Consider the following 72,089-nt stretch of genomic DNA (forward strand, 5'->3'; position numbering starts at 1 on the left):
CCTGCCTTTCTCACTATTTACAGGCCCATCTCGTGTCCTTCTCACTATTTACAAGCCCATCTCGTCTCCTTCTCACAATTTACAGACCAATCTCGTGTCCTTCTCACCATTCACAAACCCATCACGTGTCCTTTTCACTATTCACAGACCCATACAGAGCAGGAGACACATCTGGTGTCCTTCTCAGTATTTGCAGACACATCTGGTGTCCTTCTCACTATTTACTGACACATCTCGTGTCGTTCTTAATATTTACAAACCCATGCAGAGCTGGAAGTTCATCTCGTGGCCTTCTCACTATTTACAGACCCATACAGTGCAGGAGACCCATCTCGTTTCCTTCTCGCTATTTACAGACCAATCTCGTGTCCTTCTCACTATTCACAAACCCATCACGTGTCCTTCTCAGTATTCACAGACCCATACAGAGCAGGAGACACATCTGGTGTCCTTCTCAGTATTTGCAGACTCATCTCTTGTCCTTCTCACTATTTACAGACCCATACAGTGCAGGAGTCCCATCTCGTGTCCTTCGCACTATTTACAGACCCATCTCGTATCCATCTCACTATTTACAGACCCATCTCGTGTCCTTGTCACTATTTACAGACCCATACAGTGTCCTTCTCACTATTTACAAGCCCATCTCATGTCCTTCGCAGTATTTACAGACCCATCTCCTGTCCTTCTTACTATTTACAGAACCATCTCGTGGCCTTCTCACTATTTACAGACCAATACAGTGCAGGAGACCCATCTTGTGTCCTTCTCAGTATTTACAGACCCATACAGTGCAGGAGAACCATCTCATGACCTTCTCACTCTTTACAGACACATACAATGCAGGAGACCCATCTCGTGTCCTTCTCACTATTTAAAGACCCATATCGTGTCCTTCCACTATTTACATGCACATCTCGTCTCCTTCTCACTATTTACAGACCAATCTTGTGTCCTTCTCACTATTTACAAACCCATCACGTGTCCTTCTCACTACTTACAGACCCATACAGAGCAGGAGACCCATCTGGTATCCTTCTCACTATTTACAGACACATCTCTTGTCCTTCTCACTATATGCAGACCCATACAGTACAGGAGACCCATTTTGTATCCTTCTCACTATTTACAGACCCATCTCCTCTCCTTCCTACTATTTACAGACTCATCTCGTGGCATTCTCAATATTTACAGACCCACACAGTGCAGGAAACTCATTTTGTGTCCTTCTCACTATTTACAGACCCATACAGTGCAGGAAACCCATCTCGTGAACTCACTATTTACAGACCCATACAGTGCAGGAGACACATCTCGTGTCCTTCTCAGTATTTACAGACCCATACAGAGCAGGAGACACATCTGGTGTCCTTCTCAGTATTTGCAGACACATCTCTTGTCCTTCTGACTATTTCCAGACCCATACAGTGCAGGAGACCCATTTTGTATCCTTCTCACTATTTACAAGTCCATCTCGTGTCATTCTAACTATTTACAGACCCATCTCGTGTCCTTCTCACTATTTACAGTCCCATCTCGTAACCTTCTCACTATTTACAGACCCATCTCGTCTCCTTCTCAGTATTTACAGTCCAATATCGTGTCCTTCTCACTATTTACAAACCCAACACGTGTCCGTCTCACTATTTACAGACCCATACAGAGCAGGAGACACATCCTGTGTCCTTCTCAGTATTTGCAGACACATCTGGTGTCCTTCTCACTATTTACTGACACATCTCGTGTCGTTCTTAATATTTACAAACCCATGCAGAGCTGGAAGTTCAGCTCGTGGCCTTCTCACTATTTACAGACCCATACAGTGCAGGAGACCCATCTCGTTTCCTTCTCGCTATTTACGGACCCATTTCGTCTCCTCGTCACAATTTACAAACCCATATAGAGCAGGATGTGCATCTCACTTCCTTCTCACTCTTTACAGACCAATCTCGTGTCCTTCTCACTATATACAGACCCATCTCCTGTCCTTCTTACTATTTCCAGACCCATCTCCTGGCCTTCTCACTATTTACAGACCCATACAGTGCAGGAGACCCATCTCGTGGCCTTGTCACTATTTACAGACCCATACAGTGCAGGAGACCCATCCTGTGTCCTTCTCACTATTTACAGACCCATACAGTGCAGCAGACTCATCTCATGACCTTCTCACTATTTACAGACCATTACAGTGCAGGAGACCCAACTCGTGTCCTTCTCACTATTTACAGACCCATCTCGTATCCTTCTCACTATTTACAGACCCATATCGTGTCCTTCTCACTATTTACATGCACATCTCGTCTCCTTCTCACTATTTACAGACCAATCTCGTGTCCTTCTCACTATTTACAAACCCATCACGTGTCCTTCTCACAACTTACAGACCCATACAGAGCAGGAGACCCATCTGGTGTCCTTCTCAGTATTTGCAGACCCATGTGGTGTCATTCTCACTATTTACAGACACATTTCGTGTCCTTCTCAATATTTACAAACCCATACAGAGCTGCAAGTGCATTGCGTGGCCTTCTTACTATTTACAGACCCATACAGTGCAGGAGACCCATCTCGTGCCTTTCTCACTACTTACAGGCCCATCTCGTGTCCTTCTCACTATTTACAGACCCATACAGTGCAGGAGACCCATATCCTGCCTTTCTCACTATTTACAGGCCCATCTCGTGTCCTTCTCACTATTTACAAGCCCATCTCGTCTCCTTCTCACAATTTACAGACCAATCTCGTGTCCTTCTCACCATTCACAAACCCATCACGTGTCCTTTTCACTATTCACAGACCCATACAGAGCAGGAGACACATCTGGTGTCCTTCTCAGTATTTGCAGACACATCTGGTGTCCTTCTCACTATTTACTGACACATCTCGTGTCGTTCTTAATATTTACAAACCCATGCAGAGCTGGAAGTTCAGCTCGTGGCCTTCTCACTATTTACAGACCCATACAGTGCAGGAGACCCATCTCGTTTCCTTCTCGCTATTTACAGACCAATCTCGTGTCCTTCTCACTATTCACAAACCCATCACGTGTCCTTCTCAGTATTCACAGACCCATACAGAGCAGGAGACACATCTGGTGTCCTTCTCAGTATTTGCAGACTCATCTCTTGTCCTTCTCACTATTTACAGACCCATACAGTGCAGGAGTCCCATCTCGTGTCCTTCGCACTATTTACAGACCCATCTCGTATCCATCTCACTATTTACAGACCCATATCGTGTCCTTCTCACTATTTACATGCACATCTCGTCTCCTTCTCATTATTTACGGAACAATCTCGTGTCCTTCTCACTATTTACAAACCCATCACGTGTCCTTCTCACTACTTACAGACCCATACAGAGCAGGAGACCCATCTGGTGTCCTTCTCAGTATTTGCAGACCCATGTGGTGTCATTCTCACTATTTACAGACACATTTCGTGTCCTTCTCAATATTTACAAACCCATACAGAGCTGGAAGTGCATTGCGTGGCCTTCTTACTATTTACAGACCCATACAGTGCAGGAGACCCATCTCGTGCCTTTCTCACTATTTACAGGCCCATCTCGTGTCCTTCTCACTATTTACAGACCCATACAGTGCAGGAGACCCATCTCGTGCCTTTCTCACTACTTACAGGCCCATCTCGTGTCCTTCTCACTATTTACAGACCCATACAGTGCAGGAGACCCATATCCTGCCTTTCTCACTATTTACAGGCCCATCTCGTGTCCTTCTCACTATTTACAAGCCCATCTCGTCTCCTTCTCACAATTTACAGACCAATCTCGTGTCCTTCTCACTATTCACAAACCCATCACGTGTCCTTTTCACTATTCACAGACCCATACAGAGCAGGAGACACATCTGGTGTCCTTCTCAGTATTTGCAGACACATCTCTTGTCCTTCTGACTATTTCCAGACCCATACACTGCAGGAGACCCATTTTGTATCCTTCTCACTATTTACAGGCCCATCTCGTGTCATTCTCACTATTTACAGACCCATCTCGTGTCCTTCTCACTATTAACAGGCCCATCTCGTGTCCTTCTCACTATTTACAGGCCCATCTCGTGTCCTTCTCACTATTTACAGGCCCATATTGTCTCCTTCTCAGTATTTACAGACCAATATTGTGTCCTTCTCACTATTTACAAACCCAACACTTGTCCGTCTCACTATTTACAGACACACACAGAGCAGGAGACACATATTTTGTCCTTCTCAGTATTTGCAGACACATCTGGTGTTCTTCTCACTATTTCCTGACACATCTCGTGTCCTTCTTAATATTTACAAACACATGCAGAACTGGAAGTGCATCTCGTGGCCTTCTCATTATTTACAGACCCATACAGTGCAGGAGACCCATCTCCTGGCTTTCCCACTATTTACAGACCCATACAGTGCAGTAGACCCATCTCAAGTCCTTCTCACTATTTACAGACCCATACAGTGCAGGAGACCCATCTCGTGTCCTTCTCACTATTTACAGTCCCATCTCGTAACCTTCTCACTATTTACAGACCCATCTCGTGTCCTTCTCACAATTTACAGGCCCATCTCGTGTCCTTCTCACTATTTACAAACCCATCACGTGTCCTTCTCACTATTTAAAGACCCATACAGAGCAGGAGACACATCCTGTGTCCTTCTCAGTATTTGCAGACACATTTGGTGTCCTTCTCACTATTTACTGACACATCTCGTGTCGTTCTTAATATTTACAAACCCATGCAGAGCTGGAAGTTCAGCTCGTGGCCTTCTCACTATTTACAGACCCATACAGTGCAGGAGACCCATCTCGTTTCCTTCTCGCTATTTACGGACCCATTTCGTCTCCTCGTCACAATTTACAAACCCATATAGAGCAGGACGTGCATCTCACTTCCTTCTCACTCTTTACAGACCAATCTCGTGTCCTTCTCACTATTTACAGACCCATCTCCATTCCTTCTTACTATTTCCAGACCCATCTCCTGGCCTTCTCACTATTTACAGACCCATACAGTGCAGGAGACCCATCTCGTGGCCTTGTCACTATTTACAGACCCATACAGTGCAGGAGACCCATCCTGTGTCCTTCTCACTATTTACAGACCCATATAGTGCAGCAGACCCATCTCATGACCTTCTCACTATTTACAGACCATTACAGTGCAGGAGACCCAACTCGTGTCCTTCTCACTATTTACAGACCCATCTCGTATCCTTCTCACTATTTACAGACCCATATTGTGTCCTTCTCACTATTTACACGCACATCTCGTCTCCTTCTCACTATTTACAGACCAATCTCGTGTCCTTCTCACTATTTACAAACCCATCACGTGTCCTTCTCACTACTTACAGACCCATACAGAGCAGGAGACCCATCTGGTGTCCTTCTCAGTATTTGCAGACCCATCTGGTATCCTTCTCACTATTTACAGACACATCTCTTGTCCTTCTCACTATATGCAGACCCATACAGTACAGGAGACCCATTTTGTATCCTTCTCACTATTTACAGACCCATCTCCTCTCCTTCTTAATATTTACAGACCCATCTCGTGGCATTCTCAATATTTACAGACCCACACAGTGCAGGAAACTCATCTTGTGTCCTTCTCACTATTTACAGACCCATACAGTGCAGGAAACCCATCTCGTGAACTTCTCACTATTTACAGACCCATACAGTGCAGGAGACACATCTCGTGTCCTTCTCACTATTTACTGACCCATCTCCTATCCTTCTCACTATTTACAGACCCATCTCTTGTCCTTCTCACTATTTACAGGCCCATCTCGTCTCCTACTCACTATTTACAAACCCATCACGTGTCCTTCTCACTATTTACAGACCCATACAGTGCAGGAGACCCATCTCGTGCCTTTCTCACTACTTACAGGCCCATCTCGTGTCTTTCTCACTATTTACAGACCCATACAGTGCAGGAGACCCATATCCTGCCTTTCTCACTATTTACAGGCCCATCTCGTGTCCTTCTCAGTATTTACAAGCCCATCTCGTCTCCTTCTCACAATTTACAGACCAATCTCGTGTCCTTCTCACTATTCACAAACCCATCACGTGTCCTTCTCACTATTCACAGACCCATACAGAGCAGGAGACACATCTGGTGTCCTTCTCAGTATTTGCAGACACATCTCTTGTCCTTCTGACTATTTCCAGACCCATACAGTGCAGGAGACCCATTTTGTATCCTTCTCACTATTTACAGGCCCATCTCGTGTCATTCTCACTATTTACAGACCCATCTCGTGTCCTTCTCACTATTTACAAACCCATCACGTGTCCTTCTCAATATTTAAAGACCCATACAGAGCAGGAGACACATCCTGTGTCCTTCTCAGTATTTGCAGACACATCTGGTGTCCTTCTCACTATTTACTGACACATCTCGTGTCGTTCTTAATATTTACAAACCCATGCAGAGCTGGAAGTTCAGCTCGTGGCCTTCTCACTATTTACAGACCCATACAGTGCAGGAGACCCATCTCGTTTCCTTCTCGCTATTTACGGACCCATTTCGTCTCCTCGTCACAATTTACAAACCCATATAGAGCAGGACGTGCATCTCACTTCCTTCTCACTCTTTACAGACCAATCTCGTGTCCTTCTCACTATTTACAGACCCATCTCCTGTCCTTCTTACTATTTCCAGACCCATCTCCTGGCCTTCTCACTATTTACAGACCCATACAGTGCAGGAGACCCATCTCGTGGCCTTGTCACTATTTACAGACCCATACAGTGCAGGAGACCCATCCTGTGTCCTTCTCACTATTTACAGACCCATACAGTGCAGCAGACACATCTCATGACCTTCTCACTATTTACAGACCATTACAGTGCAGGAGACCCAACTCGTGTCCTTCTCACTATTTACAGACCCATCTCGTACCCTTCTCACTATTTACAGACCCATATCGTGTCCTTCTCACTATTTACATGCACATCTCGTCTCCTTCTCACTATTTACAGACCAATCTCGTGTCCTTCTCACTATTTACAAACCCATCACGTGCCCTTCTCACTACTTACAGACCCATACAGAGCAGGAGACCCATCTGGTGTCCTTCTCAGTATTTGCAGACCCATCTGGTATCCTTCTCACTATTTACAGACACATCTCTTGTCCTTCTCACTATATGCAGACCCATACAGTACAGGAGACCCATTTTGTATCCTTCTCACTATTTACAGACCCATCTCCTCTCCTTCTTACTATTTACAGACCCATCTCATGGCATTCTCAATATTTACAGACCCACACAGTGCAGGAAACTCATCTTGTGTCCTTCTCACTATTTACAGACCCATACAGTGCAGGAAACCCATCTCGTGAACTTCTCACTATTTACAGACCCATACAGTGCAGGAGACACATCTCATGTCCTTCTCATTATTTACTGACCCATCTCGTATCCTTCTCACTATTTACAGACCCATCTCTTGTCCTTCTCACTATTTACAGGCCCATCTCGTCTCCTACTCACTATTTACAAACCCATCACGTGTCCTTCTCACTATTTACAGACCCATACAGAGCAGGAGACCCATCTGGTGGCCTTCTCAGTATTTGCAAACCCATATGGTGTCATTCTCACTATTTACAGACACATTTCGTGTCCTTCTCAATATTTACAAACCCATACAGAGCTGGAAGTGCATCGCGTGGCCTTCTCACATTTTACAGACCCATACAGTGCAGGAGACCCATCTCGTGCCTTTCTCACTATTTACAGGCCCATCTCGTGTCCTTCTCACTATTTACAGACCCATACACTGCAGGAGACCCATATCCTGCCTTTCTAACTATTTACAGGCCCATCTCGTGTCCTTCTCACTATTTACAAATGCATACTGTGCAGGAGACCCATCTCGTGTCCTTCTCACTATTTACAGTCCCATCTCGTAACCTTCTCACTATTTACAGACCCATCTCATGTCCTTCTCACTATTTACAGGCCCATCTTGTGTCCTTCTCACTATTTACAGGCCCATATTGTCTCCTTCTCAGTATTTACAGACCAATATTGTGTCCTTCTCACTATTTACAAACCCAACACTTGTCCGTCTCACTATTTACAGACACATACAGAGCAGGAGGCACATATTTTGCCCTTCTCAGTATTTGCAGACACATCTGGTGTTCTTCTCACTATTTCCTGACACATCTCGTGTCCTTCTTAATATTTACAAACACATGCAGAGCTGGAAGTGCATCTCGTGGCCTTCTCATTATTTACAGACCCATACAGTGCAGGAGACCCATCTCCTGGCCTTCCCACTATTTACAGACCCATACAGTGCAGTAGACCCATCTCATGTCCTTCTCACTATTTACAGACCCATACAGTGCAGGAGACCCATCTCGTGTCCTTCTCACTATTTACAGTCCCATCTCGTAACCTTCTCACTATTTACAGACCCATCTCGTGTCCTTCTCACTATTTACAGGCCCATCTCGTGTCCTTCTCACTATTTACAAACGCATCACGTGTCCTTCTCAATATTTAAAGACCCATACAGAGCAGGAGACACATCCTGTGTCCTTCTCAGTATTTGCAGACACATCTGGTGTTCTTCTCACTATTTCCTGACACATCTCGTGTCCTTCTTAATATTTACAAACACATGCAGAGCTGGAAGTGCATCTCGTGGCCTTCTCATTATTTACAGACCCATACAGTGCAGGAGACCCATCTCCTGGCCTTCCCACTATTTACAGACCCATACAGTGCAGTAGACCCATCTCATGTCCTTCTCACTATTTACAGACCCATACAGTGCAGGAGACCCATCTCGTGTCCTTCTCACTATTTACAGTCCCATCTCGTAACCTTCTCACTATTTACAGACCCATCTCGTGTCCTTCTCACTATTTACAGGCCCATCTCGTGTCCTTCTCACTATTTACAAACCCATCACGTGTCCTTCTCAATATTTAAAGACCCATACAGAGCAGGAGACACATCCTGTGTCCTTCTCAGTATTTGCAGACACATCTGGTGTCCTTCTCACTATTTACTGACACATCTCGTGTCGTTCTTAATATTTACAAACCCATGCAGAGCTGGAAGTTCAGCTCGTGGCCTTCTCAGTATTTACAGACCCATACAGTGCAGGAGACCCATCTCGTTTCCTTCTCGCTATTTACGGACCCATTTCGTCTCCTCGTCACAATTTACAAACCCATATAGAGCAGGACGTGCATCTCACTTCCTTCTCACTCTTTACAGACCAATCTCGTGTCCTTCTCACTATTTACAGACCCATCTCCTGTCCTTCTTACTATTTCCAGACCCATCTCCTGGCCTTCTCACTATTTACAGACCCATACAGTGCAGGAGACCCATCTCGTGGCCTTGTCACTATTTACAGACCCATACAGTGCAGCAGACCCATCTCATGACCTTCTCACTATTTACAGACCATTACAGTGCAGGAGACCCAACTCGTGTCCTTCTCACTATTTACAGACCCATCTCGTATCCTTCTCACTATTTACAGACCCATATCGTGTCCTTTTCACTATTTACATGCACATCTCGTCTCCTTCTCACTATTTACAGACCAATCTCGTGTCCTTCTCACTATTTACAAACCCATCACGTGCCCTTCTCACTACTTACAGACCCATACAGAGCAGGAGACCCATCTGGTGTCCTTCTCAGTATTTGCAGACCCATCTGGTATCCTTCTCACTATTTACAGACACATCTCTTGTCCTTCTCACTATATGCAGACCCATACAGTACAGGAGACCCATTTTGTATCCTTCTCACTATTTACAGACCCATCTCCTCTCCTTCTTACTATTTACAGACCCATCTCGTGGCATTCTCAATATTTACAGACCCACACAGTGCAGGAAACTCACCTTGTGTCCTTCTCACTATTTACAGACCCATACAGTGCAGGAAACCCATCTCGTGAACTTCTCACTATTTACAGACCCATGCAGTGCAGGAGACACATCTCATGTCCTTCTCATTATTTACTGACCCATCTCGTATCCTTCTCACTATTTACAGACCCATCTCTTGTCCTTCTCACTATTTACAGGCCCATCTCGTCTCCTACTCACTATTTACAAACCCATCATGTGTCCTTCTCACTATTTACAGACCAATCTCATGTCCTTCTCACTATTTACAAACCCATCACGTGTTCTTCTCACAGCTTACAGACCCACACAGAGCAGGAGACCCATCTGGTGTCCTTCTTAGTATTTGCAGACCCATCTGGTGTCCTTCTCACTATTTACAGACCCATCTCGTGTCCTTCTCACTATTTACAGGCCCATACAGTGCAGGAGACCCATCTCATGGCCTTCTCACTATCTACAGACACGTCTCGTGTCCTTCTCAATATTTACAAACCCATACAGAGCTGGAAGTGCATCGCGTGGCCTTCTCACTATTTACAGACCCATCCAGTGCAGGAGAACCATCTCGTGCCTTTCTCACTATTTACAGGCCCATCTCGTGTCCTTCTCACTATTTACAGACCCATACAGTGCAGGAGACCCATATCCTGCCTTTCTCACTATTTACAGGCCCATCTCGTGTCCTTCTCAGTATTTACAAATGCATACAGTGCAGGAGACCCATCTCGTGTCCTTCTCACTATTTACAGTCCCATCTCGTAACCTTCTCACTATTTACAGACCCATCTCGTGACCTTCTCACTATTTACAAGCCCATCTCGTCTCCTTCTCACAATTTACAGACCAATCTCGTGTCCTTCTCACTATTCACAGACCCATACAGAGCAGGAGACCCATCTGGTGTCCTTCTCAGTATTTGCAGACACATCTCTTGTCCTTCTGACCATTTCCAGACCCATACAGTGCAGGAGACCCATTTTGTATGCTTCTCACTATTTACAGACCCATACAGTGCAGGAGACTCTTCCCGTGTCCTTCGCACTATTTACAGACACATCTCGTATCTTTCTCACTATTTACAGACCCACCTCGTGTCCTTCTCACTATTTGGAGACCCATACAGTGCAGGAGACTCATTTTGTATCTTTCCCAATAATGACAGGCGCATCTCGTGTCCTTCTCACTATTTACAGAGCAATCTTGTGGCCTTCTCACTATTTACAGACCCATACAGTGCAGGAGACCCATCTCGTGGTCTTCTCACTATTTACAGACCCATACAGTGCAGGAGTCCCATCTCGTGTCCTTCGCACTATTTACAGACCCATCTCGTATCCTTCTCACTATTAACAGACCCATCTCGTGTCCTTCTCACTATTTACAGGCCCATCTCGTGTCCTTCTCACTATTTACAGGCCCATCTCCTCTCCTTCTCACTATTTACAGACCCATACAGTGCAGGAGACCCATCACATGGCCTTCTCACTATCTACAGACACGTCTCGAGTCCTTCTCAATATTTACAAACCCATACAGAGCTGGAAGTGCATCGCGTGGCCTTCTCACTATTTACAGACCCATATAGTGCAGGAGACCCATCTCGTGCCCTTCACACTATTTACAGACACATCTCGTATCTTTCTCACTATTTACAGACCCACCTTGTGTCCTTCTCACTATTTGGAGACCCATACAGTGCAGGAGACTCATTTTGTATCTTTCCCAATATTGACAGGCGCATCTCGTGTCCTTCTCACTATTTACAGAGCAATCTTGTGGCCTTCTCACTATTTACAGACCCATACAGTGCAGGAGACCCATCTTGTGCTCTTCACACTATTTACAGACCCATACAGTGCAGGAGTCCCATCTCGTCTCCTTCGCACTATTTACAGACCCATCTCGGGTCCTTCTCACTATTTACAGACCCATCTCGTATCCTTCTCACTATTAACAGACCCATCTCGTGTCCTTCTCAGTATTTACAGGCCCATCTCGTGTCCTTCTCACTATTTACAGACCCATACAGTGCAGGAGACCCATCACATGGCCTTCTCACTATCTACAGACACGTCTCGAGTCCTTCTCAATATTTACAAACCCATACAGAGCTGGAAGTGCATCGCGTGGCCTTCTCACTATTTACAGACCCATATAGTGCAGGAGACCCATCTCGTGCCCTTCGCACTATTTACAGACACATCTCGTATCTTTCTCACTATTTACAGACCCACCTTGTGTCCTTCTCACTATTTGGAGACCCATACAGTGCAGGAGACTCATTTTGTATCTTTCCCAATATTGACAGGCGCATCTCGTGTCCTTCTCACTATTTACAGAGCAATCTTGTGGCCTTCTCACTATTTACAGACTCATACAGTGCAGGAGACCCATCTCGTGGTCTTCACACTATTTACAGACCCATACAGTGCAAGAGACCCATCACATGGCCTTCTCACTATCTACAGACACTTCTCGAGTCCTTCTCAATATTTACAAACCCATACAGAGCTGGAAGTGCATTGCATGGCCTTCTCACTATTTACAGACCCATACAGTGCAGGAGACCCATCTCGTGTCCTTCGCACTATTTACAGACCAATACAGTGCAGGAGACCCATATCCTGCCTTTCTCACTATTTACAGACCCATCTCGGGTCCTTCTCACTATTTACAGACCCATACAGTGCAGGAGACCCATCACATGGCCTTCTCACTATCTACAGACACGTCTCGAGTCCTTCTCAATATTTACAAACCCATACAGAGCTGGAAGTGCATCGCATGGCCTTCTCACTATTTACAGACCCATACAGTGCAGGAGACCCATCTCGTGCCTTTCTCACTACTTACAGGCCCATCTCGTGTCCTTCTCACTATTTACAGACCCATACACTGCAGGAGACCCATATCCTGCCTTTCTCACTATTTACAGGCCCACCACGTGTCCTTCTCACTATTTACAAATGCATACTGTGCAGGAGACCCATCTCGTGTCCTTCTCACTATTTACAGTCCCATCTCGTAACCTTCTCACTATTTCCAGACCCATCTCATGTCCTTCTCACTATTTACAAGCCCATCTCGTCTCCTTCTCACAATTTACAGACCAATCTCGTGTCCTTCTCACTATTCACAAACCCATCACGTGTCCTTCTCACTATTCACAGACCCATACAGAGCAGGAGACACATCTGGTGTCCTTCTCAGTATTTGCAGACCAATCTGGTGTCCTTCTCACTATTTACAGACACATCTCTTGTCCTTCTCACTATTTGCAGACCGATACAGTGCAGGAGACCCATTTTGTATACTTCTCACTAATTACAGACCAATCTCGTGTCCTTCTAACTTTTTACAGGCCCATCTCGTGTCATTCTCACTATTTACAGCCCCATCTCCTGTCCTTCTTCATATTTACAGACCCATATCGTGGCATTCTCATTATTTACAGACCCATACAGTGCAGGAGTCCCATCTCGTGGCCTTCTCACTATTTACAGACCCATACAGTGCAGGAGACTCATCTTGTGTCCTTCTCACTATTTACAGACCCATACAGTGCAGGAGACCCATCTCGTGTCCTTCACACTATTTACAGAGCAATCTTGTGGCCTTCTCACTATTTACAGACCCATACAGTGCAGGAGACCCATCTCGTGGTCTTCTCACTATTTACAGACCCATACAGTGCAGGAGTCCCATCTCGTGTCCTTCGCACTATTTACAGACCCATCTCGTATCCATCTCACTATTTACAGACCCATCTCGTGTCCTTCTCACTATTTACAGACCCATACAGTGTCCTTCACACTATTTACAGGCCAATCTCGTGTCCTTCTCACTATTTACAAGCCCATCTCATGTCCTTCGCAGTATTTACAGACCCATCTCCTGTCCTTCTTACTATTTACAGAACCATCTCCTGGCCTTCTCACTATTTACAGACCCATACAGTGCAGGAGACCCATCTCGTGGCCTTCTCACTATTTACAGACCAATACAGTGCAGGAGACCCATCTTGTGTCCTTCTCAGTATTTACAGACCCATACAGTGCAGGAGAACCATCTCATGACCTTCTCACTCTTTACAGACACATACAGTGCAGGAGACCCATCTCGTGTCCTTCTCACTATTTACAGACCCATCACGTATCCTTCTCACTATTTAAAGCCCCATCTGGTGTCCTTCTCCTTATTTACAGACCAATCTCATGTCCTTCTCACTATTTACAAACCCATCACGTGTTCTTCTCACAGCTTACAGACCCACACAGAGCAGGAGACCCATCTGGTGTCCTTCTTAGTATTTGCAGACCCATCTGGTGTCCTTCTCACTATTTACAGACCCATCTCGTGTCCTTCTCACTATTTACAGGCCCATACAGTGCAGGAGACCCATCTCATGGCCTTCTCACTATCTACAGACACGTCTCGTGTCCTTCTCAATATTTACAAACCCATACAGAGCTGGAAGTGCATCGCGTGGCCTTCTCACTATTTACAGACCCATATAGTGCAGGAGACCCATCTCGTGCCCATCGCACTATTTACAGACACATCTCGTATCTTTCTCACTATTTACAGACCCACCTTGTGTCCTTCTCACTATTTGGAGACCCATACAGTGCAGGAGTCTCATTCTGTATCTTTCCCAATATTGACAGGCGCATCTCGTGTCCTTCTCAGTATTTACAGAGCAATCTTGTGGCCTTCTCACTATTTACAGACCCATACAGTGCAGGAGACCCATCTTGTGCTCTTCACACTATTTACAGACCCATACAGTGCAGGAGTCCCATCTCGTGTCCTTCGCAGCATTTACAGACCCATCTGGTGTCCTTCTCCTTATTTACAGACCAATCTCATGTCCTTCTCACTATTTACAAACCCAACACGTGTCCGTCTCACCTTTTACAGACCCATACAGAGCAGGAGACACATGTTTTGTCCTTCTCAGTATTTGCAGACACATCTGGTGTTCTTCTCACTATTTACTGACACATCTCGTGTCCTTCTTAATATTTACAAAGACATGCAGAGCTGGAAGTGCATCTCGTGGCCTTCTCACTATTTACAGACCCATACAGTGCAGGAGACCCATCTCCTGGCCTTCTCACTATTTACAGACCCATACAGTGCAGTAGACCCATCTTGTATCCTTCATACTAGTTACAGACCCATACAGTGCAGGAGACCCATCTCATGTCCTTCTCACTATTTACAGACCCATACAGTGCAGGAGACCCATCTCGTGTCCTTCTCACTATTTACAGACCCATACAGTGCAGGAGACCCATCTCGTGTCCTTCTCACAATTTACATACCCATACAGAGCAGGATGTGCATCTTGTGTCTTTCTCACTATTTACAGACCCATCTCGTGTCCTTCTCACTATTTACTGACCCATCTCTTGTCCTTCTCACTATTTGGAGACCCATACAGTGCAGGAGACCCATTTTGTATCTTTCCCAATATTAACAGGCCCACCTCGTGTCCTTCTCACTATTTACAGAACAATCTTGTGGCCTTCTCACTATTTACAGACCCATACAGTGCAGGAGACCCATCTCGTGGTCTTCTCACTATTTACATACCCATACAGTGCAGGAGTCCCATCTCGTGTCCTTCGCACTAGTTACAGACCCATCTCGTATCCTTCTCACTATTTACAGACCCATCTCGTGTCCTTCTCACTATTTACAGGCCCATCTCCTCTCCTTCTCACTATATACAGACCCATACAGTGCAGGAGACACTATCTACAGACACGTCTCGTGTCCTTCTCAATATTTACAAACCCATACAGAGCTGGAAGTGCATCGCGTGGCCTTCTCACTATTCACAGACCCATACAGTGCAGGAGACCCATCTCGTGCCTTTCTCACTATTTACAGACCCATCTCATGTCCTTCTCACTATTTACAGACCCATACAGTGCAGGAGACCCATCTCGTGCCTTTCTCACTATTTACAGGCCCATCTCGTGTCCTTCTCACTATTTACAAATGCATACAGTGCAGGAGAAACATCTCGTGTCCTTCTCACTATTTACAGTCCCATCTCGTGTCCTTCTCACTATTTACAGACCCATCTCGTGTCCTTCTCACTATTTACAAGCCGATCTCATCTCCTTCTCACAATTTACAGACCAATCTCACGTCCTTCTCACTATTCACAAACCCATCACGTGTCCTTCTCACTATTCACAGACCCAACACGTGTCTGTCTCACTATTTGCAGACCCATACAGAGCAGGAGACACATGTTTTGTCCTTCTCAGTATTTGCAGACACATCTGGTGTTCTTCTCACTATTTACTGACACATCTCGTGTCCTTCTTAATATTTACAAACACATGCAGAGCTGGAAGTGCATCTCGTGGCCTTCTCACTATTTACAGACCCATACAGTGCAGGAGACCCATCTCCTGGCCTTCTCACTATTTACAGACCCATACAGTGCAGTAGACCCATCTTGTATCCTTCATACTAGTTACAGACCCATACAGTGCAGGAGACCCATCTCATGTCCTTCTCACTATTTACAGACCCATACAGTGCAGGAGACCCATCTCGTGTCCTTCTCACTATTTACAGACCCATACAGTGCAGGAGTCCCATCTCGTGTCCTTCTCACTATTTACAGACCCATCACATGTCCTTCTCACTGTTTACAGACCCACACAGTACCCTTCTCGCTATTTACAGACCAGTTTCATCTCCTCCTCACAATTTACAAACCCATACAGAGCAGGACATGCATCTCGTGTCCTTCTCACTAATTACAGACCCATACAGTGCAGGAGACCCATCTCGTGTCCTTCTCACTATTTACAGACCCATCTCGTAGCCTCCTCACAATTTACAAACCCATACAGAGCAGGATGTGCATCTTGTGTCTTTCTCACTATTTACAGACCCATCTCATGTCCTTCTCACTATTTACTGACCCATCTCTTGTCCTTCTCACTATTTAGAGACCCATACAGTGCAGGAGACTCATTTTGTATCTCTCCCAATATTGAAAGGCCCATCTCGTGTCCTTCTCACTATTTACAGACCAATCTTGTGGCCTTCTCACTATTTACAGACCCATACAGTGCAGGAAACCCATCTCGTGGTCTTCTCACTATTTACATACCCATACAGTGCAGGAGTCCCATCTCGTGTCCTTCGCACTATTTACAGACCCATCTCGTCTCCTTCTCACAATTTACAGAACAATCTCATGTCCTTCTCACTATTCACAAACCCATCACGTGTCCTTCTCACTATTCACAGACCCATACAGAGCAGGAGACCCATTTTGTATCCTTCTCACTATTTACATACCCATCTCGTGGTCTTCTCACTATTTACAGACCCATCTCGTGTCCTTCTCACTATTTACTGACCCATCTCTTGTCCTTCTCACTATTTGGAGACCCATACAGTGCAGGAGACCCATTTTGTATCTTTCCCAATATTAACAGGCCCATCTCGTGTCCTTCTCACTATTTACAGAACAATCTTGTGGCCTTCTCACTATTTACAGACCCATACAGTGCAGGAGACCCATCTCGTGGTCTTCTCACTATTTACATACCCATACAGTGCAGGAGTCCCATCTCGTGTCCTTCGCACTAGTTACAGACCCATCTCGTATCCTTCTCACTATTTACAGACCCATCTCGTGTCCTTCTCACTATTTACAGGCCCATCTCCTCTCCTTCTCACTATATACAGACCCATACAGTGCAGGAGACCCATCTCATGGCCTTCTCACTATCTACAGACACGTCTCGTGTCCTTCTCAATATTTACAAACCCATACAGAGCTGGAAGTGCATCGCGTGGCCTTCTCACTATTCACAGACCCATACAGTGCAGGAGACCCATCTCGTGCCTTTCTCACTATTTACAGACCCATCTCATGTCCTTCTCACTATTTACAGACCCATACAGTGCAGGAGACCCATCTCGTGCCTTTCTCACTATTTACAGGCCCATCTCGTGTCCTTCTCACTATTTACAAATGCATACAGTGCAGGAGAAACATCTTGTGTCCTTCTCACTATTTACAGTCCCATCTCGTGTCCTTCTCACTATTTACAGACCCATACAGTGCAGGAGACCCATCTCCTGGCCTTCTCACTATTTACAGACCCATACAGTGCAGGAGACCCATCTCGTGTCCTTCTCACTATTTTCAAGCCCATCTCATCTCCTTCTCACAATTTACAGACCAATCTCACGTCCTTCTCACTATTCACAAACCCATCACGTGTCCTTCTCACTATTCACAGACCCAACACGTGTCTGTCTCACTATTTGCAGACCCATACAGAGCAGGAGACACATGTTTTGTCCTTCTCAGTATTTGCAGACACATCTGGTGTTCTTCTCACTATTTACTGACACATCTCGTGTCCTGCTTAATATTTACAAACACATGCAGAGCTGGAAGTGCATCTCGTGGCCTTCTCACTATTTACAGACCCATACAGTGCAGGAGACCCATCTCCTGGCCTTCTCACTATTTACAGACCCATACAGTGCAGTAGACCCATCTTGTATCCTTCATACTAGTTACAGACCCATACAGTGCAGGAGACCCATCTCATGTCCTTCTCACTATTTACAGACCCATACAGTGCAGGAGACCCATCTCGTGTCCTTCTCACTATTTACAGACCCATCACATGTCCTTCTCACTGTTTACAGACCCACACAGTACCCTTCTCGCTATTTACAGACCAATTTCATCTCCTCCTCACAATTTACAAACCCATACAGAGCAGGACATGAATCTCGTGTCCTTCTCACTATTTACAGACCCATCTCGTAGCCTCCTCACAATTTACAAACCCATACAGAGCAGGATGTGCATCTTGTGTCTTTCTCACTATTTACAGACCCATCTCATGTCCTTCTCACTATTTACTGACCCATCTCTTGTCCTTCTCACTATTTGGAGACCCATACAGTGCAGGAGACTCATTTTGTATCTCTCCCAATATTGAAAGGCCCATCTCGTGTCCTTCTCACTATTTACAGACCAATCTTGTGGCCTTCTCACTATTTACAGACCCATACAGTGCAGGAAACCCATCTCGTGGTCTTCTCACTATTTACATACCCATACAGTGCAGGAGTCCCATCTCGTGTCCTTCGCACTATTTACAGACCCATCTCGTCTCCTTCTCAGTATTTACAGTCCAATATCGTGTCCTTCTCACTATTTACAAACCCAACACGTGTCCGTCTCACTATTTACAAACCCAACACGTGTCCGTCTCACTATTTACAGACCCATACAGAGCAGGAGACACATCTTTTGTCCTTCTCAGTATTTGCAGACACATCTGGTGTTCTTCTCACTATTTACTGACACATCTCGTCTCCTTCTTAATATTTACAAACACATGCAGAGCTGGAAGTGCATCTCGTGGCCTTCTCACTATTTACAGACCCATACAGTGCAGGAGACCCATCTCCTGGCCTTCTCACTATTTACAGACCCATACAGTGCAGTAGACCCATCTTGTATCCTTCACACTAGTTACAGACCCATACAGTGCAGGAGACCCATCTCATGGCCTTCTCGCTATCTACAGACACGTCTCGTGGCCTTTTCAATATTTACAAACCCATCCAGAGCTGGAAGTGCATCGCTTGGCTTCTCACTATTTACAGACCCATACAGTGCAGGAGATCCATCTCGTGCCTTTCTCACTATTTACAGGCCCATCTCGTGTCCTTCTCACTATTTACAAATGCATACAGTGCAGGAGAAACATCTCGTGTCCTTCTCACTATTTACAGTCCCATCTCGTAACCTTCTCACTATTTACAGACCAATCTCGTGTCCTTCTCACTATTTACAAGCCCATCTCGTCTCCTTCTCACAATTTACAGAACAATCTCATGTCCTTCTCACTATTCACAAACCCATCACGTGTCCTTCTCACTATTCACAGACCCATACAGAGCAGGAGACCCATCTGGTGTCCTTCTCAGTATTTGCAGACACATCTCTTGTCCTTCTGACTATTTCCAGACCCATACAGTGCAGGAGACCCATTTTGTATCCTTCTCACTATTTACATACCCATCTCGTGGTCTTCTCACTATTTACAGACCCATACAGTGCAGGAGACTCATTTCGTGTCCTTCGCACTATTTACAGACACATCTCGTATCTTTCTCACTATTTACAGACCCATCTCGTGTCCTTCTCACTATTTACAGGCCCATCTCGTCTCCTTCTGACTATTTACAGACCCATCTCTTGGCCTTCTCACTGTTTACAGGCCCAACTCGTGTATTTCTCACTATTTACAGGCCCATCTTGTCTCCTTCTCAGTATTTACAGACCATTATCGTGTCCTTCTGACTATTTACAGACCCAACACGTGTCCGTCTCACCTTTTACAGACCCATACAGAGCAGGAGACACATGTTTTGTCCTTCTCAGTATTTGCAGACACATCTGGTGTTCTTCTCACTATTTACTGACACATCTCGTGTCCTTCTTAATATTTACAAAGACATGCAGAGCTGGAAGTGCATCTCGTGGCCTTCTCACTATTTACAGACCCATACAGTGCAGGAGACCCATCTCCTGGCCTTCTCACTATTTACAGACCCATACAGTGCAGTAGACCCATCTTGTATCCTTCATACTAGTTACAGACCCATACAGTGCAGGAGACCCATCTCATGTCCTTCTCACTATTTACAGACCCATACAGTGCAGGAGACCCATCTCGTGTCCTTCTCACTATTTACAGACCCATACAGTGCAGGAGACCCATCTCGTGTCCTTCTCACAATTTACATACCCATACAGAGCAGGATGTGCATCTTGTGTCTTTCTCACTATTTACAGACCCATCTCGTGTCCTTCTCACTATTTACTGACCCATCTCTTGTCCTTCTCACTATTTGGAGACCCATACAGTGCAGGAGACCCATTTTGTATCTTTCCCAATATTAACAGGCCCATCTCGTGTCCTTCTCACTATTTACAGAACAATCTTGTGGCCTTCTCACTATTTACAGACCCATACAGTGCAGGAGACCCATCTCGTGGTCTTCTCACTATTTACATACCCATACAGTGCAGGAGTCCCATCTCGTGTCCTTCGCACTAGTTACAGACCCATCTCGTATCCTTCTCACTATTTACAGACCCATCTCGTGTCCTTCTCACTATTTACAGGCCCATCTCCTCTCCTTCTCACTATATACAGACCCATACAGTGCAGGAGACCCATCTCATGGCCTTCTCGCTATCTACAGACACGTCTCGTGGCCTTTTCAATATTTACAAACCCATCCAGAGCTGGAAGTGCATCGCTTGGCTTCTCACTATTTACAGACCCATACAGTGCAGGAGATCCATCTCGTGCCTTTCTCACTATTTACAGGCCCATCTCGTGTCCTTCTCACTATTTACAAATGCATACAGTGCAGGAGAAACATCTCGTGTCCTTCTCACTATTTACAGTCCCATCTCGTAACCTTCTCACTATTTACAGACCAATCTCGTGTCCTTCTCACTATTTACAAGCCCATCTCGTCTCCTTCTCACAATTTACAGAACAATCTCATGTCCTTCTCACTATTCACAAACCCATCACGTGTCCTTCTCACTATTCACAGACCCATACAGAGCAGGAGACCCATCTGGTGTCCTTCTCAGTATTTGCAGACACATCTCTTGTCCTTCTGACTATTTCCAGACCCATACAGTGCAGGAGACCCATTTTGTATCCTTCTCACTATTTACATACCCATCTCGTGGTCTTCTCACTATTTACAGACCCATACAGTGCAGGAGACTCATTTCGTGTCCTTCGCACTATTTACAGACACATCTCGTATCTTTCTCACTATTTACAGACCCATCTCGTGTCCTTCTCACTATTTACAGGCCCATCTCGTCTCCTTCTGACTATTTACAGACCCATCTCTTGGCCTTCTCACTGTTTACAGGCCCAACTCGTGTATTTCTCACTATTTACAGGCCCATCTTGTCTCCTTCTCAGTATTTACAGACCATTATCGTGTCCTTCTGACTATTTACAGACCCAACACGTGTCCGTCTCACCTTTTACAGACCCATACAGAGCAGGAGACACATGTTTTGTCCTTCTCAGTATTTGCAGACACATCTGGTGTTCTTCTCACTATTTACTGACACATCTCGTGTCCTTCTTAATATTTACAAAGACATGCAGAGCTGGAAGTGCATCTCGTGGCCTTCTCACTATTTACAGACCCATACAGTGCAGGAGACCCATCTCCTGGCCTTCTCACTATTTACAGACCCATACAGTGCAGTAGACCCATCTTGTATCCTTCATACTAGTTACAGACCCATACAGTGCAGGAGACCCATCTCATGTCCTTCTCACTATTTACAGACCCATACAGTGCAGGAGACCCATCTCGTGTCCTTCTCACTATTTACAGACCCATACAGTGCAGGAGACCCATCTCGTGTCCTTCTCACAATTTACATACCCATACAGAGCAGGATGTGCATCTTGTGTCTTTCTCACTATTTACAGACCCATCTCGTGTCCTTCTCACTATTTACTGACCCATCTCTTGTCCTTCTCACTATTTGGAGACCCATACAGTGCAGGAGACCCATTTTGTATCTTTCCCAATATTAACAGGCCCATCTCGTGTCCTTCTCACTATTTACAGAACAATCTTGTGGCCTTCTCACTATTTACAGACCCATACAGTGCAGGAGACCCATCTCGTGGTCTTCTCACTATTTACATACCCATACAGTGCAGGAGTCCCATCTCGTGTCCTTCGCACTAGTTACAGACCCATCTCGTATCCTTCTCACTATTTACAGACCCATCTCGTGTCCTTCTCACTATTTACAGGCCCATCTCCTCTCCTTCTCACTATATACAGACCCATACAGTGCAGGAGACCCATCTCATGGCCTTCTCGCTATCTACAGACACGTCTCGTGGCCTTTTCAATATTTACAAACCCATCCAGAGCTGGAAGTGCATCGCTTGGCTTCTCACTATTTACAGACCCATACAGTGCAGGAGATCCATCTCGTGCCTTTCTCACTATTTACAGGCCCATCTCGTGTCCTTCTCACTATTTACAAATGCATACAGTGCAGGAGAAACATCTCGTGTCCTTCTCACTATTTACAGTCCCATCTCGTAACCTTCTCACTATTTACAGACCAATCTCGTGTCCTTCTCACTATTTACAAGCCCATCTCGTCTCCTTCTCACAATTTACAGAACAATCTCATGTCCTTCTCACTATTCACAAACCCATCACGTGTCCTTCTCACTATTCACAGACCCATACAGAGCAGGAGACCCATCTGGTGTCCTTCTCAGTATTTGCAGACACATCTCTTGTCCTTCTGACTATTTCCAGACCCATACAGTGCAGGAGACCCATTTTGTATCCTTCTCACTATTTACATACCCATCTCGTGGTCTTCTCACTATTTACAGACCCATACAGTGCAGGAGACTCATTTCGTGTCCTTCGCACTATTTACAGACACATCTCGTATCTTTCTCACTATTTACAGACCCATCTCGTGTCCTTCTCACTATTTACAGGCCCATCTCGTCTCCTTCTGACTATTTACAGACCCATCTCTTGGCCTTCTCACTGTTTACAGGCCCAACTCGTGTATTTCTCACTATTTACAGGCCCATCTTGTCTCCTTCTCAGTATTTACAGACCATTATCGTGTCCTTCTGACTATTTACAGACCCAACACGTGTCCGTCTCACCTTTTACAGACCCATACAGAGCAGGAGACACATGTTTTGTCCTTCTCAGTATTTGCAGACACATCTGGTGTTCTTCTCACTATTTACTGACACATCTCGTGTCCTTCTTAATATTTACAAACACATGCAGAGCTGGAAGTGCATCTCGTGGCCTTCTCACTATTTACAGACCCATACAGTGCAGGAGACCCATCTCCTGGCCTTCTCACTATTTACAGACCCATACAGTGCAGTAGACCCATCTTGTATCCTTCATACTAGTTACAGACCCATACAGTGCAGGAGACCCATCTCATGTCCTTCTCACTATTTACAGACCCATACAGTGAAGGAGACCCATCTCGTGTCCTTCTCACTATTTACAGACCCATACAGTGCAGGAGTCCCATCTCGTGTCCTTCTCACTATTTACAGACCCATCACATGTCCTTCTCACTGTTTACAGACCCACACAGTACCCTTCTCACTATTTACAGACCAGTTTCATCTCCTCCTCACAATTTACAAACCCATACAGAGCAGGACATGCATCTCGTGTCCTTCTCACTAATTACAGACCCATACAGTGCAGGAGACCCATCTCGTGTCCTTCTCACTATTTACAGACCCATCTCGTAGCCTCCTCACAATTTACAAACCCATACAGAGCAGGATGTGCATCTTGTGTCTTTCTCACTATTTACAGACCCATCTCATGTCCTTCTCACTATTTACTGACCCATCTCTTGTCCTTCTCACTATTTAGAGACCCATACAGTGCAGGAGACTCATTTTGTATCTCTCCCAATATTGAAAGGCCCATCTCGTGTCCTTCTCACTATTTACAGACCAATCTTGTGGCCTTCTCACTATTTACAGACCCATACAGTGCAGGAAACCCATCTCGTGGTCTTCTCACTATTTACATACCCATACAGTGCAGGAGTCCCATCTCGTGTCCTTCGCACTATTTACAGACCCATCTCGTCTCCTTCTCAGTATTTACAGTCCAATATCGTGTCCTTCTCACTATTTACAAACCCAACACGTGTCCGTCTCACTATTTACAAACCCAACACGTGTCCGTCTCACTATTTACAGACCCATACAGAGCAGGAGACACATCTTTTGTCCTTCTCAGTATTTGCAGACACATCTGGTGTTCTTCTCACTATTTACTGACACATCTCGTCTCCTTCTTAATATTTACAAACACATGCAGAGCTGGAAGTGCATCTCGTGGCCTTCTCACTATTTACAGACCCATACAGTGCAGGAGACCCATCTCCTGGCCTTCTCACTATTTACAGACCCATACAGTGCAGTAGACCCATCTTGTATACTTCACACTAGTTACAGACCCATACAGTGCAGGAGACCCATCTCATGGCCTTCTCGCTATCTACAGACACGTCTCGTGGCCTTTTCAATATTTACAAACCCATACAGAGCTGGAAGTGCATCGCTTGGCTTCTCACTATTTACAGACCCATACAGTGCAGGAGATCCATCTCGTGCCTTTCTCACTATTTACAGGCCCATCTCGTGTCCTTCTCACTATTTACAAATGCATACAGTGCAGGAGAAACATCTCGTGTCCTTCTCACTATTTACAGTCCCATCTCGTAACCTTCTCACTATTTACAGACCAATCTCGTGTCCTTCTCACTATTTACAAGCCCATCTCGTCTCCTTCTCACAATTTACAGAACAATCTCATGTCCTTCTCACTATTCACAAACCCATCACGTGTCCTTCTCACTATTCACAGACCCATACAGAGCAGGAGACCCATCTGGTGTCCTTCTCAGTATTTGCAGACACATCTCTTGTCCTTCTGACTATTTCCAGACCCATACAGTGCAGGAGACCCATTTTGTATCCTTCTCACTATTTACATACCCATCTCGTGGTCTTCTCACTATTTACAGACCCATACAGTGCAGGAGACTCATTTCGTGTCCTTCGCACTATTTACAGACACATCTCGTATCTTTCTCACTATTTACAGACCCATCTCGTGTCCTTCTCACTATTTACAGGCCCATCTCGTCTCCTTCTGACTATTTACAGACCCATCTCTTGGCCTTCTCACTGTTTACAGGCCCAACTCGTGTATTTCTCACTATTTACAGGCCCATCTTGTCTCCTTCTCAGTATTTACAGACCATTATCGTGTCCTTCTGACTATTTACAGACCCAACACGTGTCCGTCTCACCTTTTACAGACCCATACAGAGCAGGAGACACATGTTTTGTCCTTCTCAGTATTTGCAGACACATCTGGTGTTCTTCTCACTATTTACTGACACATCTCGTGTCCTTCTTAATATTTACAAAGACATGCAGAGCTGGAAGTGCATCTCGTGGCCTTCTCACTATTTACAGACCCATACAGTGCAGGAGACCCATCTCCTGGCCTTCTCACTATTTACAGACCCATACAGTGCAGTAGACCCATCTTGTATCCTTCATACTAGTTACAGACCCATACAGTGCAGGAGACCCATCTCATGTCCTTCTCACTATTTACAGACCCATACAGTGCAGGAGACCCATCTCGTGTCCTTCTCACTATTTACAGACCCATACAGTGCAGGAGACCCATCTCGTGTCCTTCTCACAATTTACATACCCATACAGAGCAGGATGTGCATCTTGTGTCTTTCTCACTATTTACAGACCCATCTCGTGTCCTTCTCACTATTTACTGACCCATCTCTTGTCCTTCTCACTATTTGGAGACCCATACAGTGCAGGAGACCCATTTTGTATCTTTCCCAATATTAACAGGCCCATCTCGTGTCCTTCTCACTATTTACAGAACAATCTTGTGGCCTTCTCACTATTTACAGACCCATACAGTGCAGGAGACCCATCTCGTGGTCTTCTCACTATTTACATACCCATACAGTGCAGGAGTCCCATCTCGTGTCCTTCGCACTAGTTACAGACCCATCTCGTATCCTTCTCACTATTTACAGACCCATCTCGTGTCCTTCTCACTATTTACAGGCCCATCTCCTCTCCTTCTCACTATATACAGACCCATACAGTGCAGGAGACCCATCTCATGGCCTTCTCGCTATCTACAGACACGTCTCGTGGCCTTTTCAATATTTACAAACCCATCCAGAGCTGGAAGTGCATCGCTTGGCTTCTCACTATTTACAGACCCATACAGTGCAGGAGATCCATCTCGTGCCTTTCTCACTATTTACAGGCCCATCTCGTGTCCTTCTCACTATTTACAAATGCATACAGTGCAGGAGAAACATCTCGTGTCCTTCTCACTATTTACAGTCCCATCTCGTAACCTTCTCACTATTTACAGACCAATCTCGTGTCCTTCTCACTATTTACAAGCCCATCTCGTCTCCTTCTCACAATTTACAGAACAATCTCATGTCCTTCTCACTATTCACAAACCCATCACGTGTCCTTCTCACTATTCACAGACCCATACAGAGCAGGAGACCCATCTGGTGTCCTTCTCAGTATTTGCAGACACATCTCTTGTCCTTCTGACTATTTCCAGACCCATACAGTGCAGGAGACCCATTTTGTATCCTTCTCACTATTTACATACCCATCTCGTGGTCTTCTCACTATTTACAGACCCATACAGTGCAGGAGACTCATTTCGTGTCCTTCGCACTATTTACAGACACATCTCGTATCTTTCTCACTATTTACAGACCCATCTCGTGTCCTTCTCACTATTTACAGGCCCATCTCGTCTCCTTCTGACTATTTACAGACCCATCTCTTGGCCTTCTCACTGTTTACAGGCCCAACTCGTGTATTTCTCACTATTTACAGGCCCATCTTGTCTCCTTCTCAGTATTTACAGACCATTATCGTGTCCTTCTGACTATTTACAGACCCAACACGTGTCCGTCTCACCTTTTACAGACCCATACAGAGCAGGAGACACATGTTTTGTCCTTCTCAGTATTTGCAGACACATCTGGTGTTCTTCTCACTATTTACTGACACATCTCGTGTCCTTCTTAATATTTACAAAGACATGCAGAGCTGGAAGTGCATCTCGTGGCCTTCTCACTATTTACAGACCCATACAGTGCAGGAGACCCATCTCCTGGCCTTCTCACTATTTACAGACCCATACAGTGCAGTAGACCCATCTTGTATCCTTCATACTAGTTACAGACCCATACAGTGCAGGAGACCCATCTCATGTCCTTCTCACTATTTACAGACCCATACAGTGCAGGAGACCCATCTCGTGTCCTTCTCACTATTTACAGACCCATACAGTGCAGGAGACCCATCTCGTGTCCTTCTCACAATTTACATACCCATACAGAGCAGGATGTGCATCTTGTGTCTTTCTCACTATTTACAGACCCATCTCGTGTCCTTCTCACTATTTACTGACCCATCTCTTGTCCTTCTCACTATTTGGAGACCCATACAGTGCAGGAGACCCATTTTGTATCTTTCCCAATATTAACAGGCCCATCTCGTGTCCTTCTCACTATTTACAGAACAATCTTGTGGCCTTCTCACTATTTACAGACCCATACAGTGCAGGAGACCCATCTCGTGGTCTTCTCACTATTTACATACCCATACAGTGCAGGAGTCCCATCTCGTGTCCTTCGCACTAGTTACAGACCCATCTCGTATCCTTCTCACTATTTACAGACCCATCTCGTGTCCTTCTCACTATTTACAGGCCCATCTCCTCTCCTTCTCACTATATACAGACCCATACAGTGCAGGAGACCCATCTCATGGCCTTCTCACTATCTACAGACACGTCTCGTGTCCTTCTCAATATTTACAAACCCATACAGAGCTGGAAGTGCATCGCGTGGCCTTCTCACTATTCACAGACCCATACAGTGCAGGAGACCCATCTCGTGCCTTTCTCACTATTTACAGACCCATCTCATGTCCTTCTCACTATTTACAGACCCATACAGTGCAGGAGACCCATCTCGTGCCTTTCTCACTATTTACAGGCCCATCTCGTGTCCTTCTCACTATTTACAAATGCATACAGTGCAGGAGAAACATCTCGTGTCCTTCTCACTATTTACAGTCCCATCTCGTGTCCTTCTCACTATTTACAGACCCATCTCGTGTCCTTCTCACTATTTACAAGCCCATCTCATCTCCTTCTCACAATTTACAGACCAATCTCACGTCCTTCTCACTATTCACAAACCCATCACGTGTCCTTCTCACTATTCACAGACCCAACACGTGTCTGTCTCACTATTTGCAGACCCATACAGAGCAGGAGACACATGTTTTGTCCTTCTCAGTATTTGCAGACACATCTGGTGTTCTTCTCACTATTTACTGACACATCTCGTGTCCTTTTTAATATTTACAAACACATGCAGAGCTGGAAGTGCATCTCGTGGCCTTCTCACTATTTACAGACCCATACAGTGCAGGAGACCCATCTCCTGGCCTTCTCACTATTTACAGACCCATACAGTGCAGTAGACCCATCTTGTATCCTTCATACTAGTTACAGACCCATACAGTGCAGGAGACCCATCTCATGTCCTTCTCACTATTTACAGACCCATACAGTGCAGGAGACCCATCTCGTGTCCTTCTCACTATTTACAGACCCATACAGTGCAGGAGTCCCATCTCGTGTCCTTCTCACTATTTACAGACCCATCACATGTCCTTCTCACTGTTTACAGACCCACACAGTACCCTTCTCGCTATTTACAGACCAGTTTCATCTCCTCCTCACAATTTACAAACCCATACAGAGCAGGACATGCATCTCGTGTCCTTCTCACTAATTACAGACCCATACAGTGCAGGAGACCCATCTCGTGTCCTTCTCACTATTTACAGACCCATCTCGTAGCCTCCTCACAATTTACAAACCCATACAGAGCAGGATGTGCATCTTGTGTCTTTCTCACTATTTACAGACCCATCTCATGTCCTTCTCACTATTTACTGACCCATCTCTTGTCCTTCTCACTATTTAGAGACCCATACAGTGCAGGAGACTCATTTTGTATCTCTCCCAATATTGAAAGGCCCATCTCGTGTCCTTCTCACTATTTACAGACCAATCTTGTGGCCTTCTCACTATTTACAGACCCATACAGTGCAGGAAACCCATCTCGTGGTCTTCTCACTATTTACATACCCATACAGTGCAGGAGTCCCATCTCGTGTCCTTCGCACTATTTACAGACCCATCTCGTCTCCTTCTCAGTATTTACAGTCCAATATCGTGTCCTTCTCACTATTTACAAACCCAACACGTGTCCGTCTCACTATTTACAAACCCAACACGTGTCCGTCTCACTATTTACAGACCCATACAGAGCAGGAGACACATCTTTTGTCCTTCTCAGTATTTGCAGACACATCTGGTGTTCTTCTCACTATTTACTGACACATCTCGTGTCCTGCTTAATATTTACAAACACATGCAGAGCTGGAAGTGCATCTCGTGGCCTTCTCACTATTTACAGACCCATACAGTGCAGGAGACCCATCTCCTGGCCTTCTCACTATTTACAGACCCATACAGTGCAGTAGACCCATCTTGTATCCTTCATACTAGTTACAGACCCATACAGTGCAGGAGACCCATCTCATGTCCTTCTCACTATTTACAGACCCATACAGTGCAGGAGACCCATCTCGTGTCCTTCTCACTATTTACAGACCCATCACATGTCCTTCTCACTGTTTACAGACCCACACAGTACCCTTCTCGCTATTTACAGACCAATTTCATCTCCTCCTCACAATTTACAAACCCATACAGAGCAGGACATGAATCTCGTGTCCTTCTCACTATTTACAGACCCATCTCGTAGCCTCCTCACAATTTACAAACCCATACAGAGCAGGATGTGCATCTTGTGTCTTTCTCACTATTTACAGACCCATCTCATGTCCTTCTCACTATTTACTGACCCATCTCTTGTCCTTCTCACTATTTGGAGACCCATACAGTGCAGGAGACTCATTTTGTATCTCTCCCAATATTGAAAGGCCCATCTCGTGTCCTTCTCACTATTTACAGACCAATCTTGTGGCCTTCTCACTATTTACAGACCCATACAGTGCAGGAGACCCATCTCGTGTCCTTCTCACAATTTACATACCCATACAGAGCAGGATGTGCATCTTGTGTCTTTCTCACTATTTACAGACCCATCTCGTGTCCTTCTCACTATTTACTGACCCATCTCTTGTCCTTCTCACTATTTGGAGACCCATACAGTGCAGGAGACCCATTTTGTATCTTTCCCAATATTAACAGGCCCATCTCGTGTCCTTCTCACTATTTACAGAACAATCTTGTGGCCTTCTCACTATTTACAGACCCATACAGTGCAGGAGACCCATCTCGTGGTCTTCTCACTATTTACATACCCATACAGTGCAGGAGTCCCATCTCGTGTCCTTCGCACTAGTTACAGACCCATCTCGTATCCTTCTCACTATTTACAGACCCATCTCGTGTCCTTCTCACTATTTACAGGCCCATCTCCTCTCCTTCTCACTATATACAGACCCATACAGTGCAGGAGACCCATCTCATGGCCTTCTCACTATCTACAGACACGTCTCGTGTCCTTCTCAATATTTACAAACCCATACAGAGCTGGAAGTGCATCGCGTGGCCTTCTCACTATTCACAGACCCATACAGTGCAGGAGACCCATCTCGTGCCTTTCTCACTATTTACAGACCCATCTCATGTCCTTCTCACTATTTACAGACCCATACAGTGCAGGAGACCCATCTCGTGCCTTTCTCACTATTTACAGGCCCATCTCGTGTCCTTCTCACTATTTACAAATGCATACAGTGCAGGAGAAACATCTCGTGTCCTTCTCACTATTTACAGTCCCATCTCGTGTCCTTCTCACTATTTACAGACCCATCTCGTGTCCTTCTCACTATTTACAAGCCCATCTCATCTCCTTCTCACAATTTACAGACCAATCTCACGTCCTTCTCACTATTCACAAACCCATCACGTGTCCTTCTCACTATTCACAGACCCAACACGTGTCTGTCTCACTATTTGCAGACCCATACAGAGCAGGAGACACATGTTTTGTCCTTCTCAGTATTTGCAGACACATCTGGTGTTCTTCTCACTATTTACTGACACATCTCGTGTCCTTTTTAATATTTACAAACACATGCAGAGCTGGAAGTGCATCTCGTGGCCTTCTCACTATTTACAGACCCATACAGTGCAGGAGACCCATCTCCTGGCCTTCTCACTATTTACAGACCCATACAGTGCAGTAGACCCATCTTGTATCCTTCATACTAGTTACAGACCCATACAGTGCAGGAGACCCATCTCATGTCCTTCTCACTATTTACAGACCCATACAGTGAAGGAGACCCATCTCGTGTCCTTCTCACTATTTACAGACCCATACAGTGCAGGAGTCCCATCTCGTGTCCTTCTCACTATTTACAGACCCATCACATGTCCTTCTCACTGTTTACAGACCCACACAGTACCCTTCTCGCTATTTACAGACCAGTTTCATCTCCTCCTCACAATTTACAAACCCATACAGAGCAGGACATGCATCTCGTGTCCTTCTCACTAATTACAGACCCATACAGTGCAGGAGACCCATCTCGTGTCCTTCTCACTATTTACAGACCCATCTCGTAGCCTCCTCACAATTTACAAACCCATACAGAGCAGGATGTGCATCTTGTGTCTTTCTCACTATTTACAGACCCATCTCATGTCCTTCTCACTATTTACTGACCCATCTCTTGTCCTTCTCACTATTTAGAGACCCATACAGTGCAGGAGACTCATTTTGTATCTCTCCCAATATTGAAAGGCCCATCTCGTGTCCTTCTCACTATTTACAGACCAATCTTGTGGCCTTCTCACTATTTACAGACCCATACAGTGCAGGAAACCCATCTCGTGGTCTTCTCACTATTTACATACCCATACAGTGCAGGAGTCCCATCTCGTGTCCTTCGCACTATTTACAGACCCATCTCGTCTCCTTCTCAGTATTTACAGTCCAATATCGTGTCCTTCTCACTATTTACAAACCCAACACGTGTCCGTCTCACTATTTACAAACCCAACACGTGTCCGTCTCACTATTTACAGACCCATACAGAGCAGGAGACACATCTTTTGTCCTTCTCAGTATTTGCAGACACATCTGGTGTTCTTCTCACTATTTACTGACACATCTCGTGTCCTGCTTAATATTTACAAACACATGCAGAGCTGGAAGTGCATCTCGTGGCCTTCTCACTATTTACAGACCCATACAGTGCAGGAGACCCATCTCCTGGCCTTCTCACTATTTACAGACCCATACAGTGCAGTAGACCCATCTTGTATCCTTCATACTAGTTACAGACCCATACAGTGCAGGAGACCCATCTCATGTCCTTCTCACTATTTACAGACCCATACAGTGCAGGAGACCCATCTCGTGTCCTTCTCACTATTTACAGACCCATCACATGTCCTTCTCACTGTTTACAGACCCACACAGTACCCTTCTCGCTATTTACAGACCAATTTCATCTCCTCCTCACAATTTACAAACCCATACAGAGCAGGACATGAATCTCGTGTCCTTCTCACTATTTACAGACCCATCTCGTAGCCTCCTCACAATTTACAAACCCATACAGAGCAGGATGTGCATCTTGTGTCTTTCTCACTATTTACAGACCCATCTCATGTCCTTCTCACTATTTACTGACCCATCTCTTGTCCTTCTCACTATTTGGAGACCCATACAGTGCAGGAGACTCATTTTGTATCTCTCCCAATATTGAAAGGCCCATCTCGTGTCCTTCTCACTATTTACAGACCAATCTTGTGGCCTTCTCACTATTTACAGACCCATACAGTGCAGGAAACCCATCTCGTGGTCTTCTCACTATTTACATACCCATACAGTGCAGGAGTCCCATCTCGTGTCCTTCGCACTATTTACAGACCCATCTCGTCTCCTTCTCAGTATTTACAGTCCAATATCGTGTCCTTCTCACTATTTACAAACCCAACACGTGTCCGTCTCACTATTTACAAACCCAACACGTGTCCGTCTCACTATTTACAGACCCATACAGAGCAGGAGACACATCTTTTGTCCTTCTCAGTATTTGCAGACACATCTGGTGTTCTTCTCACTATTTACTGACACATCTCGTCTCCTTCTTAATATTTACAAACACATGCAGAGCTGGAAGTGCATCTCGTGGCCTTCTCACTATTTACAGACCCATACAGTGCAGGAGACCCATCTCCTGGCCTTCTCACTATTTACAGACCCATACAGTGCAGTAGACCCATCTTGTATCCTTCACACTAGTTACAGACCCATACAGTGCAGGAGACCCATCTCATGGCCTTCTCGCTATCTACAGACACGTCTCGTGGCCTTTTCAATATTTACAAACCCATCCAGAGCTGGAAGTGCATCGCTTGGCTTCTCACTATTTACAGACCCATACAGTGCAGGAGATCCATCTCGTGCCTTTCTCACTATTTACAGGCCCATCTCGTGTCCTTCTCACTATTTACAAATGCATACAGTGCAGGAGAAACATCTCGTGTCCTTCTCACTATTTACAGTCCCATCTCGTAACCTTCTCACTATTTACAGACCAATCTCGTGTCCTTCTCACTATTTACAAGCCCATCTCGTCTCCTTCTCACAATTTACAGAACAATCTCATGTCCTTCTCACTATTCACAAACCCATCACGTGTCCTTCTCACTATTCACAGACCCATACAGAGCAGGAGACCCATCTGGTGTCCTTCTCAGTATTTGCAGACACATCTCTTGTCCTTCTGACTATTTCCAGACCCATACAGTGCAGGAGACCCATTTTGTATCCTTCTCACTATTTACATACCCATCTCGTGGTCTTCTCACTATTTACAGACCCATACAGTGCAGGAGACTCATTTCGTGTCCTTCGCACTATTTACAGACACATCTCGTATCTTTCTCACTATTTACAGACCCATCTCGTGTCCTTCTCACTATTTACAGGCCCATCTCGTCTCCTTCTGACTATTTACAGACCCATCTCTTGGCCTTCTCACTGTTTACAGGCCCAACTCGTGTATTTCTCACTATTTACAGGCCCATCTTGTCTCCTTCTCAGTATTTACAGACCATTATCGTGTCCTTCTGACTATTTACAGACCCAACACGTGTCCGTCTCACCTTTTACAGACCCATACAGAGCAGGAGACACATGTTTTGTCCTTCTCAGTATTTGCAGACACATCTGGTGTTCTTCTCACTATTTACTGACACATCTCGTGTCCTTCTTAATATTTACAAAGACATGCAGAGCTGGAAGTGCATCTCGTGGCCTTCTCACTATTTACAGACCCATACAGTGCAGGAGACCCATCTCCTGGCCTTCTCACTATTTACAGACCCATACAGTGCAGTAGACCCATCTTGTATCCTTCATACTAGTTACAGACCCATACAGTGCAGGAGACCCATCTCATGTCCTTCTCACTATTTACAGACCCATACAGTGCAGGAGACCCATCTCGTGTCCTTCTCACTATTTACAGACCCATACAGTGCAGGAGACCCATCTCGTGTCCTTCTCACAATTTACATACCCATACAGAGCAGGATGTGCATCTTGTGTCTTTCTCACTATTTACAGACCCATCTCGTGTCCTTCTCACTATTTACTGACCCATCTCTTGTCCTTCTCACTATTTGGAGACCCATACAGTGCAGGAGACCCATTTTGTATCTTTCCCAATATTAACAGGCCCATCTCGTGTCCTTCTCACTATTTACAGAACAATCTTGTGGCCTTCTCACTATTTACAGACCCATACAGTGCAGGAGACCCATCTCGTGGTCTTCTCACTATTTACATACCCATACAGTGCAGGAGTCCCATCTCGTGTCCTTCGCACTAGTTACAGACCCATCTCGTATCCTTCTCACTATTTACAGACCCATCTCGTGTCCTTCTCACTATTTACAGGCCCATCTCCTCTCCTTCTCACTATATACAGACCCATACAGTGCAGGAGACCCATCTCATGGCCTTCTCGCTATCTACAGACACGTCTCGTGGCCTTTTCAATATTTACAAACCCATCCAGAGCTGGAAGTGCATCGCTTGGCTTCTCACTATTTACAGACCCATACAGTGCAGGAGATCCATCTCGTGCCTTTCTCACTATTTACAGGCCCATCTCGTGTCCTTCTCACTATTTACAAATGCATACAGTGCAGTAGAAACATCTCGTGTCCTTCTCACTATTTACAGTCCCATCTCGTAACCTTCTCACTATTTACAGACCAATCTCGTGTCCTTCTCACTATTTACAAGCCCATCTCGTCTCCTTCTCACAATTTACAGAACAATCTCATGTCCTTCTCACTATTCACAAACCCATCACGTGTCCTTCTCACTATTCACAGACCCATACAGAGCAGGAGACCCATCTGGTGTCCTTCTCAGTATTTGCAGACACATCTCTTGTCCTTCTGACTATTTCCAGACCCATACAGTGCAGGAGACCCATTTTGTATCCTTCTCACTATTTACATACCCATCTCGTGGTCTTCTCACTATTTACAGACCCATACAGTGCAGGAGACTCATTTCGTGTCCTTCGCACTATTTACAGACACATCTCGTATCTCTCTCACTATTTACAGACCCATCTCGTGTCCTTCTCACTATTTACAGGCCCATCTCGTCTCCTTCTGACTATTTACAGACCCATCTCTTGGCCTTCTCACTGTTTACAGGCCCAACTCGTGTATTTCTCACTATTTACAGGCCCATCTTGTCTCCTTCTCAGTATTTACAGACCATTATCGTGTCCTTCTGACTATTTACAGACCCAACACGTGTCCGTCTCACCTTTTACAGACCCATACAGAGCAGGAGACACATGTTTTGTCCTTCTCAGTATTTGCAGACACATCTGGTGTTCTTCTCACTATTTACTGACACATCTCGTGTCCTTCTTAATATTTACAAAGACATGCAGAGCTGGAAGTGCATCTCGTGGCCTTCTCACTATTTACAGACCCATACAGTGCAGGAGACCCATCTCCTGGCCTTCTCACTATTTACAGACCCATACAGTGCAGTAGACCCATCTTGTATCCTTCATACTAGTTACAGACCCATACAGTGCAGGAGACCCATCTCATGTCCTTCTCACTATTTACAGACCCATACAGTGCAGGAGACCCATCTCGTGTCCTTCTCACTATTTACAGACCCATACAGTGCAGGAGACCCATCTCGTGTCCTTCTCACAATTTACATACCCATACAGAGCAGGATGTGCATCTTGTGTCTTTCTCACTATTTACAGACCCATCTCGTGTCCTTCTCACTATTTACTGACCCATCTCTTGTCCTTCTCACTATTTGGAGACCCATACAGTGCAGGAGACCCATTTTGTATCTTTCCCAATATTAACAGGCCCATCTCGTGTCCTTCTCACTATTTACAGAACAATCTTGTGGCCTTCTCACTATTTACAGACCCATACAGTGCAGGAGACCCATCTCGTGGTCTTCTCACTATTTACATACCCATACAGTGCAGGAGTCCCATCTCGTGTCCTTCGCACTAGTTACAGACCCATCTCGTATCCTTCTCACTATTTACAGACCCATCTCGTGTCCTTCTCACTATTTACAGGCCCATCTCCTCTCCTTCTCACTATATACAGACCCATACAGTGCAGGAGACCCATCTCATGGCCTTCTCACTATCTACAGACACGTCTCGTGTCCTTCTCAATATTTACAAACCCATACAGAGCTGGAAGTGCATCGCGTGGCCTTCTCACTATTCACAGACCCATACAGTGCAGGAGACCCATCTCGTGCCTTTCTCACTATTTACAGACCCATCTCATGTCCTTCTCACTATTTACAGACCCATACAGTGCAGGAGACCCATCTCGTGCCTTTCTCACTATTTACAGGCCCATCTCGTGTCCTTCTCACTATTTACAAATGCATACAGTGCAGGAGAAACATCTCGTGTCCTTCTCACTATTTACAGTCCCATCTCGTGTCCTTCTCACTATTTACAGACCCATCTCGTGTCCTTCTCACTATTTACAAGCCCATCTCATCTCCTTCTCACAATTTACAGACCAATCTCACGTCCTTCTCACTATTCACAAACCCATCACGTGTCCTTCTCACTATTCACAGACCCAACACGTGTCTGTCTCACTATTTGCAGACCCATACAGAGCAGGAGACACATGTTTTGTCCTTCTCAGTATTTGCAGACACATCTGGTGTTCTTCTCACTATTTACTGACACATCTCGTGTCCTTCTTAATATTTACAAACACATGCAGAGCTGGAAGTGCATCTCGTGGCCTTCTCACTATTTACAGACCCATACAGTGCAGGAGACCCATCTCCTGGCCTTCTCACTATTTACAGACCCATACAGTGCAGTAGACCCATCTTGTATCCTTCATACTAGTTACAGACCCATACAGTGCAGGAGACCCATCTCATGTCCTTCTCACTATTTACAGACCCATACAGTGAAGGAGACCCATCTCGTGTCCTTCTCACTATTTACAGACCCATACAGTGCAGGAGTCCCATCTCGTGTCCTTCTCACTATTTACAGACCCATCACATGTCCTTCTCACTGTTTACAGACCCACACAGTACCCTTCTCGCTATTTACAGACCAGTTTCATCTCCTCCTCACAATTTACAAACCCATACAGAGCAGGACATGCATCTCGTGTCCTTCTCACTAATTACAGACCCATACAGTGCAGGAGACCCATCTCGTGTCCTTCTCACTATTTACAGACCCATCTCGTAGCCTCCTCACAATTTACAAACCCATACAGAGCAGGATGTGCATCTTGTGTCTTTCTCACTATTTACAGACCCATCTCATGTCCTTCTCACTATTTACTGACCCATCTCTTGTCCTTCTCACTATTTAGAGACCCATACAGTGCAGGAGACTCATTTTGTATCTCTCCCAATATTGAAAGGCCCATCTCGTGTCCTTCTCACTATTTACAGACCAATCTTGTGGCCTTCTCACTATTTACAGACCCATACAGTGCAGGAAACCCATCTCGTGGTCTTCTCACTATTTACATACCCATACAGTGCAGGAGTCCCATCTCGTGTCCTTCGCACTATTTACAGACCCATCTCGTCTCCTTCTCAGTATTTACAGTCCAATATCGTGTCCTTCTCACTATTTACAAACCCAACACGTGTCCGTCTCACTATTTACAAACCCAACACGTGTCCGTCTCACTATTTACAGACCCATACAGAGCAGGAGACACATCTTTTGTCCTTCTCAGTATTTGCAGACACATCTGGTGTTCTTCTCACTATTTACTGACACATCTCGTCTCCTTCTTAATATTTACAAACACATGCAGAGCTGGAAGTGCATCTCGTGGCCTTCTCACTATTTACAGACCCATACAGTGCAGGAGACCCATCTCCTGGCCTTCTCACTATTTACAGACCCATACAGTGCAGTAGACCCATCTTGTATACTTCACACTAGTTACAGACCCATACAGTGCAGGAGACCCATCTCATGGCCTTCTCGCTATCTACAGACACGTCTCGTGGCCTTTTCAATATTTACAAACCCATACAGAGCTGGAAGTGCATCGCTTGGCTTCTCACTATTTACAGACCCATACAGTGCAGGAGATCCATCTCGTGCCTTTCTCACTATTTACAGGCCCATCTCGTGTCCTTCTCACTATTTACAAATGCATACAGTGCAGGAGAAACATCTCGTGTCCTTCTCACTATTTACAGTCCCATCTCGTAACCTTCTCACTATTTACAGACCAATCTCGTGTCCTTCTCACTATTTACAAGCCCATCTCGTCTCCTTCTCACAATTTACAGAACTATCTCATGTCCTTCTCACTATTCACAAACCCATCACGTGTCCTTCTCACTATTCACAGACCCATACAGAGCAGGAGACCCATCTGGTGTCCTTCTCAGTATTTGCAGACACATCTCTTGTCCTTCTGACTATTTCCAGACCCATACAGTGCAGGAGACCCATTTTGTATCCTTCTCACTATTTACATACCCATCTCGTGGTCTTCTCACTATTTACAGACCCATACAGTGCAGGAGACTCATTTCGTGTCCTTCGCACTATTTACAGACACATCTCGTATCTTTCTCACTATTTACAGACCCATCTCGTGTCCTTCTCACTATTTACAGGCCCATCTCGTCTCCTTCTGACTATTTACAGACCCATCTCTTGGCCTTCTCACTGTTTACAGGCCCAACTCGTGTATTTCTCACTATTTACAGGCCCATCTTGTCTCCTTCTCAGTATTTACAGACCATTATCGTGTCCTTCTGACTATTTACAGACCCAACACGTGTCCGTCTCACCTTTTACAGACCCATACAGAGCAGGAGACACATGTTTTGTCCTTCTCAGTATTTGCAGACACATCTGGTGTTCTTCTCACTATTTACTGACACATCTCGTGTCCTTCTTAATATTTACAAAGACATGCAGAGCTGGAAGTGCATCTCGTGGCCTTCTCACTATTTACAGACCCATACAGTGCAGGAGACCCATCTCCTGGCCTTCTCACTATTTACAGACCCATACAGTGCAGTAGACCCATCTTGTATCCTTCATACTAGTTACAGACCCATACAGTGCAGGAGACCCATCTCATGTCCTTCTCACTATTTACAGACCCATACAGTGCAGGAGACCCATCTCGTGTCCTTCTCACTATTTACAGACCCATACAGTGCAGGAGACCCATCTCGTGTCCTTCTCACAATTTACATACCCATACAGAGCAGGATGTGCATCTTGTGTCTTTCTCACTATTTACAGACCCATCTCGTGTCCTTCTCACTATTTACTGACCCATCTCTTGTCCTTCTCACTATTTGGAGACCCATACAGTGCAGGAGACCCATTTTGTATCTTTCCCAATATTAACAGGCCCATCTCGTGTCCTTCTCACTATTTACAGAACAATCTTGTGGCCTTCTCACTATTTACAGACCCATACAGTGCAGGAGACCCATCTCGTGGTCTTCTCACTATTTACATACCCATACAGTGCAGGAGTCCCATCTCGTGTCCTTCGCACTAGTTACAGACCCATCTCGTATCCTTCTCACTATTTACAGACCCATCTCGTGTCCTTCTCACTATTTACAGGCCCATCTCCTCTCCTTCTCACTATATACAGACCCATACAGTGCAGGAGACCCATCTCATGGCCTTCTCACTATCTACAGACACGTCTCGTGTCCTTCTCAATATTTACAAACCCATACAGAGCTGGAAGTGCATCGCGTGGCCTTCTCACTATTCACAGACCCATACAGTGCAGGAGACCCATCTCGTGCCTTTCTCACTATTTACAGACCCATCTCATGTCCTTCTCACTATTTACAGACCCATACAGTGCAGGAGACCCATCTCGTGCCTTTCTCACTATTTACAGGCCCATCTCGTGTCCTTCTCACTATTTACAAATGCATACAGTGCAGGAGAAACATCTCGTGTCCTTCTCACTATTTACAGTCCCATCTCGTGTCCTTCTCACTATTTACAGACCCATCTCGTGTCCTTCTCACTATTTACAAGCCCATCTCATCTCCTTCTCACAATTTACAGACCAATCTCACGTCCTTCTCACTATTCACAAACCCATCACGTGTCCTTCTCACTATTCACAGACCCAACACGTGTCTGTCTCACTATTTGCAGACCCATACAGAGCAGGAGACACATGTTTTGTCCTTCTCAGTATTTGCAGACACATCTGGTGTTCTTCTCACTATTTACTGACACATCTCGTGTCCTTCTTAATATTTACAAACACATGCAGAGCTGGAAGTGCATCTCGTGGCGTTCTCACTATTTACAGACCCATACAGTGCAGGAGACCCATCTCCTGGCCTTCTCACTATTTACAGACCCATACAGTGCAGTAGACCCATCTTGTATCCTTCATACTAGTTACAGACCCATACAGTGCAGGAGACCCATCTCATGTCCTTCTCACTATTTACAGACCCATACAGTGCAGGAGACCCATCTCGTGTCCTTCTCACTATTTACAGACCCATACAGTGCAGGAGTCCCATCTCGTGTCCTTCTCACTATTTACAGACCCATCACATGTCCTTCTCACTGTTTACAGACCCACACAGTACCCTTCTCGCTATTTACAGACCAGTTTCATCTCCTCCTCACAATTTACAAACCCATACAGAGCAGGACATGCATCTCGTGTCCTTCTCACTAATTACAGACCCATACAGTGCAGGAGACCCATCTCGTGTCCTTCTCACTATTTACAGACCCATCTCGTAGCCTCCTCACAATTTACAAACCCATACAGAGCAGGATGTGCATCTTGTGTCTTTCTCACTATTTACAGACCCATCTCATGTCCTTCTCACTATTTACTGACCCATCTCTTGTCCTTCTCACTATTTAGAGACCCATACAGTGCAGGAGACTCATTTTGTATCTCTCCCAATATTGAAAGGCCCATCTCGTGTCCTTCTCACTATTTACAGACCAATCTTGTGGCCTTCTCACTATTTACAGACCCATACAGTGCAGGAAACCCATCTCGTGGTCTTCTCACTATTTACATACCCATACAGTGCAGGAGTCCCATCTCGTGTCCTTCTCACTATTTACAAGCCCATCTCATCTCCTTCTCACAATTTACAGACCAATCTCACGTCCTTCTCACTATTCACAAACCCATCACGTGTCCTTCTCACTATTCACAGACCCAACACGTGTCTGTCTCACTATTTGCAGACCCATACAGAGCAGGAGACACATGTTTTGTCCTTCTCAGTATTTGCAGACACATCTGGTGTTCTTCTCACTATTTACTGACACATCTCGTGTCCTTCTTAATATTTACAAACACATGCAGAGCTGGAAGTGCATCTCGTGGCCTTCTCACTATTTACAGACCCATACAGTGCAGGAGACCCATCTCCTGGCCTTCTCACTATTTACAGACCCATACAGTGCAGTAGACCCATCTTGTATCCTTCATACTAGTTACAGACCCATACAGTGCAGGAGACCCATCTCATGTCCTTCTCACTATTTACAGACCCATACAGTGCAGGAGACCCATCTCGTGTCCTTCTCACTATTTACAGACCCATACAGTGCAGGAGTCCCATCTCGTGTCCTTCTCACTATTTACAGACCCATCACATGTCCTTCTCACTGTTTACAGACCCACACAGTACCCTTCTCGCTATTTACAGACCAGTTTCATCTCCTCCTCACAATTTACAAACCCATACAGAGCAGGACATGCATCTCGTGTCCTTCTCACTAATTACAGACCCATACAGTGCAGGAGACCCATCTCGTGTCCTTCTCACTATTTACAGACCCATCTCGTAGCCTCCTCACAATTTACAAACCCATACAGAGCAGGATGTGCATCTTGTGTCTTTCTCACTATTTACAGACCCATCTCATGTCCTTCTCACTATTTACTGACCCATCTCTTGTCCTTCTCACTATTTAGAGACCCATACAGTGCAGGAGACTCATTTTGTATCTCTCCCAATATTGAAAGGCCCATCTCGTGTCCTTCTCACTATTTACAGACCAATCTTGTGGCCTTCTCACTATTTACAGACCCATACAGTGCAGGAAACCCATCTCGTGGTCTTCTCACTATTTACATACCCATACAGTGCAGGAGTCCCATCTCGTGTCCTTCGCACTATTTACAGACCCATCTCGTCTCCTTCTCACAATTTACAGAACAATCTCATGTCCTTCTCACTATTCACAAACCCATCACGTGTCCTTCTCACTATTCACAGACCCATACAGAGCAGGAGACCCATCTGGTGTCCTTCTCAGTATTTGCAGACACATCTCTTGTCCTTCTGACTATTTCCAGACCCATACAGTGCAGGAGACCCATCTCGTCTCCTTCTCAGTATTTACAGTCCAATATCGTTTCCTTCTCACTATTTACAAACCCAACACGTGTCCGTCTCACTATTTACAAACCCAACACGTGTCCGTCTCACTATTTACAGACCCATACAGAGCAGGAGACACATGTTTTGTCCTTCTCAGTATTTGCAGACACATCTGGTGTTCTTCTCACTATTTACTGACACATCTCGTGTCGTTCTTAATATTTACAAACCCATGCAGAGCTGGAAGTTCAGCTCGTGGCCTTCTCACTATTTACAGACCCATACAGTGCAGGAGACCCATCTCGTTTCCTTCTCGCTATTTACGGACCCATTTCGTCTCCTCGTCACAATTTACAAACCCATATAGAGCAGGACGTGCATCTCACTTCCTTCTCACTCTTTACAGACCAATCTCGTGTCCTTCTCACTATTTACAGACCCATCTCCTGTCCTTCTTACTATTTCCAGACCCATCTCCTGGTCTTCTCACTATTTACAGACCCATACAGTGCAGGAGACCCATCTCGTGGCCTTGTCACTATTTACAGACCTATACAGTGCAGGAGACCCATCTCGTGGCCTTGTCACTATTTACAGACCCATACAGTGCAGGAGACCCAACTCGTGTCCTTCTCAGTATTTACAGACCCATCTCTTATCCTTCTCACTATTTACAGACCCATATCGTGTCCTTCTCACTATTTACATGCACATCTCGTCTCCTTCTCACTATTTACAGACCAATCTCGTGTCCTTCTCACTATTTACAAACCCATCACGTGTCCTTCTCACTACTTACAGACCCATACAGAGCAGGAGACCCATCTGGTGTCCTTCTCAGTATTTGCAGACCCATCTGGTATCCTTCTCACTATTTACAGACACATCTCTTGTCCTTCTCACTATATGCAGACCCATACAGTACAGGAGACCCATTTTGTATCCTTCTCACTATTTACAGACCCATCTCCTCTCCTTCTTAATATTTACAGACCCATCTCGTGGCATTCTCAATATTTACAGACCCACACAGTGCAGGAAACTCATCTTGTGTCCTTCTCACTATTTACAGACCCATACAGTGCAGGAAACCCATCTCGTGAACTTCTCACTACTTACAGACCCATACAGTGCAGGAGACACATCTCGTGTCCTTCTCACTATTTACTGACCCATCTCCTATCCTTCTCACTATTTACAGACACATCTCTTGTCCTTCTCACTATTTACAGGCCCATCTCGTCTCCTACTCACTATTTACAAACCCATCACGTGTCCTTCTCACTATTTACAGACCCATACAGTGCAGGAGACCCATCTCGTGCCTTTCTCACTACTTACAGGCCCATCTCGTGTCCTTCTCACTATTTACAGACCCATACAGTGCAGGAGACCCATATCCTGCCTTTCTCACTATTTACAGGCCCATCTCGTGTCCTTCTCACTATTTACAAGCCCATCTCGTCTCCTTCTCACAATTTACAGACCAACTCGTGTCCTTCTCACTATTCACAAACCCATCACGTGTCCTTCTCACTATTCACAGACCCATACAGAGCAGGAGACACATCTGGTGTCCTTCTCAGTATTTGCAGACACATCTCTTGTCCTTCTGACTATTTCCAGACCCATACAGTGCAGGAGACCCATTTTGTATCCTTCTCACTATTTACAGGCCCATCTCGTGTCATTCTCACTATTTACAGACCCATCTCGTGTCCTTCTCACTATTTACAGGCCCATCTCGTGTCCTTCTCACTATTTACAGGCCCATCTTGTGTCCTTCTCACTATTTACAGGCCCATATTGTCTCCTTCTCAGTATTTACAGACCAATATTGTGTCCTTCTCACTATTTACAAACCCAACACTTGTCCGTCTCACTATTTACAGACACATACAGAGCAGGAGGCACATATTTTGCCCTTCTCAGTATTTGCAGACACATCTGGTGTTCTTCTCACTATTTCCTGACACATCTCGTGTCCTTCTTAATATTTACAAACACATGCAGAGCTGGAAGTGCATCTCGTGGCCTTCTCATTATTTACAGACCCATACAGTGCAGGAGACCCATCTCCTGGCCTTCCCACTATTTACAGACCCATACAGCGCAGTAGACCCATCTCATGTCCTTCTCACTATTTACAGACCCATACAGTGCAGGAGACCCATCTCGTGTCCTTCTCACTATTTACAGTCCCATCTCGTAACCTTCTCACTATTTACAGACCCATCTCGTGTCCTTCTCACTATTTACAGGCCCATCTCGTGTCCTTCTCACTATTTACAAACCCATCACGTGTCCTTCTCAATATTTAAAGACCCATACAGAGCAGGAGACACATCCTGTGTCCTTCTCAGTATTTGCAGACACATCTGGTGTCCTTCTCACTATTTACTGACACATCTCGTGTCGTTCTTAATATTTACAAACCCATGCAGAGCTGGAAGTTCAGCTCGTGGCCTTCTCACTATTTACAGACCCATACAGTGCAGGAGACCCATCTCGTTTCCTTCTCGCTATGTACGGACCCATTTCGTCTCCTCGTCACAATTTACAAACCCATATAGAGCAGGACGTGCATCTCACTTCCTTCTCACTCTTTACAGACCAATCTCGTGTCCTTCTCACTATTTACAGACCCATCTCCTGTCCTTCTTACTATTTCCAGACCCATCTCCTGGCCTTCTCACTATTTACAGACCCATACAGTGCAGGAGACCCATCTCGTGGCCTTGTCACTATTTACAGACCCATACAGTGCAGGAGACCCATCCTGTGTCCTTCTCACTATTTACAGACCCATACAGTGCAGCAGACCCATCTCATGACCTTCTCACTATTTACAGACCATTACAGTGCAGGAGACCCAACTCGTGTCCTTCTCACTATTTACAGACCCATCTCGTACCCTTCTCACTATTTACAGACCCATATCGTGCCCTTCTCACTATTTACATGCACATCTCGTCTCCTTCTCACTATTTACAGACCAATCTCGTGTCCTTCTCACTATTTACAAACCCATCACGTGCCCTTCTCACTACTTACAGACCCATACAGAGCAGGAGACCCATCTGGTGTCCTTCTCAGTATTTGCAGACCCATCTGGTATCCTTCTCACTATTTACAGACCCATCTCCTCTCCTTCTTACTATTTACAGACCCATCTCGTGGCATTCTCAATATTTACAGACCCATCTCGTGGCATTCTTAATATTTACAGACCCACACAGTGCAGGAAACTCATCTTGTGTCCTTCTCACTATTTACAGACCCATACAGTGCAGGAAACCCATCTCGTGAACTTCTCACTATTTACAGACCCATACAGTGCAGGAGACACATCTCATGTCCTTCTCATTATTTACTGACCCATCTCGTATCCTTCTCACTATTTACAGACCCATCTCTTGTCCTTCTCACTATTTACAGGCCCATCTCGTCTCCTACTCACTATTTACAAACCCATCACGTGTCCTTCTCACTATTTACAGACCCATACAGAGCAGGAGACCCATCTGGTGGCCTTCTCAGTATTTGCAAACCCATATGGTGTCATTCTCACTATTTACAGACACATTTCGTGTCCTTCTCAATATTTACAAACCCATACAGAGCTGGAAGTGCATCGCGTGGCCTTCTCACTATTTACAGACCCATACAGTGCAGGAGACCCATCTCGTGCCTTTCTCACTATTTACAGGCCCATCTCGTGTCCTTCTCACTATTTACAGACCCATACACTGCAGGAGACCCATATCCTGCCTTTCTCACTATTTACAGGCCCATCTCGTGTCCTTCTCACTATTTACAAATGCATACTGTGCAGGAGACCCATCTCGTGTCCTTCTCACTATTTACAGTCCCATCTCGTAACCTTCTCACTATTTACAGTCCCATCTCGTAACCTTCTCACTATTTACAGACCCATCTCATGTCCTTCTCACTATTTACAGGCCCATCTTGTGTCCTTCTCACTATTTACAGGCCCATATTGTCTCCTTCTCAGTATTTACAGACCAATATTGTGTCCTTCTCACTATTTACAAACCCAACACTTGTCCGTCTCACTATTTACAGACACATACAGAGCAGGAGGCACATATTTTGCCCTTCTCAGTATTTGCAGACACATCTGGTGTTCTTCTCACTATTTCCTGACACATCTCGTGTCCTTCTTAATATTTACAAACACATGCAGAGCTGGAAGTGCATCTCGTGGCCTTCTCATTATTTACAGACCCATACAGTGCAGGAGACCCATCTCATGTCCTTCTCACTATTTACAGACCCATACAGTGCAGGAGACCCATCTCGTGTCCTTCTCACTATTTACAGTCCCATCTCGTAACCTTCTCACTATTTACAGACCCATCTCGTGTCCTTCTCACTATTTACAGGCCCATCTCGTGTCCTTCTCACTATTTACAAACCCATCACGTGTCCTTCTCAATATTTAAAGACCCATACAGAGCAGGAGACACATCCTGTGTCCTTCTCAGTATTTGCAGACACATCTGGTGTCCTTCTCACTTTTTACTGACACATCTCGTGTCGTTCTTAATATTTACAAACCCATGCAGAGCTGGAAGTTCAGCTCGTGGCCTTCTCACTATTTACAGACCCATACAGTGCAGGAGACCCATCTCGTTTCCTTCTCGCTATTTACGGACCCATTTCGTCTCCTCGTCACAATTTACAAACCCATATAGAGCAGGACGTGCATCTCACTTCCTTCTCACGTGCAGGAGACCCATCTCGTGGCCTTGTCACTATTTACAGACCCATACAGTGCAGCAGACCCATCTCATGACCTTCTCACTATTTACAGACCATTACAGTGCAGGAGACCCAACTCGTGTCCTTCTCACTATTTACAGACCCATCTCATATCCTTCTCACTATTTACAGACCCATATCGTGTCCTTCTCACTATTTACATGCACATCTCGTCTCCTTCTCACTATTTACAGACCAATCTCGTGTCCTTCTCACTATTTACAAACCCATCACGTGCCCTTCTCACTACTTACAGACCCATACAGAGCAGGAGACACATCTGGTATCCTTCTCACTATTTACAGACACATCTCTTGTCCTTCTCACTATATGAAGACCCATACAGTACAGGAGACCCATTTTGTATCCTTCTCACTATTTACAGACCCATCTCCTCTCCTTCTTACTATTTACAGACCCATCTCGTGGCATTCTCAATATTTACAGACCCACACAGTGCAGGAAACTCACCTTGTGTCCTTCTCACTATTTACAGACCCATACAGTGCAGGAAACCCATCTCGTGAACTTCTCACTATTTACAGACCCATGCAGTGCAGGAGACACATCTCATGTCCTTCTCATTATTTACTGACCCATCTCGTATCCTTCTCACTATTTACAGACCCATCTCTTGTCCTTCTCACTATTTACAGGCCCATCTCGTCTCCTACTCACTATTTACAAACCCATCATGTGTCCTTCTCACTATTTACAGACCCATACGGAGCAGGAGACCCATCTGGTGGCCTTCTCAGTATTTGCAAACCCATCTCGTGTCATTCTCACTATTTACAGACAAATTTCGTGTCCTTCTCAATATTTACAAACCCATACAGAGCTGGAAGTGCATCGCGTGGCCTTCTCACTATTTACAGACCCATACAGTGCAGGAGACCCATCTCGTGTCTTTCTCACTATTTACAGGCCCATCTCGTGTCCTTCTCACTATTTACAGACCCATACAGTGCAGGAGACCCATATCCTGCCTTTCTCACTATTTACAGGCCCATCTCGTGTCCTTCTCACTATTTACAAATGCATACTGTGCAGGAGACCCATCTCGTGTCCTTCTCACTATTTACAGTCCCATCTCGTAACCTTCTCTCTATTTACAGACCCATCTCATGTCCTTCTCACTATTTACAAGCCCATCTCGTCTCCTTCTCACAATTTACAGACCAACTCGTGTCCTTCTCACTATTCACAAACCCATCACGTGTCCTTCTCACTATTCACAGACCCATACAGAGCAGGAGACACATCTGGTGTCCTTCTCAGTATTTGCAGACACATCTCTTGTCCTTCTGACTATTTCCAGACCCATACAGTGCAGGAGACCCATTTTGTATCCTTCTCACTATTTACAGGTCCATCTCGTGTCATTCTAACTATTTACAGACCCATCTCGTGTCCTTCTCAGTATTTGCAGACACATCTGGTGTCCTTCTCACTATTTACTGACACATCTCGTGTCGTTCTTAATATTTACAAACCCATGCAGAGCTGGAAGTTCAGCTCGTGGCCTTCTCACTATTTACAGACCCATACAGTGCAGGAGACCCATCTCGTTTCCTTCTCGCTATTTACGGACCCATTTCGTCTCCTCGTCACAATTTACAAACCCATATAGAGCAGGATGTGCATCTCACTTCCTTCTCACTCTTTACAGACCAATCTCGTGTCCTTCTCACTATATACAGACCCATCTCCTGTCCTTCTTACTATTTCCAGACCCATCTCCTGGCCTTCTCACTATTTACAGACCCATACAGTGCAGGAGACCCATCTCGTGGCCTTGTCACTATTTACAGACCCATACAGTGCAGGAGAGCCATCCTGTGTCCTTCTCACTATTTACAGACCCATACAGTGCAGCAGACTCATCTCATGACCTTCTCACTATTTACAGACCATTACAGTGCAGGAGACCCAACTCGTGTCCTTCTCACTATTTACAGACCCATCTCGTATCCTTCTCACTATTTACAGACCCATATCGTGTCCTTCTCACTATTTACATGCACATCTCGTCTCCTTCTCACTATTTACAGACCAATCTCGTGTCCTTCTCACTATTTACAAACCCATCACGTGTCCTTCTCACTACTTACAGACCCATACAGAGCAGGAGACCCATCTGGTGTCCTTCTCAGTATTTGCAGACCCATGTGGTGTCATTCTCACTATTTACAGACACATTTCGTGTCCTTCTCAATATTTACAAACCCATACAGAGCTGCAAGTGCATTGCGTGGCCTTCTTACTATTTACAGACCCATACAGTGCAGGAGACCCATCTCGTGCCTTTCTCACTATTTACAGGCCCATCTCGTGTCCTTCTCACTATTTACAGACCCATACAGTGCAGGAGACCCATCTCGTGCCTTTCTCACTACTTACAGGCCCATCTCGTGTCCTTCTCACTATTTACAGACCCATACAGTGCAGGAGACCCATATCCTGCCTTTCTCACTATTTACAGGCCCATCTCGTGTCCTTCTCACTATTTACAAGCCCATCTCGTCTCCTTCTCACAATTTACAGACCAATCTCGTGTCCTTCTCACTATTCACAAACCCATCACGTGTCCTTCTCACTATTCACAGACCCATACAGAGCAGGAGACACATCTGGTGTCCTTCTCAGTATTTGCAGACACATCTCTTGTCCTTCTGACTATTTCCAGACCCATACACTGCAGGAGACCCATTTTGTATCCTTCTCACTATTTACAGGCCCATCTCGTGTCATTCTCACTATTTACAGACCCATCTCGTGTCCTTCTCACTATTTACAGGCCCATCTCGTGGCCTTCTCACTATTTACAGACCCATCTCGTGTCCTTCTCACTATTTACAGGCCCATCTCGTGGCCTTCTCATTATTTACAGACCCATACAGTGCAGGAGACCCATCTCCTGGCTTTCCCACTATTTACAGACCCATACAGTGCAGTAGACCCATCTCAAGTCCTTCTCACTATTTACAGACCCATACAGTGCAGGAGACCCATCTCGTGTCCTTCTCACTATTTACAGTCCCATCTCGTAACCTTCTCACTATTTACAGACCCATCTCGCGTCCTTCTCACTATTTACAGGCCCATCTCGTGTCCTTCTCACTATTTACAAACCCATCACGTGTCCTTCTCACTATTTGAAGACCCATACAGAGCAGGAGACACATCCTGAGTCCTTCTCAGTATTTGCAGACACATTTGGTGTCCTTCTCACTATTTACAGACCCATCTCGTGTCCTTCTCACTATTTACAGGCCCATCTCGTGTCCTTCTCACTATTTACAGGCCCATCTTGTGTCCTTCTCACTATTTACAGGCCCATATTGTCTCCTTCTCAGTATTTACAGACCAATATTGTGTCCTTCTCACTATTTACAAACCCAACACTTGTCCGTCTCACTATTTACAGACACATACAGAGCAGGAGACACATATTTTGTCCTTCTCAGTATTTGCAGACACATCTGGTTTTCTTCTCACTATTTCCTGACACATCTCGTGTCCTTCTTAATATTTACAAACCCATGCAGAGCTGGAAGTTCAGCTCGTGGCCTTCTCACTATTTACAGACCCATACAGTGCAGGAGACCCATCTCGTTTCCTTCTCGCTATTTACGGACCCATTTCGTCTCCTCGTCACAATTTACAAACCCATATAGAGCAGGACGTGCATCTCACTTCCTTCTCACTCTTTACAGACCAATCTCGTGTCCTTCTCACTATTTACAGACCCATCTCCTGTCCTTCTTACTATTTCCAGACCCATCTCCTGGCCTTCTCACTATTTACAGACCCATACAGTGCAGGAGACCCATCTCGTGGCCTTGTCACTATTTACAGACCCATACAGTGCAGGAGACCCATCCTGTGTCCTTCTCACTATTTACAGACCCATACAGTGCAGCAGACCCATCTCATGACCTTCTCACTATTTACAGACCATTACAGTGCAGGAGACCCAACTCGTGTCCTTCTCACTATTTACAGACCCATCTCGTACCCTTTTCACTATTTACAGACCCATATCGTGCCCTTCTCACTATTTACATGCACATCTCGTCTCCTTCTCACTATTTACAGACCAATCTCGTGTCCTTCTCACTATTTACAAACCCATCACGTGCCCTTCTCACTACTTACAGACCCATACAGAGCAGGAGACCCATCTGGTGTCCTTCTCAGTATTTGCAGACCCATCTGGTATCCTTCTCACTATTTACAGACACATCTCTTGTCCTTCTCACTATATGCAGACCCATACAGTACAGGAGACCCATTTTGTATCCTTCTCACTATTTACAGACCCATCTCCTCTCCTTCTTACTATTTACAGACCCATCTCGTGGCATTCTCAATATTTACAGACCCATCTCGTGGCATTCTCAATATTTACAGACCCACACAGTGCAGGAAACTCATCTTGTGTCCTTCTCACTATTTACAGACCCATACAGTGCAGGAAACCCATCTCGTGAACTTCTCACTATTTACAGACCCATACAGTGCAGGAGACACATCTCATGTCCTTCTCATTATTTACTGACCCATCTCGTATCCTTCTCACTATTTACAGACCCATCTCTTGTCCTTCTCACTATTTACAGGCCCATCTCGTCTCCTACTCACTATTTACAAACCCATCACGTGTCCTTCTCACTATTTACAGACCCATACAGAGCAGGAGACCCATCTGGTGGCCTTCTCAGTATTTGCAAACCCATATGGTGTCATTCTCACTATTTACAGACACATTTCGTGTCCTTCTCAATATTTACAAACCCATACAGAGCTGGAAGTGCATCGCGTGGCCTTCTCACTATTTACAGACCCATACAGTGCAGGAGACCCATCTCGTGCCTTTCTCACTATTTACAGGCCCACCTCGTGTCCTTCTCACTATTTACAGACCCATACAGTGCAGGAGACCCATCCTGTGTCCTTCTCACTATTTACAGACCCATACAGTGCAGCAGACCCATCTCATGACCTTCTCACTATTTACAGACCATTACAGTGCAGGAGACCCAACTCGTGTCCTTCTCACTATTTACAGTCCCATCTCGTAACCTTCTCACTATTTACAGACCCATCTCATGTCCTTCTCACTATTTACAGGCCCATCTTGTGTCCTTCTCACTATTTACAGGCCCATATTGTCTCCTTCTCAGTATTTACAGACCAATATTGTGTCCTTCTCACTATTTACAAACCCAACACTTGTCCGTCTCACTATTTACAGACACATACAGAGCAGGAGGCACATATTTTGCCCTTCTCAGTATTTGCAGACACATCTGGTGTTCTTCTCACTATTTCCTGACACATCTCGTGTCCTTCTTAATATTTACAAACACATGCAGAGCTGGAAGTGCATCTCGTGGCCTTCTCATTATTTACAGACCCATACAGTGCAGGAGACCCATCTCCTGGCCTTCCCACTATTTATAGACCCATACAGTGCAGTAGACCCATCTCATGTCCTTCTCACTATTTACAGACCCATACAGTGCAGGAGACCCATCTCGTGTCCTTCTCACTATTTACAGTCCCATCTCGTAACCTTCTCACTATTTACAGACCCATCTCGTGTCCTTCTCACTATTTACAGGCCCATCTCGTGTCCTTCTCACTATTTACAAACCCATCACGTGTCCTTCTCAATATTTAAAGACCCATACAGAGCAGGAGACACATCCTGTGTCCTTCTCAGTATTTGCAGACACATCTGGTGTCCTTCTCACTATTTACTGACACATCTCGTGTCGTTCTTAATATTTACAAACCCATGCAGAGCTGGAAGTTCAGCTCGTGGCCTTCTCAGTATTTACAGACCCATACAGTGCAGGAGACCCATCTCGTTTCCTTCTCGCTATTTACGGACCCATTTCGTCTCCTCGTCACAATTTACAAACCCATATAGAGCAGGACGTGCATCTCACTTCCTTCTCACTCTTTACAGACCAATCTTGTGTCCTTCTCACTATTTACAGACCCATCTCCTGTCCTTCTTACTATTTCCAGACCCATCTCCTGGCCTTCTCACTATTTACAGACCCATACAGTGCAGGAGACCCATCTCGTGGCCTTGTCACTATTTACAGACCCATACAGTGCAGCAGACCCATCTCATGACCTTCTCACTATTTACAGACCATTACAGTGCAGGAGACCCAACTCGTGTCCTTCTCACTATTTACAGACCCATCTCATATCCTTCTCACTATTTACAGACCCATATCGTGTCCTTCTCACTATTTACATGCACATCTCGTCTCCTTCTCACTATTTACAGACCAATCTCGTGTCCTTCTCACTATTTACAAACCCATCACGTGCCCTTCTCACTACTTACAGACCCATACAGAGCAGGAGACCCATCTGGTATCCTTCTCACTATTTACAGACACATCTCTTGTCCTTCTCACTATATGAAGACCCATACAGTACAGGAGACCCATTTTGTATCCTTCTCACTATTTACAGACCCATCTCCTCTCCTTCTTACTATTTACAGACCCATCTCGTGGCATTCTCAATATTTACAGACCCACACAGTGCAGGAAACTCACCTTGTGTCCTTCTCACTATTTACAGACCCATACAGTGCAGGAAACCCATCTCGTGAACTTCTCACTATTTACAGACCCATGCAGTGCAGGAGACACATCTCATGTCCTTCTCATTATTTACTGACCCATCTCGTATCCTTCTCACTATTTACAGACCCATCTCTTGTCCTTCTCACTATTTACAGGCCCATCTCGTCTCCTACTCACTATTTACAAACCCATCATGTGTCCTTCTCACTATTTACAGACCCATACAGAGCAGGAGACCCATCTGGTGGCCTTCTCAGTATTTGCAAACCCATCTCGTGTCATTCTCACTATTTACAGACACATTCCGTGACCTTCTCAATATTTACAAACCCATACAGAGCTGGAAGTGCATCGCGTGGCCTTCTCACTATTTACAGACCCATACAGTGCAGGAGACCCATCTCGTGCCTTTCTCACTATTTACAGGCCCATCTCGTGTCCTTCTCACTATTTACAGACCCATACACTGCAGGAGACCCATATCCTGCCTTTCTCACTATTTACAGGCCCATCTCGTGTCCTTCTCACTATTTACAAATGCATACTGTGCAGGAGACCCATCTCGTGTCCTTCTCACTAGTTACAGTCCCATCTCGTAACCTTCTCACTATTTACAGACCCATCTCGTGTCCTTCTCACTATTTACAGACACATCTCTTGTCCTTCTCACTATATGCAGACCCATACAGTACAGGAGACCCATTTTGTATCCTTCTCACTATTTACAGACCCATCTCGTGTCCTTCTCACTATTTACGGACCCATCTCGTATCCTTCTCACTATTAACAGACCCTTCTCGTGTCCTTCTCACTATTTACAGGCCCATCTCGTGTCCTTCTCACTATTTACAGGCCCATCTGCTCTCCTTCTCACTATTTACAGACCCATACAGTGCAGGAGACCCATCTAGTGCCCTTCTCAGTATTTGCAGACACATCTCTTGTCCTTCTGACTATTTACAGACCCATACTGTGCAGGAGACCCATTTTGTATCCTTCTCACTATTTACAAGCCCATCTCGTGTCCTTCTCACTATTTACGTACCCATCTCGTGGCCTTCTCACTATTTACAGACCCATACAGTGCAGGAGACTCAACCCGTGTCCTTCGCACTATTTACAGACACATCTCGTATCTTTCTCACATTTTACAGACCCACCTCGTGTCCTTCTCAGTATTTACAGACCCATACAGTGCAGGAGACCCATCTCATGACCTTCTCACTCTTTACAGACACATACAGTGCAGGAGACCCATCTCGTGTCCTTCTCACTATTTACAGACCCATCTCGTATCCTTCTCACTATTTAAAGATCCATCTCGTGTCCTTCTCACTATTTACAGACCCATCTCGTATCCTTCTCACTATTTAAAGACCCATCTGGTGTCCTTCTCCTTATTTACAGACCAATTTCATGTCCTTCTCACTATTTACAAACCCATCACGTGTTCTTCTCACAGCTTACAGACCCATACAGAGCAGGAGACCCATCTGGTGTCCTTCTTAGTATTTGCAGACCCATCTGGTGTCCTTCTCACTATTTACAGACCCATCTCGTGTCCTTCTCACTATTGACAGGCCCATACAGTGCAGGAGACCCATCTCATGGCCTTCTCACTATCTACAGACACGTCTCGTGTCCTTCTCAATATTTACAAACCCATACAGAGCTGGAAGTGCATCGCATGGCCTTCTCACTAGTTACAGACCCATACAGTGCAGGAGAACCATCTCGTGCCTTTCTCACTATTTACAGGCCCATCTCGTGTCCTTCTCACTATTTACAGACCCATACAGTGCAGGAGACCCATATCCTGCCTTTCTCACTATTTACAGGCCCATCTCGTGTCCTTCTCAGCATTTACAAATGCATACAGTGCAGTAGACCCATCTCATGTCCTTCTCACTATTTACAGACCAATACAGTGCAGGAGACCCATCTCGTGTCCTTCTCACTATTTACAGACCCATACAGTGCAGGAGACCCATCTCGTGTCCTTCTCGCTATTTACAGACCCATTTCGTCTCCTCCTCACAATTTACAAACCCATACAGAGCAGGACGTGCATCTCACTTCCTTCTCACTATTTACAGACCAATCTCGTGTCCTTCTCACTATTTACAGGCCAATCTCGTGTCCTTCTCACAATTTACAGGCCCATCTCGTGTCCTTCGCAATATTTACAGACCCATCTCCTGTCCTTCTTACTATTTACAGAACCATCTCTTGTCCTTCTCACTATATGCAGACCCATACAGTACAGGAGACCCATTTTGTATCCTTCTCACTATTTACAGACCCATCTCGTGTCCTTCTCACTATTTACGGACCCATCTCGTATCGTTCTCACTATTAACAGACCCATCTCGTGTCCTTCTCACTATTTACAGGCCCATCTCGTGTCCTTCTCACTATTTACAGGCCCATCTGCTCTCCTTCTCACTATTTACAGACCCATACAGTGCAGGAGACCCATCTAGTGCCCTTCTCAGTATTTGCAGACACATCTCTTGTCCTACTGACTATTTACAGACCCATACAGTGCAGGAGACCCATTTTGTATCCTTCTCACTATTTACAAGCCCATCTCGTGTCCTTCTCACTATTTACGTACCCATCTCGTGGCCTTCTCACTATTTACAGACCCATACAGTGCAGGAGACTCAACCCGTGTCCTTCTCACTATTTACAGACCCATCTCGTGTCCTTCTCACTATTTACAGACACATCTCTTGTCCTTCTCACTATATGCAGACCCATACAGTACAGGAGACCCATTTTGTATCCTTCTCACTATTTACAGACCCATCTCGTGTCCTTCTCACTATTTACGGACCCATCTCGTATCCTTCTCACTATTAACAGACCCTTCTCGTGTCCTTCTCACTATTTACAGGCCCATCTCGTGTCCTTCTCACTATTTACAGGCCCATCTGCTCTCCTTCTCACTATTTACAGACCCATACAGTGCAGGAGACCCATCTAGTGCCCTTCTCAGTATTTGCAGACACATCTCTTGTCCTTCTGACTATTTACAGACCCATACTGTGCAGGAGACCCATTTTGTATCCTTCTCACTATTTACAAGCCCATCTCGTGTCCTTCTCACTATTTACGTACCCATCTCGTGGCCTTCTCACTATTTACAGACCCATACAGTGCAGGAGACTCAACCCGTGTCCTTCGCACTATTTACAGACACATCTCGTATCTTTCTCACATTTTACAGACCCACCTCGTGTCCTTCTCAGTATTTACAGACCCATACAGTGCAGGAGACCCATCTCATGACCTTCTCACTCTTTACAGACACATACAGTGCAGGAGACCCATCTCGTGTCCTTCTCACTATTTACAGACCCATCTCGTATCCTTCTCACTATTTAAAGATCCATCTCGTGTCCTTCTCACTATTTACAGACCCATCTCGTATCCTTCTCACTATTTAAAGACCCATCTGGTGTCCTTCTCCTTATTTACAGACCAATTTCATGTCCTTCTCACTATTTACAAACCCATCACGTGTTCTTCTCACAGCTTACAGACCCATACAGAGCAGGAGACCCATCTGGTGTCCTTCTTAGTATTTGCAGACCCATCTGGTGTCCTTCTCACTATTTACAGACCCATCTCGTGTCCTTCTCACTATTGACAGGCCCATACAGTGCAGGAGACCCATCTCATGGCCTTCTCACTATCTACAGACACGTCTCGTGTCCTTCTCAATATTTACAAACCCATACAGAGCTGCAAGTGCATTGCGTGGCCTTCTTACTATTTACAGACCCATACAGCGCAGGAGACCCATCTCGTGCCTTTCTCACTATTTACAGGCCCATCTCGTGTCCTTCTCACTATTTACAGACCCATACAGTGCAGGAGACCCATCTCGTGCCTTTCTCACTACTTACAGGCCCATCTCGTGTCCTTCTCACTATTTACAGACCCATACAGTGCAGGAGACCCATATCCTGCCTTTCTCACTATTTACAGGCCCATCTCGTGTCCTTCTCACTATTTACAAGCCCATCTCATCTCCTTCTCACAATTTACAGACCAATCTCGTGTCCTTCTCACTATTCACAAACCCATCACGTGTCCTTCTCACTATTCACAGACCCATACAGAGCAGGAGACACATCTGGTGTCCTTCTCAGTATTTGCAGACACATCTCTTGTCCTTCTGACTATTTCCAGACCCATACACTGCAGGAGACCCATTTTGTATCCTTCTCACTATTTACAGGCCCATCTCGTGTCATTCTCAGTATTTACAGACCCATCTCGTGTCCTTCTCACTATTTACAGGCCCATCTCGTGGCCTTCTCATTATTTACAGACCCATACAGTGCAGGAGACCCATCTCCTGGCTTTCCCACTATTTACAGACCCATACAGTGCAGTAGACCCATCTCAAGTCCTTCTCACTATTTACAGACCCATACAGTGCAGGAGACCCATCTCGTGTCCTTCTCACTATTTACAGTCCCATCTCGTAACCTTCTCACTATTTACAGACCCATCTCGCGTCCTTCTCACTATTTACAGGCCCATCTCGTGTCCTTCTCACTATTTACAAACCCATCACGTGTCCTTCTCACTATTTGAAGACCCATACAGAGCAGGAGACACATCCTGTGTCCTTCTCAGTATTTGCAGACCCATTTGGTGTCCTTCTCACTATTTACTGACACATCTCGTGTCGTTCTTAATATTTACAAACCCATGCAGAGCTGGAAGTTCAGCTCGTGGCCTTCTCACTATTTACAGACCCATACAGTGCAGGAGACCCATCTCGTTTCCTTCTCGCTATTTACGGACCCATTTCGTCTCCTCGTCACAATTTACAAACCCATATAGAGCAGGACGTGCATCTCACTTCCTTCTCACTCTTTACAGACCAATCTCGTGTACTTCTCACTATTTACAGACCCATCTCCTGTCCTTCTTACTATTTCCAGACCCATCTCCTGGCCTTCTCACTATTTACAGACCCATACAGTGCAGGAGACCCATCTCGTGGCCTTGTCACTATTTACAGACCCATACAGTGCAGGAGACCCATCCTGTGTCCTTCTCACTATTTACAGACCCATACAGTGCAGCAGACCCATCTCATGACCTTCTCACTATTTACAGACCATTACAGTGCAGGAGACCCAACTCGTGTCCTTCTCAGTATTTACAGACCCATCTCGTATCCTTCTCACTATTTACAGACCCATATCGTGTCCTTCTCACTATTTACATGCACATCTCGTCTCCTTCTCACTATTTACAGACCAATCTCGTGTCCTTCTCACTATTTACAAACCCATCACGTGTCCTTCTCACTACTTACAGACCCATACAGAGCAGGAGACCCATCTGGTGTCCTTCTCAGTATTTGCAGACCCATCTGGTATCCTTCTCACTATTTACAGACACATCTCTTGTCCTTCTCACCATATGCAGACCCATACAGTACAGGAGACCCATTTTGTATCCTTCTCACTATTTACAGGTCCATCTCGTGTCATTCTAACTATTTACAGACCCATCTCGTGTCCTTCTCACTATTTACAGGCCCATCTCGTGTCCTTCTCACTATTTACAGGCCCATCTCGTGTCCTTCTCAGTATTTACTGGCCCATATTGTCTCCTTCTCAGTATTTACAGACCAATATTGTGTCCTTCTCACTATTTACAAACCCAACACGTGTCCGTCTCACTATTTACAGACACATACAGAGCAGGAGACACATATTTTGTCCTTCTCAGTATTTGCAGACACATCTGGTGTTCTTCTCACTATTTCCTGACACATCTCGTGTCCTTCTTAATATTTACAAACACATGCAGAGCTGGAAGTGCATCTCGTGGCCTTCTCATTATTTACAGACCCATACAGTGCAGGAGACCCATCTCCTGGCCTTCTCACTATTTACAGTCCCATCTCGTAACCTTCTCACTATTTACAGACCCATCTCGTCTCCTTCTCAGTATTTACAGTCCAATATCGTGTCCTTCTCACTATTTACAAACCCAACACGTGTCCGTCTCACTATTTACAGACCCATACAGAGCAGGAGACACATCCTGTGTCCTTCTCAGTATTTGCAGACACATCTGGTGTCCTTCTCACTATTTACTGACACATCTCGTGTCGTTCTTAATATTTACAAACCCATGCAGAGCTGGAAGTTCAGCTCGTGGCCTTCTCACTATTTACAGACCCATACAGTGCAGGAGACCCATCTCGTTTCCTTCTCGCTATTTACGGACCCATTTCGTCTCCTCGTCACAATTTACAAACCCATATAGAGCAGGATGTGCATCTCACTTCCTTCTCACTCTTTACAGACCAATCTCGTGTCCTTCTCACTATATACAGACCCATCTCCTGTCCTTCTTACTATTTCCAGACCCATCTCCTGGCCTTCTCACTATTTACAGACCCATACAGTGCAGGAGACCCATCTCGTGGCCTTGTCACTATTTACAGACCCATACAGTGCAGGAGACCCATCCTGTGTCCTTCTCACTATTTACAGACCCATACAGTGCAGCAGACTCATCTCATGACCTTCTCACTATTTACAGACCATTACAGTGCAGGAGACCCAACTCGTGTCCTTCTCACTATTTACAGACCCATCTCGTATCCTTCTCACTATTTACAGACCCATATCGTGTCCTTCTCACTATTTACATGCACATCTCGTCTCCTTCTCACTATTTACAGACCAATCTCGTGTCCTTCTCACTATTTACAAACCCATCACGTGTCCTTCTCACTACTTACAGACCCATACAGAGCAGGAGACCCATCTGGTGTCCTTCTCAGTATTTGCAGACCCATGTGGTGTCATTCTCACTATTTACAGACACATTTCGTGTCCTTCTCAATATTTACAAACCCATACAGAGCTGCAAGTGCATTGCGTGGCCTTCTTACTATTTACAGACCCATACAGTGCAGGAGACCCATCTCGTGCCTTTCTCACTATTTACAGGCCCATCTCGTGTCCTTCTCACTATTTACAGACCCATACAGTGCAGGAGACCCATCTCGTGCCTTTCTCACTACTTACAGGCCCATCTCGTGTCCTTCTCACTATTTACAGACCCATACAGTGCAGGAGACCCATATCCTGCCTTTCTCACTATTTACAGGCCCATCTCGTGTCCTTCTCACTATTTACAAGCCCATCTCGTCTCCTTCTCACAATTTACAGACCAATCTCGTGTCCTTCTCACTATTCACAAACCCATCACGTGTCCTTCTCACTATTCACAGACCCATACAGAGCAGGAGACACATCTGGTGTCCTTCTCAGTATTTGCAGACACATCTCTTGTCCTTCTGACTATTTCCAGACCCATACACTGCAGGAGACCCATTTTGTATCCTTCTCACTATTTACAGGCCCATCTCGTGTCATTCTCACTATTTACAGACCCATCTCGTGTCCTTCTCACTATTTACAGGACCATCTCGTGTCCTTCTCACTATTTACAGGCCCATCTCGTGTCCTTCTCACTATTTACAGGCCCATATTGTCTCCTTCTCAGTATTTACAGACCAATATTGTGTCCTTCTCACTATTTACAAACCCAACACTTGTCCGTCTCACTATTTACAGACACACACAGAGCAGGAGACACATATTTTGTCCTTCTCAGTATTTGCAGACACATCTGGTGTTCTTCTCACTATTTCCTGACACATCTCGTGTCCTTCTTAATATTTACAAACACATGCAGAGCTGGAAGTGCATCTCGTGGCCTTCTCATTATTTACAGACCCATACAGTGCAGGAGACCCATCTCCTGGCTTTCCCACTATTTACAGACCCATACAGTGCAGTAGACCCATCTCAAGTCCTTCTCACTATTTATAGACCCATACAGTGCAGGAGACCCATCTCGTGTCCTTCTCACTATTTACAGTCCCATCTCGTAACCTTCTCACTATTTAAAGACCCATCTCGTGTCCTTCTCACTATTTACAGGCCCATCTCGTGTCCTTCTCACTATTTACAAACCCATCACGTGTCCTTCTCACTATTTGAAGACCCATACAGAGCAGGAGACACATCCTGTGTCCTTCTCAGTATTTGCAGACACATTTGGTGTCCTTCTCACTATTTACTGACACATCTCGTGTCGTTCTTAATATTTACAAACCCATGCAGAGCTGGAAGTTCAGCTCGTGGCCTTCTCAGTATTTACAGACCCATACAGTGCAGGAGACCCATCTCGTTTCCTTCTCGCTATTTACGGACCCATTTCGTCTCCTCGTCACAATTTACAAACCCATATAGAGCAGGACGTGCATCTCACTTCCTTCTCACTCTTTACAGACCAATCTCGTGTCCTTCTCACTATTTACAGACCCATCTCCTGTCCTTCTTACTATTTCGAGACCCATCTCCTGGCCTTCTCACTATTTACAGACCCATACAGTGCAGGAGACCCATATCGTGGCCTTGTCACTATTTAGAGACCCATACAGTGCAGGAGACCCATCCTGTGTCCTTCTCACTATTTACAGACCCATACAGTGCAGCAGACCCATCTCATGACCTTCTCACTATTTACAGACCATTACAGTGCAGGAGACCCAACTCGTGTCCTTCTCACTATTTACAGACCCATATCGTGTCCTTCTCACTATTTACATGCACATCTCGTCTCCTTCTCACTATTTACAGACCAATCTCGTGTCCTTCTCACTATTTACAAACCCATCACGTGTCCTTCTCACTACTTACAGACCCATACAGAGCAGAAGACCCATCTGGTGTCCTTCTCACTATTTACAGACACATCTCTTGTCCTTCTCACTATATGCAGACCCATACAGTACAGGAGACCCATTTTGTATCCTTCTCACTATTTACAGACCCATCTCCTCTCCTTCTTACTATTTACAGACTCATCTCGTGGCATTCTCAATATTTACAGACCCACACAGTGCAGGAAACTCATCTTGTGTCCTTCTCACTATTTACAGACCCATACAGTGCAGGAAACCCATCTCGTGAACTTCTCACTATTTACAGACCCATACAGTGCAGGAGACACATCTCGTGTCCTCTCACTATTTACTGACCCATCTCGTATCCTTCTCACTATTTACAGACCCATCTCTTGTCCTTCTCACTATTTACAGGCCCATCTCGTCTCCTACTCACTATTTACAAACCCATCACGTGTCCTTCTCACTATTTACAGACCCATACAGTGCAGGAGACCCATATCCTGCCTTTCTCACTATTTACAGGCCCATCTCGTGTCCTTCTCACTATTTACAAATGCATACTGTGCAGGAGACCCATCTCGTGTCCTTCTCACTATTTACAGTCCCATCTCGTAACCTTCTCTCTATTTACAGACCCATCTCATGTCCTTCTCACTATTTACAAGCCCATCTCGTCTCCTTCTCACAATTTACAGACCAACTCGTGTCCTTCTCACTATTCACAAACCCATCACGTGTCCTTCTCACTATTCACAGACCCATACAGAGCAGGAGACACATCTGGTGTCCTTCTCAGTATTTGCAGACACATCTCTTGTCCTTCTGACTATTTCCAGACCCATACAGTGCAGGAGACCCATTTTGTATCCTTCTCACTATTTACAGGTCCATCTCGTGTCATTCTAACTATTTACAGACCCATCTCGTGTCCTTCTCAGTATTTGCAGACACATCTGGTGTCCTTCTCACTATTTACTGACACATCTCGTGTCGTTCTTAATATTTACAAACCCATGCAGAGCTGGAAGTTCAGCTCGTGGCCTTCTCACTATTTACAGACCCATACAGTGCAGGAGACCCATCTCGTTTCCTTCTCGCTATTTACGGACCCATTTCGTCTCCTCGTCACAATTTACAAACCCATATAGAGCAGGATGTGCATCTCACTTCCTTCTCACTCTTTACAGACCAATCTCATGTCCTTCTCACTATATACAGACCCATCTCCTGTCCTTCTTACTATTTCGAGACCCATCTCCTGGCCTTCTCACTATTTACAGACCCATACAGTGCAGGAGACCCATCTCGTGGCCTTGTCACTATTTACAGACCCATACAGTGCAGGAGACCCATCCTGTGTCCTTCTCACTATTTACAGACCCATACAGTGCAGCAGACTCATCTCATGACCTTCTCACTATTTACAGACCATTACAGTGCAGGAGACCCAACTCGTGTCCTTCTCACTATTTACAGACCCATCTCGTATCCTTCTCACTATTTACAGACCCATATCGTGTCCTTCTCACTATTTACATGCACATCTCGTCTCCTTCTCACTATTTACAGACCAATCTCGTGTCCTTCTCACTATTTACAAACCCATCACGTGTCCTTCTCACTACTTACAGACCCATACAGAGCAGGAGACCCATCTGGTGTCCTTCTCAGTATTTGCAGACCCATGTGGTGTCATTCTCACTATTTACAGACACATTTCGTGTCCTTCTCAATATTTACAAACCCATACAGAGCTGCAAGTGCATTGCGTGGCCTTCTTACTATTTACAGACCCATACAGTGCAGGAGACCCATCTCGTGCCTTTCTCACTATTTACAGGCCCATCTCGTGTCCTTCTCACTATTTACAGACCCATACAGTGCAGGAGACCCATCTCGTGCCTTTCTCACTACTTACAGGCCCATCTCGTGTCCTTCTCACTATTTACAGACCCATACAGTGCAGGAGACCCATATCCTGCCTTTCTCACTATTTACAGGCCCATCTCGTGTCCTTCTCACTATTTACAAGCCCATCTCATCTCCTTCTCACAATTTACAGACCAATCTCGTGTCCTTCTCACTATTCACAAACCCATCACGTGTCCTTCTCACTATTCACAGACCCATACAGAGCAGGAGACACATCTGGTGTCCTTCTCAGTATTTGCAGACACATCTCTTGTCCTTCTGACTATTTCCAGACCCATACACTGCAGGAGACCCATTTTGTATCCTTCTCACTATTTACAGGCCCATCTCGTGTCATTCTCACTATTTACAGACCCATCTCGTGTCCTTCTCACTATTTACAGGCCCATCTCGTGGCCTTCTCATTATTTACAGACCCATACAGTGCAGGAGACCCATCTCCTGGCTTTCCCACTATTTACAGACCCATACAGTGCAGTAGACCCATCTCAAGTCCTTCTCACTATTTACAGACCCATACAGTGCAGGAGACCCATCTCGTGTCCTTCTCACTATTTACAGTCCCATCTCGTAACCTTCTCACTATTTACAGACCCATCTCGCGTCCTTCTCACTATTTACAGGCCCATCTCGTGTCCTTCTCACTATTTACAAACCCATCACGTGTCCTTCTCACTATTTGAAGACCCATACAGAGCAGGAGACACATCCTGTGTCCTTCTCAGTATTTGCAGACACATTTGGTGTCCTTCTCACTATTTACTGACACATCTCGTGTCGTTCTTAATATTTACAAACCCATGCAGAGCTGGAAGTTCAGCTCGTGGCCTTCTCACTATTTACAGACCCATACAGTGCAGGAGACCCATCTCGTTTCCTTCTCGCTATTTACGGACCCATTTCGTCTCCTCGTCACAATTTACAAACCCATATAGAGCAGGACGTGCATCTCACTTCCTTCTCACTCTTTACAGACCAATCTCGTGTCCTTCTCACTATTTACAGACCCATCTCCTGTCCTTCTTACTATTTCCAGACCCATCTCCTGGTCTTCTCACTATTTACAGACCCATACTGTGCAGGAGACCCATCTCGTGGCCTTGTCACTATTTACAGACCCATACAGTGCAGGAGACCCATCTCGTGGCCTTGTCACTATTTACAGACCCATACAGTGCAGGAGACCCAACTCGTGTCCTTCTCAGTATTTACAGACCCATCTCGTATCCTTCTCACTATTTACAGACCCATATCGTGTCCTTCTCACTATTTACATGCACATCTCGTCTCCTTCTCACTATTTACAGACCAATCTCGTGTCCTTCTCACTATTTACAAACCCATCACGTGTCCTTCTCACTACTTACAGACCCATACAGAGCAGGAGACCCATCTGGTGTCCTTCTCAGTATTTGCAGACCCATCTGGTATCCTTCTCACTATTTACAGACACATCTCTTGTCCTTCTCACTATATGCAGACCCATACAGTACAGGAGACCCATTTTGTATCCTTCTCACTATTTACAGACCCATCTCCTCTCCTTCTTAATATTTACAGACCCATCTCGTGGCATTCTCAATATTTACAGACCCACACAGTGCAGGAAACTCATCTTGTGTCCTTCTCACTATTTACAGACCCATACAGTGCAGGAAACCCATCTCGTGAACTTCTCACTACTTACAGACCCATACAGTGCAGGAGACACATCTCGTGTCCTTCTCACTATTTACTGACCCATCTCCTATCCTTCTCACTATTTACAGACACATCTCTTGTCCTTCTCACTATTTACAGGCCCATCTCGTCTCCTACTCACTATTTACAAACCCATCACGTGTCCTTCTCACTATTTACAGACCCATACAGTGCAGGAGACCCATCTCGTGCCTTTCTCACTACTTACAGGCCCATCTCGTGTCCTTCTCACTATTTACAGACCCATACAGTGCAGGAGACCCATATCCTGCCTTTCTCACTATTTACAGGCCCATCTCGTGTCCTTCTCACTATTTACAAGCCCATCTCGTCTCCTTCTCACAATTTACAGACCAACTCGTGTCCTTCTCACTATTCACAAACCCATCACGTGTCCTTCTCACTATTCACAGACCCATACAGAGCAGGAGACACATCTGGTGTCCTTCTCAGTATTTGCAGACACATCTCTTGTCCTTCTGACTATTTCCAGACCCATACAGTGCAGGAGACCCATTTTGTATCCTTCTCACTATTTACAGGCCCATCTCGTGTCATTCTCACTATTTACAGACCCATCTCGTGTCCTTCTCACTATTTACAGGCCCATCTCGTGTCCTTCTCACTATTTACAGGCCCATCTTGTGTCCTTCTCACTATTTACAGGCCCATATTGTCTCCTTCTCAGTATTTACAGACCAATATTGTGTCCTTCTCACTATTTACAAACCCAACACTTGTCCGTCTCACTATTTACAGACACATACAGAGCAGGAGACACATATTTTGTCCTTCTCAGTATTTGCAGACACATCTGGTGTTCTTCTCACTATTTCCTGACACATCTCGTGTCCTTCTTAATATTTACAAACACATGCAGAGCTGGAAGTGCATCTCGTGGCCTTCTCATTATTTACAGACCCATACAGTGCAGGAGACCCATCTCCTGGCCTTCCCACTATTTACAGACCCATACAGTGCAGTAGACCCATCTCATGTCCTTCTCACTATTTACAGACCCATACAGTGCAGGAGACCCATCTCGTGTCCTTCTCACTATTTACAGTCCCATCTCGTAACCTTCTCACTATTTACAGACCCATCTCGTGTCCTTCTCACTATTTACAGGCCCATCTCGTGTCCTTCTCACTATTTACAAACCCATCACGTGTCCTTCTCAATATTTAAAGACCCATACAGAGCAGGAGACACATCCTGTGTCCTTCTCAGTATTTGCAGACACATCTGGTGTCCTTCTCACTATTTACTGACACATCTCGTGTCGTTCTTAATATTTACAAACCCATGCAGAGCTGGAAGTTCAGCTCGTGGCCTTCTCACTATTTACAGACCCATACAGTGCAGGAGACCCATCTCGTTTCCTTCTCGCTATTTACGGACCCATTTCGTCTCCTCGTCACAATTTACAAACCCATATAGAGCAGGACGTGCATCTCACTTCCTTCTCACTCTTTACAGACCAATCTCGTGTCCTTCTCACTATTTACAGACCCATCTCCTGTCCTTCTTACTATTTCCAGACCCATCTCCTGGCCTTCTCACTATTTACAGACCCATACAGTGCAGGAGACCCATCTCGTGGCCTTGTCACTATTTACAGACCCATACAGTGCAGGAGACCCATCCTGTGTCCTTCTCACTATTTACAGACCCATACAGTGCAGGAGACCCATCCTGTGTCCTTCTCACTATTTACAGACCCATACAGTGCAGCAGACCCATCTCATGACCTTCTCACTATTTACAGACCATTACAGTGCAGGAGACCCAACTCGTGTCCTTCTCACTATTTACAGACCCATCTCGTACCCTTCTCACTATTTACAGACCCATATCGTGCCCTTCTCACTATTTACATGCACATCTCGTCTCCTTCTCACTATTTACAGACCAATCTCGTGTCCTTCTCACTATTTACAAACCCATCACGTGCCCTTCTCACTACTTACAGACCCATACAGAGCAGGAGACCCATCTGGTGTCCTTCTCAGTATTTGCAGACCCATCTGGTATCCTTCTCACTATTTACAGACACATCTCTTGTCCTTCTCACTATATGCAGACCCATACAGTACAGGAGACCCATTTTGTATCCTTCTCACTATTTACAGACCCATCTCCTCTCCTTCTTACTATTTACAGACCCATCTCGTGGCATTCTCAATATTTACAGACCCATCTCGTGGCATTCTTAATATTTACAGACCCACACAGTGCAGGAAACTCATCTTGTGTCCTTCTCACTATTTACAGACCCATACAGTGCAGGAAACCCATCTCGTGAACTTCTCACTATTTACAGACCCATACAGTGCAGGAGACACATCTCATGTCCTTCTCATTATTTACTGACCCATCTCGTATCCTTCTCACTATTTACAGACCCATCTCTTGTCCTTCTCACTATTTACAGGCCCATCTCGTCTCCTACTCACTATTTACAAACCCATCACGTGTCCTTCTCACTATTTACAGACCCATACAGAGCAGGAGACCCATCTGGTGGCCTTCTCAGTATTTGCAAACCCATATGGTGTCATTCTCACTATTTACAGACACATTTCGTGTCCTTCTCAATATTTACAAACCCATACAGAGCTGGAAGTGCATCGCGTGGATTTCTCACTATTTACAGACCCAAACAGTGCAGGAGACCCATCTCGTGCCTTTCTCACTATTTACAGGCCCATCTCGTGTCCTTCTCACTATTTACAGACCCATACACTGCAGGAGACCCATATCCTGCCTTTCTCACTATTTACAGGCCCATCTCGTGTCCTTCTCACTATTTACAAATGCATACTGTGCAGGAGACCCATCTCGTGTCCTTCTCACTATTTACAGTCCCATCTCGTAACCTTCTCACTATTTACAGACCCATCTCATGTCCTTCTCACTATTTACAGGCCCATCTTGTGTCCTTCTCACTATTTACAGGCCCATATTGTCTCCTTCTCAGTATTTACAGACCAATATTGTGTCCTTCTCACTATTTACAAACCCAACACTTGTCCGTCTCACTATTTACAGACACATACAGAGCAGGAGGCACATATTTTGCCCTTCTCAGTATTTGCAGACACATCTGGTGTTCTTCTCACTATTTCCTGACACATCTCGTGTCCTTCTTAATATTTACAAACACATGCAGAGCTGGAAGTGCATCTCGTGGCCTTCTCATTATTTACAGACCCATACAGTGCAGGAGACCCATCTCCTGGCCTTCCCACTATTTACAGACCCATACAGTGCAGTAGACCCATCTCATGTCCTTCTCACTATTTACAGACCCATACAGTGCAGGAGACCCATCTCGTGTCCTTCTCACTATTTACAGTCCCATCTCGTAACCTTCTCACTATTTACAGACCCATCTCGTGTCCTTCTCACTATTTACAGGCCCATCTCGTGTCCTTCTCACTATTTACAAACCCATCACGTGTCCTTCTCAATATTTAAAGACCCATACAGAGCAGGAGACACATCCTGTGTCCTTCTCAGTATTTGCAGACACATCTGGTGTCCTTCTCACTTTTTACTGACACATCTCGTGTCGTTCTTAATATTTACAAACCCATGCAGAGCTGGAAGTTCAGCTCGTGGCCTTCTCACTATTTACAGACCCATACAGTGCAGGAGACCCATCTCGTTTCCTTCTCGCTATTTACGGACCCATTTCGTCTCCTCGTCACAATTTACAAACCCATATAGAGCAGGACGTGCATCTCACTTCCTTCTCACTCTTTACAGACCAATCTCGTGTCCTTCTCACTATTTACAGACCCATCTCCTGTCCTTCTTACTATTTCCAGACCCATCTCCTGGCCTTCTCACTATTTACAGACCCATACAGTGCAGGAGACCCATCTCGTGGCCTTGTCACTATTTACAGACCCATACAGTGCAGCAGACCCATCTCATGACCTTCTCACTATTTACAGACCATTACAGTGCAGGAGACCCAACTCGTGTCCTTCTCACTATTTACAGACCCATCTCATATCCTTCTCACTATTTACAGACCCATATCGTGTCCTTCTCACTATTTACATGCACATCTCGTCTCCTTCTCACTATTTACAGACCAATCTCGTGTCCTTCTCACTATTTACAAACCCATCACGTGCCCTTCTCACTACTTACAGACCCATACAGAGCAGGAGACCCATCTGGTATCCTTCTCACTATTTACAGACACATCTCTTGTCCTTCTCACTATATGAAGACCCATACAGTACAGGAGACCCATTTTGTATCCTTCTCACTATTTACAGACCCATCTCCTCTCCTTCTTACTATTTACGGACCCATCTCGTGGCATTCTCAATATTTACAGACCCACACAGTGCAGGAAACTCACCTTGTGTCCTTCTCACTATTTACAGACCCATACAGTGCAGGAAACCCATCTCGTGAACTTCTCACTATTTACAGACCCATGCAGTGCAGGAGACACATCTCATGTCCTTCTCATTATTTACTGACCCATCTCGTACCCTTCTCACTATTTACAGACCCATCTCTTGTCCTTCTCACTATTTACAGGCCCATCTCGTCTCCTACTCACTATTTACAAACCCATCATGTGTC

Source organism: Mobula birostris, chromosome 6 (genome assembly GCF_030028105.1).
Source record: "Mobula birostris isolate sMobBir1 chromosome 6, sMobBir1.hap1, whole genome shotgun sequence".
Classification (NCBI taxonomy): Eukaryota; Metazoa; Chordata; class Chondrichthyes; order Myliobatiformes; family Myliobatidae; genus Mobula; species Mobula birostris.